Source organism: Halichoerus grypus, chromosome 1 (genome assembly GCF_964656455.1).
Source record: "Halichoerus grypus chromosome 1, mHalGry1.hap1.1, whole genome shotgun sequence".
NCBI classification, from domain to species: domain Eukaryota; kingdom Metazoa; phylum Chordata; class Mammalia; order Carnivora; family Phocidae; genus Halichoerus; species Halichoerus grypus.
The window spans coordinates 57,998,479-58,070,567 of record NC_135712.1 but is presented as its reverse complement, the minus strand read 5'-3'; the positions used below and the strand labels follow the sequence as shown (position 1 = coordinate 58,070,567).

The window sequence follows — 72,089 nt, the reverse complement described above, 5'->3', positions numbered from 1 at the left end:
AGAGTCCATAGTCTCTCATGGTTTGTCTCTCCCTCCAATTTCCCCTCCTTCATTTTTCCCTTCCTTCTCCTGTCTTCCATGCTATTCCTTATGTTCCACAAATAAGGAAACCATATGATAATTGACTTTCTCTGCTTGATTTATTTCACTTAGCATAATCTCCTCCAGTCCCATCCATGTTGATGTAAAAGTTGGGTATTCATCCTTTCTGAAAGCTAAGTAATATTCGATTGTATGTATGGACCACATCTTCTTTATCCATTCATCTGTTGAAGGGCATCTCAGCTCTTTCCACAGTTTGGTTATTGCAGACATTGCTGCTATGAACATAGGGGTGCATATGGCCCTTCTTTTCACTACATCTGTGTCTTTGGGGTAAATACCCAGGAGTGCAATTGCTGGGTCATAGGGTAGCTCTATTTTTAATTTTTTGAGGAATCTCCACACTGTTTTCCAAAGTGGCTATACCAACTAGCATTCCCACCAACAGTGTAAGAGGGTCCCCTTTCTCCACAACCTCTCCAACATTTGTTGTTTCTTGCCTTGTCAATTTTTGCCATTCTAACTGGTGTAAGGTGATATCTCAATGTGGTTTTGATTTGAATTTCCCTGATGGCTAATGATGATGAACATTTTTTCATGTGTCTGTTAGCCATTGTATGTCTTCTTCAGAGAAGTGTCTTTTCATATCTTCTGCCCATTTTTTGACTTGATTATTTGTTTTTTGGATGTTGAGTTTGAGAAGTTCTTTATAGATCTTGGATACCAGCCCTTTATCTGTAGTGTCATTTGCAAATATCTTCTCCCATTCTGTGGGTTGCCTCTTTGTTTTGTTGACTGTTTCCTTTGCTGTGCAGAAGATTTTTATCTTGATGAAGTCCCAAAAGTTCATTTTTGCTTTTGTTTCACTAGCCTTTGGAGATGTATCTTGAAAGACGTTGCTGTTGTGGGCATTGCTGCTATAAACATTTCGGTGCATGTGCCCCTTTGAATTGCTATGTTTGTATCCTTTAGATAAATACCTAGTCGTGCAATTGCAGGATCATAAGGTAGCTCTATTTTTAACTTTTTGAGGAACCTCCATACTGTTTTCCAGAGTGGCTGTAGCAGTTTTCATTCCCACCAACAGTGTAAGAGGGTTGCCCTTTTTCTGCATCCTCATCAACACCTGTTGTTTCCTGTGTTGTTAATTTTAGCCATTCTGACTGGTATAAGGTGGTATCTCATTATGGTTTTGATTTGTATTTCCCTGATGTGGAATGATGTTGAGCACTTTTTCATGTGTTGGCCATTTTTATGTCTTTTTTGGAGAAATGTCTGTACATGTCTTCTGCCCATTTCTTGACTGGATTTTTTGGTTTTTTGGGTGTTGAGTTTCATAAGCTCTTTATAGATTTTTATACTAGTCCTTTATCTGATAAATCATTTGCAAATATCACCTCCCCTTCTGGCATTTGTCTTTTAGTTTTGTTGACTGTTTCCTTTGCTGTGCAAAAACATTTTATCCTGATTAAGTCCCAGTAGTTCATTTTTGCTTTTGTTTCCCTTGCCTTGGAGATGTGTCCAGGAAGAAGTTGCTGTGGCCAAGGTCAAAGAGGTTGCTCTCTGTGTTCTCCTCTAGGATTTTGATGGATTCCTGTCTCACATTTAGGTCTTTCATCCATTTTAAGAGGCAGTGGTTCTAAGACCTTGCTCCTGCTGTACCCTGAATGGGGCTGAGGGCAGTAGAGTGAGGTAAGTGGAGGCTAAGTAGGCTGGCATCCTGTCCCTCCACATTCCTTCAACAGTTTGTTTTTTAAACATTGTGTTTCTCTGTCTTTTATTTGAAAAAAAATTTTTACACTTAAAGCCAATAATATTGTTTTGAAACCCTTTCTTGCAAATTAATGCACTCTCTTTCATTGGAAGTATAGCCATAGAGGCTGAGGATCTGCCCTGCAAGGAAGAGAGGGAGGTGACCCCAGCACTGGCTGAGAGTGAATGAGACAGTCCCTTCAAGTCTGAGCATCCATAAACATGACATCTTATTGTAATACTGGGTAGTCGGATTGCATACATAAGTAAGGCACAGTTACTCTCCTCAGTAAATAATGCTAAAATCTTTTTTAAAAATCACTTTAATAATGGATATTGGAAAATGGTGGTTTAAAGAAATGGGTTTTTCTCTTCTCCCTTCTTAAAGTTTACTAAATTATCAGTAGGAAAATTTTTTCCATATAGACTTGCAAAGACAAAGAACATGGATGAGATGAGCAGATAAAAATTTTCAACTTGTTTTTAAATGAAAAATGAACAGAAGGCAGCAAATAATTTAAGGTAGAAGTAAGTAAGAATCTTGGTGCCCATAGAACACCAAGAAGACTTTAGAATAGGAAAGGCTAAATATATATAAAAAAAAAAGGAGGCAAGTGGGGTGGGGTGAAGTGTGAGCTAAAAGTTGGAAGCTTCTTTGAAGGTCTGTATTAAGAAGAGGTAGGCTGCCAAGTCCACTCCCACCCTGTGCAGCCAGGTCACTTCACCTTCCTCAAACATCAGGAAACAGGAAGTTTGACCAGAAAAGGTAAACTGCAGAGATTCCAGTCAAGGATCCAGACATAATAGAGTGTGGAGAAGAAGTACCAGACTGAAGAGAGGTATTAAAGAAAAGTCTGAGTTCTGAACAGTCTCTCTCTCTCTCTCTCTCTCTCTCTCTCACACACACACACACGCACACACACACACACACACGCACACACTCTTCTTCCCTGCTCCCATAACACTAATAGTCAGGGTTATCCCTCTAAGACAATAGACTGGAGAGTTATTTTCTGCAGAACCTAAGAAGTCTCAGAGAAAAGTCCTTTAAATAACTAAAGAATCCATATTTAATTTTTTTCATTTACCTCCTTGAAGCTAACTAGATAACAAGATCACCCACAGATAACATAGCATCCAATCAGTTCATTTTGAATGCTCAGTGCTTGAAATGAATGGTTAGCCAAGGATACCAATGAGTTAAGGAAAGCCTCATACATAAAGAGATTAAAACTAGCAAATGTCTGGAAGGTAGAAGGAACTCAGATTAAACAGACATGGAATCAAGCAGAGCACTGTGAGAAAGAGAGTGCTCAGGACAATAGCTGTGCAGCAGGTCTAGTGACTACCCAGGCCAGATTAGAACAAGAGTATGTAAAACTCAAGGATTTCTTCAAGAAAAAAAAAATAGAACCAATGGATTACCCAATAAATTTGACCATGTGGAAAGTAGGATTAAGAGGGGTTTTTCTACCATAAGAACTCTTAATCACAGGAAACAAACTGAGAGCTGCTAGAGGAGAGGAGGGTGGGGGGGATGGGGTAACTGGGTGATGGGTATTAAGGAGGGCACATATATAATGAGCACTGTGTGTTATATAAGATTGATGAATCACTGAACTCTACCTCTGAAACTAATAATACACTATATGTTAATAAATTGGATTTAGGGAGGGGGGAAAGATGGCGGGGGAGTAGGGGACCCTATTTCAACTGGTCCCCGGAATTGAGATGGATATCTACCAGACCACTCTGAACACCCACGAAACCAGCCTGAGATGTAAGAAGATCTGGATCTCTACAAACAGAATATCGCAGGCGGTTGGTTTCGAGGTACGAAGTGGGGAGCCGTGATTCCGCGGGCAGATATTGGAGGATAAACGGCAGCGGGAGGGAGCCTGGCCATGGGGATTCTACACCGCTGGTGAGTGACAGCCTCACTCGCTGGGGACGGGGCACAGACTTGCAGACCGGTAGCGGCGGGGAAAGGACTTTAGGGCAGCCCCTGGGGCGGAAACCTGGAGTGGCGGGGTCGCGCGTGCCATCTGGGGCGGCTGGCGGTTTTAGAAGCACAAAGGGCAGAGACGTGCCCTGACCTGGAGGCAGGACTGGGAGCGCTGCGGAGGGGCGCACAACCCAGGACGCTGCAGTTTATGGCAGCACGGACAGAAATGGAGACAGTGTGGCCTGGAGGGCTCACTGAAGAACAGACTGCAGTCTCTCTGCTCTGAGGCAGAGGGTTGGAAACAGTCTCTTCTGCTCTGACTCGCAGAAGAGACACGGAAAGCCGCCAGGGAAAGCCGCCAGAGAACAAAAGCCCCAAAACTCATTCCCACTGAGCCCATCCCCCACCACAGGGGGGCAGGGCAACTCCGCCCAAACAGGGTTGCCTGAGTAACAACGCGGCAGGCCCCTCCCCCAGAAGGCAGGCTGGGAAAACAAGAGGCCAGCAACCCTAAGGTCCCAAGAAAACAGGTTCATCTTGCTTGGGTTCTGGTCAATAATTTGGACTCTATACATTCCCTCAAACACCCATCAACAGAATGACTAGGAGGAGGAGCCCCTAAAATAGAAAAGACTCAGAGATTATGACTTATGCTGCAGATTTACAAATGGATGCAGATATAACCAAGATGTCGGAGATGGAATTCAGGCTAGCAATTGTGAAGACAATGGCTAGAATGGAGAAATCAATTAATGGCAACATAGAGTCTCTAAGGACAGAAATAAAAGGTGAATTGGCAGAACTTAAAAATGCTATCAATGAGATCCAATCCAATCTAGATAATCTAAAAGCTAGGGTAACTGAGGCAGAAGAGCGAATAAGCGACCTGGAAGACAATATAATAGATAAAAAGGGAAAAGAGGAGGCCAGGGAAAAACAACTCAGAATCCATGAAAATAGAATCACAGAAATAAGTGACACCATGAAGCGTTCCAATGTCAGAATAATTGGAATCCCGGAGGGAGTGGAGAGAGAGAGAGGACTAGAAGATGTATTTGAGCAAATCGTAGCTGAGAACTTCCCTAATCTGGGGAATGAAACAAACGTTCGAGTCCTAGAGGCAGAGAGGACCCCTCCTAAGATCAAGGAAAACAGGCCAACACCCCGGCATGTAATAGTAAAACTTGCAAATCTTAGAACCAAGGAAACCATCTTAAGGGCAGTTAGGGGGAAGAGAGTCCTTACGTACAGAAGGAGGAACATCAGAATAACGTCAGACCTATCCACAGAGACCTGGCAAGCCAGAAAGGCCTGGCAAGACATATTCAGGGTACTAAATGAGAAGAACATGCAGCCAAGAATACTTTATCTGGCAAGGCTTTCATTTAGAATGGATGGAGAGATGCAGAGCTTTCACGTCCGGCAGAAACTGAAAGAATATGTGACTAAGCCGGCCCTGCAAGAAATATTAAGGGGGGTTCTATAAAAGGAGAAAGACCCCAAGAGTGATCTACAACAGAAATTTACAGGCACAATCTATAAAAACAACATCTTCACAGGCAACATGATGACAATGAATTCATATCTTTCAATAATCACTCTCAACGTGAATGGCCTAAATGCTCCCATAAAACAGCACAGGGTTGCAGATTGGATAAAAACACAGGACCCATCCATATGCTGTCTACAAGAGACTCATTTTGAACCTAAAGATACATCCAGACTGAAAGTGAAGGGATGGAGATCCATCTTCCATGACAGTGGACCTCAAAAGAAAGCTGGGGTAGCAATTCTTATATCAGACAAATTAGATTTTAAACTAAAGTCTGTAATAAGAGACACAAAAGGACACTATATCATTCTTAAAGGGTCTATCCAACAAGAAGATCTAACAATTGTAAATATCTATGCCCCCAACATGGGAGCAGCCATCTACATAAGCCAATTGTTAACCAAAAAAAAGAGTCATATTGATAACAATACGTTAATTGTAGGAGACCTCAGTACTCCACTCTCAGCAATGGACAGATCATCTAAGCAGAAAATCAACAAGGAAACAAGAGCTTTGAAAGATACATTGGACCAAATGGACCTCATAGATATTTACAGAACATTCCACCCTAAAACAACAGAATACTCATTCTTCTCGAGCACACATGGAACTTTCTCCAGAATAGACCATATACTGGATCACAAATCAGGTCTCAACCGATACCAAAAGATTGAGATTATTCCATGCATATTCTCAGACCACAATGCTCTAAAACTGGAACTCAATCACAAGAAAAAATTTGGCAGAAATTCAAACACTTGGAAGCTAAAGACCACTCTGCTCAAGAATGTTTGGTCAACCAGGAAATCAAAGAAGAACTTAAACAATTCATGGAAATCAATGAGAACGAAAACACATCGGTCCAAAACCTATGGGATACTGCAAAGGCAGTCCTAAGGGGGAAATACATAGCCATCCAAGCCTCACTCAAAAAAATAGAAAAATCCTGAATTAACCAACTAACTCTACACCTTAAAGAACTAGAGAAAAAACAACAGACGATGCCTAAGCCATGCATTAGAAGAGAAATAATTAAAATTAGAGCAGAAATCAATGAATTAGAAATCAGAAACACAATAGATCAGATCAACGAAACTAGAAGTTGGTTCTTTGAAAGAATTAATAGATTAATAAAGCACTGGCCAGACTTATCCAAAAGAAAAGAGAAAAGACCCAAATTATTAAATTATGAATGAAAGGGGAGAGATCATGACTAACATCAAGGAAATAGAAACAATTATTAGAAATTATTATCAACAACTATATGCCAATAAACTGAGCAATCTGGATGAAATGGAGGCCTTCCTGGAAACCTATAGGCTGCCAAGACTGAAACAGGAAGAAATTGACAACCTGAATAGGCCAATAACCAGTAACGAGATTGAAGCAGTGATCAAAAACCTCCCAAAAAACAAGAGTCTAGGGCCTGATGGATTCCCTAGGGAATAATACCAAACATTCAAAGAAGAAATAATACCTATTCTACTGAAGCTGTTTCAAAAAATAGAAACAGAAGGAAAACTTCCAAACTCATTCTATGAGGCCACCATTACCTTAATCCCCAAACCAGGCAAAGACCCCATCAAAAAGGAGAATTTCAGACCAATATCCCTGATGAATATGGATTCCAAAATCCTCAAAAAAATCCTAGCTAATAGGATCCAACAATACATTAAAAGGATCATCCACCACGACCAAGTGGGATTTATCCCCGGGATGCAAGGGTGGTTCAACATTCGCAGATCAATCAATGTGATAGAACACATTAATAAGAGGAGAGAGAAGAACCATATGGTCCTCTCAGTTGATGCAGAAAAAGCATTTGACAAAATACAATATCCTTTCCTGATTAAAACTCTTCAGAGTATAGGGATAGAGGGAACATTCCTCAAGTTCATAAAATCCAACTATGAAAAACCCACAGCGAATATCATCCTCAATGGGGAAAAGCTGAAAGCCTTTCCCTTAAGATCAGGAACACGTCAAGGATGCCCACTCTCGCCACTATTGTTCAACATAGTACTAGAAGTCCTAGCAACAGCAATCAGACAACAAAAAGAAATAAAAGGTATTCATATTGTCAAAGAAGAAGTCAAACTCTCTCTTTTCACAGACAACATGATACTTTATGTGGAAAATCCAAAAGACTCTACCCCCAAATTACTAGACCTCATACAGCAATTCAGTAATGCACAGAAATCAGTTGCTTTCTTATACACTAACAACGCAACTGTAGAAAGAGAAATTAGAGAAACAATTCCATTTACAATAGCACCAAAAACCATAAGATACCTCAGAATAAACCTAACCAAAGAGGCAAAGGATCTATACTCTACGAACTACAAAACACTCATGAAAGAAATTGAAGAAGACACAAAAAGTTGGAAAAATATTCCATGCTCATGGATCGGAAGAATAAACATTGTTAAAATGTCTATGCTACCCAGAGCAATCTATACCTTCAATGCTATCCCGATCAAAATTCCAATGACATTTTTCAAAGTGCTGGAACAAACAATCCTAAAATTTGTATGGAATCAGAAAAGACCCTGAATCGCCAAGGAAATGTTGAAAAAGAAAAACAAAGCTGGGGGCATCACATTGCCCAATTTCAAGCGATATTACAAAGCTGTGATCACCAAGACAGCATGGTACTGGCACAAAAACAGACATATAGACCAATGGAACAGAATAGAGAACCCAGATATGGACCCTCAACTCTATGGTCAAATAATCTTTGACAAAGCAGGAAAAAACAAGCTAAGGTCAGTCTCCTGTATGTAGCATATTGTTGAATCTTATTGTTACATCTGTTCAGACACTATGCACCTTTTGATTGGAGAATTTAGTCCATTTATATTAAGATAATTGGTAGATATGTAGTTACTATTGCCATTTTGTTCATTGTTTTCTGATTGCTATGAAGTCCCTTTATTCTTTTCCTCCTCTCTGTTCCTTTGTGATTTGCTGATTTTTTGTAGTGTATGCTTTGATTTCTTTTTCTTTCTTTTTTTTTTTTAAATTTTTTTTATTTGCTTTGATTTCTTTTTCTTTCTTTTTTTTTTTTAAATTTTTTTTATTTGAGAGAGTGAAAGCATGAGCAGAGGGGAGGGGCAGAGGCAGAGGGAGAAGCAGACTCCCTGCTGAACAGGGAGCCCGATGTAGGACTCAGTCCCAGGACCCTGAGATCAACCTGAGCTGAAGGCAGATGCTCAACTGATGGAGCCACCCAGGCATCCCATAACTGGAAGTTTGTACTTTTGACCATTATCTCCCTCTTTTCCCACTCCCCAGCCCCTAGGAACTCCCATTTTACTGTTTCTATTAATTTAGTTTTTTAAAATTCCACATATAAGTGAGACCATACAGTATTTGTCTTTCTCTATCTGACTTATTTCACTTAGCATAATCCCTTCAAGTTCCGTCCATCTTGTTGCAAATGGCAGGGTGTCCTTTCTCATGGCTGGATAATATTCCGTTGTATATAAATACTGTATTTTCTTTATCCATTCATCCACTGATGGATATTCAGGTTCTTTCCATTTCTTGGCTACAAAACGTGAATGCAGATATCTCTTCGAGATCCTGTTTCCATTTTCTTTGGATATATACTCAGAAGCGGGGTTGCTGAATCATATGGTAGCTATTTTTGGGATTTTGAGGAAACTCCGTACTGTTTTCCTTAATGGCTGCACCAATATGCATTCTTACCAATAATTCATGAGGGTTGACTTTTCTGAACATCCTTGTTAAGATTTGTTATTTCTTGTCCTTTTGATGATAGCCATTCTAACAGGCATGAGGTGACATCTCATTGTAGTTTTGATTTTCATTTCCATGATGATTAGTGATGTTGAGTGCCTTTTCATGTACCTGTTGGCTCTTTGTATGTCTTTGGAAAGATGTTTATTCAACTTCTTTGCACATTTTTCTTTATTATTATGTTATGTTAATCACCAAACATTACATCATTAGTTTTTGATGTAGTGTTCCATGATTCATTGTTTGTGTATAACACCCAGTGCTCCGTGCAGAATGTGCCCTCTTTAATACCCATCACCAGGCTAACCCATCCCCCCACCCCCCTCCCCTCTAGAACCCTCAGTTTGTTTTTCAGAGTCCATCGTCTCTCATGGTTCTTCTCCCCCTCCGATTTCCCCCCCTTCATTCTTCCCCTACTGCTATCTTCTTCTTTTTTTTTTTTTTTAACATATAATGTATTATTTGCTTCAGAGGTACAGATCTGTGATTCAACAGTCTTGCACACTTCACAGCGCTCAGCATAGCACATACCCTCCCCTATGTCTATCACCCAGCTACCCCATCCCTCTCATCCCCCACCACTCCAGCAACCCTCACTTTGTTTCCTGAGATTAAGAATTCCTCATATCAGTGAGGTCATATGATACATGTCTTTCTCTGACTGACTTATTTCGCTCAGCATAATACCCTCTAGTTCCATCCATGTCGTTGCATATAGCAAGATTTCATTCTTTTTGATGGCTGCATAATATTCCATTGTATATATATACCACATCTTCTTTATCCATTCATCTGTTGATGGACATCTTGGCTCTTTCCATAGTTTGGTTATTGTGGACATTGCCACTATAAACATCAGGGTGCACGTAGCCCTTCGGATCCCTACATTTGTGTCTTTGGGGTAAATACCCAGTAGTGCAATTGCTCGATCGTATGGTAGCTCTATTTTCAACTTTTTGAAGAACCTCCATACTGTTTTCCAGAGTGGCTGCACCAGCTTGCATTCCCACCAACAGCGGAGGAGGGTTCCCCTTTCTCCTCATCCCTGCCAACATCTGTCATTTCCTGACTTGTTAATTTTAGCCATTCTGACTAGTGTGAGGTGGTATCTCATTGAGGTTTTGATTTGGATTTCCCTGATCCCGAGCAATGTTGAGTACTTTTTCATGTGTCTGTTGGCCATTTGGATGTCTTCTTTGGAAAAATGTCTGTTCATGTCTTCTGCCCATTTCTTTTTTTTTTTTTGTTTTTTTTTTTTAAATTTTTTTATTGTTATGTTAATCCCCATACATTACATCATTAGTTTTAGATATAGTGTTCCATGATTCATTGTTTGTGCATAACACCCAGTGCTCCATGCAGAACGTGCCCTCCTCAATACCCATCACCAGGCTAACCCATCCTCCCAACCCCCTCCCCTCTAGAACCCTCAGTTTGTTTTTCAGAGTCCATTGTCTCTCATGGTTCTTCTCCCCCTCCGATTTCCCCCCCTTCATTCTTCCCCTCCTGCTACATTCTTCTTCTTCTTTTTTTCTTTCTTAACATATATTGCATTATTTGTTTCAGAGGTACAGATCTGAGATTCAACAGTCTTGCACAATTCACAGCGCTTACCAGAACACATACCCTCCCCAGTGTCCATCACCCAGTCACCCCATCCCTCCCACCCCACCCCCCACTCCAGCAACCCTCAGTTTATTTCCTGAGATTAAGAATTCCTCATATCAGTGAGGTCATATGATACATGTCTTTCTCTGTTTGACTTATTTCGCTCAGCATAATACCCTCCAGTTCCATCCACGTCATTGCAAATGGCAAGATCTTATTCCTTTTGATGGCTGCATAATATTCCATTGTATATATATACCACATCTTCTTTATCCATTCATCTGTTGATGGACATCTTGGCTCTTTCCACAGTTTGGCTATTGTGGACATTGCTGCTATAAACATCGGGGTGCACGTAGCCTTTCGGGTCCCTACTTTTGTATCTTTGGGGTAAATACCCAGTAGTGCAATTGCTGGATCATATGGTAGCTCTATTTTCAACTTTTTGAGGAACCTCCATACTGTTTTCCAGAGTGGCTGCACCAGCTTGCATTCCCACCAACAGTGTAGGAGGGTTCCCCTTTCTCCGCATCCTCGCCAACATCTGTCATTTCCTGACTTGTTAATTTTAGCCATTCTGACTGGTGTGAGGTGGTATCTCATTGAGGTTTTGATTTGGATTTCCCTGATACCGAGCGATATTGAACACTTTTTCATGTGTCTGTTGGCCATTTGGATGTCTTCTTTGGAAAAATGTCTGTTCATGTCTTCTGCCCATTTCTTGATTGGATTCTTTGTTCTTTTGGTGTTGAGTTTGATGAGTTCTTTATAGATTTTGGATACTAGCCCTTTATCTGATATGTCATTTGCAAATATCTTCTCCCATTCTGTCAGTTGTCTTTTGGTTTTGTTGACTGTTTCCTTTGCTTTGCAAAAGCTTTTTATCTTGATGAAGTCCCAATAGTTCATTTTTGCCCTTGCTTCCCTTGCCTTTGGCGATGTTTCTAGGAAGAAGTTGCTGTGGCTGAGGTCGAAGAGGTTGCTGCCTGTGTTCTCCTTTAGGATGTTGATGGACTCCTGTCTCACATTGAGGTCTTTCAACCATTTGGAGTCTATTTTTGTGTGTGGTGTAAGGAAATGGTCCAGTTTCATTCTTCTGCATGTGGCTGTCCAATTTTCCCAACACCATTTGTTGAAGAGACTGTCTTGTTTCCATTGGACATTCTTTCCTGCTTTGTCAAAGATTAGTTGACCATAGAGTTGAGGGTCCATTTCTGGGCTCTCTATTCTGTTCCATTGATCTATGTGTCTGTTTTTGTGCCAGTACCATACTGTCTTGATGATGACAGCTTTGTAGTAGAGCTGGAAGTCCGGAATTGTGATGCCGCCAGCTTTGCTTTTCTTTTTCAACATTCCTCTGGCTATGCGGGGTCTTTTCTGGTTCCATACAAATTTTAGGATTATTTGTTCCATTTCTTTGAAGAAAGTGGATGGTATTTTGATGGGGATTGCATTGAATGTGTAGATTGCTCTAGGTAGGATTGACATCTTCACAATATTTGTTCTTCCAATCCATGAGCATGGAACGTTTTTCCATTTCTTTGTGTCTTTCTCAATTTCTTTCATGAGTATTTTATAGTTTTCTGAGTACAGATCCTTTGCCTCTTTGGTTAGATTTATTCCTAGGTATCTTATGGTTTTGGGTGCAATTGTAAATGGGATCGACTCCTTAATTTCTCTTTCTTCTGACTTGTTGTTGGTGTATAGGAATGCCACTGACTTCTGTGCATTGATTTTATATCCTGCCACTTTACTGAATTCCTGTATGAGTTCTAGCAATTTTGGGGTGGAGTCTTTGGGATTTTCCACATAAAGTATCATATCATCTGCAAAGAGTGAGAGTTTGACTTCTTCCTTGCCGATTTGGATGCCTTTGATTTCTTTTTGTTGTCTGATTGCTGTGGCTAGGACTTCCAATACTATGTTGAATAGCAGTGGTGATAGTGGACATCCCTGCCGCGTTCCTGACCTTAGGGGGAAAGCTCTCAGTTTTTCCCCATTGAGAATGATATTCGCTGTAGGTTTTTCATAGATGGCTTTTATGATATTGAGGTATGTACCCTCTATCCCTATACTCTGAAGAGTTTTGATCAAGAAAGGATGCTGTACTTTGTCAAATGCTTTTTCTGCATCTATTGAGAGGATCATATGATTCTTGTTCTTTCTTTTGTTAATGTATTGTATCACGTTGATTGATTTGCGGATGTTGAACCAACCTTGCAGCCCAGGGATAAATCCCACTTGGTCGTGGTGAATAATCCTTTTAATGTACTGTTGGATCCTATTGGCTAGTATTTTGGTGAGAATTTTTGCATCCATGTTCATCAGGGATATTGGTCTGTAATTCTCCTTTTTGATGGGGTCTTTGTCTGGTTTTGGGATCAAGGTAATGCTGGCCTCATAAAATGAGTTTGGAAGTTTTCCTTCCATTTCTATTTTTTGGAACAGTTTCAGAAGGATAGGTATTAATTCTTCTTGAAATGTTTGGTAGAATTCCCCTGGGAAGCCATCTGGCCCTGGGCTTTTGTGTTTTGGGAGATTTTTGATGACTGCTTCTATTTCCTTAGTGGTTATAGGTCTGTTCAGGTGTTCTATTTCTTCCTGGTTCAGTTTTGGTAGTTGATACATCTCTAGGAATGCATCCATTACTTCCAGGTTATCTAATTTGCTGGCATAGAGTTGCTCATAATATGTTCTTATAATTGTTTGTATTTCTTTGGTGTTGGTTGTGATTTCTCCTCTTTCATTCATGATTTTGTTGATTTGGGTCATTTCTCTTTTCTTTTTGATAAGTCTGGCCAGGGGCTTATCAATCTTGTTAATTCTTTCAAAGAACCAGCTCCTAGTTTTGTTGATCTGTTCTACTGTTCTTTTGGTTTCTATTTCATTGATTTCTGCTCTGATCTTTATTATTTCTCTTCTCCTGCTGGGTTTAGGCTTTATTTGCTGTTCTTTCTCCAGCTCCTTTAGGTGTAGGGTTAGGTTGTGTACTTGAGACCTTTCTTGTTTCTTGAGAAAGGCTTGTATTGCTATATACTTTCCTCTTAGGACTGCCTTTGCTGTATCCCAAAGATTTTGAATAGTTGTGTTTTCATTTTCATTGGTTTCCATGAATTTTTTAAATTCTTCTTTAATTTCCTGGTTGACCCATTCATTCTTCAGTAGGATGCTCTTTAGCCTCCATGTATTTGAGTTCTTTCCAACTTTCCTCTTGTGATTGAGTTCTAGTTTCAAAGCATTGTGGTCTGAAAATAGGCAGGGAATGATCCCAATCTTCTGGTACCGGTTGAGACCTGATTTATGACCTAGGATGTGATCTATTCTGGAGAATGTTCCATGGGCACTAGAGAAGAATGTGTATTCCGTTGCTTTGGGATGGAATGTTCTGAATATGTCTGTGAAGTCCATTTGGTCCAGTGTGTCATTTAAAGTCTTTATTTCCTTGTTGATCTTTTGCTTAGACGATCTGTCCATTTCAGTGAGGGGGGTGTTAAAGTCCCCCACTATTATTGTATTGTTGTCGATGTGTTTCTTTGCTTTTGTTATTAATTGCCTTATATAATTGGCTGCTCCCATGTTAGGGGCATAGATATTTACAATTGTTAGATCTTCTTGTTGGATAGACCCTTTAAGTATGATATAGTGTCCTTCCTCATCTCTTATTACAGTCTTTGGTTTAAAATCTAATTTGTCTGATATAAGGATTGCCACCCCAGCTTTCTTTTGGTGTCCATTAGCATGGTAAATGGTTTTCCACCCCCTCACTTTCAATCTGGGGGTGTCTTTGGGTCTAAAATGAGTCTCTTGCAGACAGCATATCGATGGGTTTTGTTTTTTAATCCAATCTGATAGCCTGTGTCTTTTGATTGGGGCATTTAGCCCATTTACATTCAGGGTAACTATTGAAAGATAGGAATTCAGTGCCATTGTATTGCCTGTAAAGTGACTGTTACTGTATATTGTTTGTGTTCCTTTCTGGTCTATGTTGCTTTTAGGCTCTCTCTTTGCTTAGAGGACCCCTTTCAATATTTGTTGTAGGGCTGGTTTCGTGTTTGCAAATTCCTTTAGTTTTTGTTTGTCCTGGAAGCTTTTTATCTCTCCTTCAATTTTCAATGACAGCCTAGCTGGATATAGTATTCTTGGCTGCATATTTTTCTCATTTAGTGCTCTGAATATGTCCTGCCAGTCCTTTCTGGCCTGCCAGGTCTCTGTGGATAAGTCTGTTGCCAATCTAATGTTTCTACCATTGTAGGTTACATATCTCTTCTCCCGAGCTGCTTTCAGGATTTTCTCTTTGTCTCTGAGACTCGTAAGTTTTACTATTAGATGTCGGGGTGTTGACCTATTTTTATTGATTTTGAGAGGGGTTCTCTGTGCTTCCTGGATTTTGATGCCTGTTTCCTTCCCCAAATTAGGGAAGTTCTCTGCTATAATTTGCTCCATTATACCTTCTGCCCCTCTCTCTCTTTCTTCTTCTTCTGGGATCCCAATTATTCTAATGTTGTTTCGTCTTATGGTATCGTTTATCTCTCGAATTCTGCCCTCGTGATCCAGTAGTTGTTTATCTCTCTTTTTCTCAGCTTCTTTATTTTCCATCATTTGGTCTTCTATCTCACTGATTCTTTCTTCTGCCTCATTTATCCTAGCAGTTAGCGCCCCCATATTTGATTGCACCTCATTGATAGCCTTTTTGATTTCTACTTGGTTCGATTTTAGTTCTTTTACTTCTCCAGAAAGGGTTTCTCTAATAACTTCCATGTTTTTTTCAAGCCCAGCTAGTATCTTTAAAGTGATGATTCTGAACTCTAGATCTGACATCGTACTAATGTCCGTATTGAGTAGGTCCCTGGCAGTCGGTACTACCTCTTGTTCTTTTTGTTGAGGTGATTTTTTCCGTCTTGTCATTTTGTGCAGAGGAGAATAGATTAATGAGAGAACAAAATGCTAGCAGGGTAACAGCGTCCCCAGAAAATATACTCTAAACAAATCAGAAAAGACCTGAAGCAGTGGGAAAAGAAAGGAAAAGAGAGAAAAAAGAAAAGGAAAGAAAAAAAGAAAAAAGAAAAAGATAAAGATAAAAACAAACAAAAGCAGAACAAAACAAAACAAAACAAAAACAGAATGTGATCAAATATGATCAGGCTGGATTATAGATCAGTGCCACACACTAGATTTTGGGTGTATTTTGGTTTGTTAAAAGAAAGTCCCTCCCAAAATTTTAAAGAAAGAAAAACTTGTATATGTACAAAAATAAGGGTTGATATGATGAAGGGATGGAATATGACTGTAAAGATGAAAATTATAAAAAATTTTTTAAAAAAGGATTTGATAAGTTGTTTGAAAAAAGAAAGAAGAGGATTAAAAAAAAAAAAAAAGAAAAAAGGGAGAGAATGTGATCAGGCAGGGGAGTAGAAAAAAACCATACACTAGAGATTTAGATTATATTTTGATCTGTTAGAAGAAACTATCTCAAGATTTTAAAGAGAGAACAACTTATATATATATGCCAAAAATACGGGTAACTACTATGAAGGGATAGAATATGACTTTAAAAATGAAAAATAAAAATGTTTTTTTTTTTTTAAAAAAGGGATTGATAAGATGTTGGTTGAAAAAGGGAAAAAGAAAAATTCAAAAAAAAAGAAAAAAGGAAAAAAGAAAAAAAGTTAAAAAAAATAATAATAATTAACTTTGAAAGACTAAAGAATCATGGTAAAAAAGCCATGAATTCTATGTGCAGTATTCCCCTAGCGCTGGAGTTCTGCCATTCTCATTGATCGGTAAACTTGGTCTTGGCTGGCTGTTCTCGCTGATCTTCTGGGGGAGGGGCCTGTTGCCGTGGTTCCCAAATGTCTTTGCCGGAGGCAAAATTGCCCCGCCCTTGCCGGTCCGGGCTAAGTAATCTGCTCGGGTTTGCTCTCCGGAGCTTTTGTTCCCTGCAAGCTTTCCGTACAGCTTTGGAGGCGGAGAGTGAAAATGGCGGCCTCCCAGTCTCCGCCCCGGCGGAGCCGAGAACTCGGGGTCCCGCTCCTCAGCGAGCCCCCAGAGAAAAGCGGTCAGTCACTCCCGTCTCCCCGGTCTCCGGCCACACTCCGCGCTCACTCGGCCTGTGACCGCGCCTTTCTATCTGGCACCCGACCCCGGGTGGAGTCTCCAAACCCAGCAGATCCCTGCGGTGCGCTCCCGCACCTCTCCTCCCGGGGGAAGAAGGTGAGTCTCCCCGGATCTGCCGCTTGTTGGGTCCCTGCTGGAGGAGCAGTGGCCCGACTGTGCTGCGGATCACAGTTTATGGCAACCCCAAGCTGAGAGCCCGCGCTTGGGCTCCGTCTCTGCAGCCGGCTTCCCTGCTCCGATACCTGGGAGCTCTGCCGCACTCAGGCACCCCCGGTCTTTCTGTGACCCCGAGGGTCCTGAGACCACACTGACCCGCGAGGGTTCCACCCCCCACTTCGCCACCAGAGTGACGTCCCTCAGCGGAGCTGACTTCTAAAAGTTCCGATTTTGTGCTCTGCTGCTCTATCACTTGCCAGAAGCGGCCGACGGAGGCCCCTCCCCCGCCTTCTATCCTCCCGAATATCGCCTCGGATTCACTTCTCCGCACGTCCTACCTTCCAGAAAGTGGTCGCTTTTCTGTTCAGAGAGTTGTTGCTATTCTTTTCTTCGATCTCCTGTTGAGTTTGTAGGTGTTCAGAATGGTTTGATCGCTATCCAGCTGAATTCCTGAGAGGAGAGGAAATCCAGGTCTCCTACTCCTCCGCCATCTTGCTCCGCCCCCTTCTGCCCATTTCTTGATTGGATCATTTGTTCTTTGGGTGTTGAGTTTAAGAAGTTCTTTATAGATTTTGGATACTAGCCCTTTATCTGATATGTCATTTGCAAATATCTTCTCCCATTCTGTCGGTTGTCTTTTGGTTTTGTTGACTGTTTCTTTTGCTGTGCAAAAGCTTTTTATCTTGATGAAGTCCCAATAGTTCATTTTTGCCCTTGCTTTGTGTGCCTTTGGCGATGTTTCTAGGGAGAAGTTGCTGCGGTTGAGGTTGAAGAGGTTGCTGCCTGTGTTCTTTAGGATGTTGATGGACTCCTGTCTCACATTTAGGTTTTTCAACCATTTTGAGTCTATTTTTGTGTGTGATGTAAGGAAATGGTCCAGTTTCATTCTTCTGCATGTGGCTGTCCAATTTTCCCAACACCATTTGTTGAAGAGAGTGTCTTTTTTCCATTGGATATTCTTTCCTGCTTTGTCAAAGATTAGTTGACCATAGAGTTGAGGGTCCATTTCTGGGCTCTCTATTCTGTTCCTTTGATCTATGTGTCTGTTTTTGTGCCGGTACCATACTGTCTTGATGATGACAGCTTTGTAATAGAGCTGGATGTCCAGAATTGTGATGCCGCCAGCTTTGCTTTTCTTTTTCAACATTGCTCTGGCTATTCGGGGTCTTTTCTGGTTCCATACAAATTTTAGGATTATTTGTTCCATTTCTTTGAAAAAGTGGATGGTATTTTGATGGGGATTGCATTGAATGTGTAGATTGCTCTAGGTAGCATTGACATTTTCACAATATTTGTTCTTCCAATCCATGAGCATGGAACGTTTTTCCATTTCTTTGTGTCTTCCTCAATTTCTTTCATGAGTATTTTACAGTTTTCTGAGTCAAGATGCTTTGCCTCTTTGGTTAGATTTATTCCTAGGCATCTTATGGTTTTGGGTGCAATTGTAAATGGGATCGACTCCTTAATTTCTCTTTCTTCTGTCTTGTTGGTGTATAGGAATGCCACTAATTTCTATGCATTGATTTCATATCCTGCCACTTTACTGAATTCCTGTATGAGTTCTAGCAGTCTTGGGGTGGAGTCCTTTGGGTTTTCCACCTAAAGTATCATATCATCTGCAAAGAGTGAGAGTTTGGCTTCTTCTTTGCGGATTCAGATGCCTTTTGTTTCTTTTTGTTGTCTGATTGCTGTGGCTAGGACTTCTAATACTATGTTGAATAGCAGTGGTAATAGTGGACATCCCTGTCGCATTCCTGACCTTAGGGGGAAAGCTCTGTTTTTCCCCATTGAGAATGATATTCGCTGTGGGTTTTTAATAGATGGCTTTTATGATATTGAGGTATGTACCCTCTATGCCTATACTCTGAAGAGTTTTGATCAAAAAAGGATGCTGTACTTTGTCAAATGCTTTCTCTGCATCTATTGAGAGGATCATATTGTTCTTGTTCTTTCTTTTATTAATGTATTGTATCACATTGATTGATTTGTGGATGTTGAGCCAACCTTGCAGCCCAGGAATAAATCCCACTTGGTCGTGGTGAATAATCCTTTTAATGTACTGTTGGATCCTATTGGCTAGTATTTTGGTGAGAATTTTTGCATCCGTGTTCATCAAGGATATTGGTCTGTAATTCTCCTTTTTGATGGGTTCTTTGTCTGGTTTTGGGATCAAGGTAATGGTGGCCCCATAAAATGAGTTTGAAAGTTTTCCTCCCATTTCTATTTTTTTGGGACAGTTTCAGAAGAATAGGTATTAATTCTTCTTTAAATGTTTGGTAGAATTCCCCTGGGAAGCCATCTGGCCCCGGGCTCTTGTTTGTTGGGAGATTTTTGATGACTGCTTCAATTTCCTTAGTGGTTATAGGTCTGTTCAGGTTTTCTATTTCTTCCTGGTTCAGTTTTGGTAGTTGATACATCTCTAGGAATGCGTCCATTTCTTCCAGATTATCTCATTTGCTGGCATAAATTTGCTCATAATATGTTCTTATAATTGTTTGTATTTCTTTGGTGTTGGTTGTGATCTCTCCTCTTTCATTATGATTTTATTTATTTGGGTCCTTTCTCTTTTCTTTTTGATAAGTCTGGCCAGGGGTCTATCAATCTTATTAATTCTTTCAAAGAACCAGCTTCTAGCTTTGTTGATCTGTTCTACTGTTCTTTTTGTTTCTATTTCATTGATTTCTGCTCTGATCTTTATTATTTCTCTTCTCCTGCTAGGCTTAGGCTTTATTTGCTGTTCTTTCTCCGGCTCCTTTAGGTGTACGGTTGGGTTGTGTATTTGAGACTTTTCTTGTTTCTTGAGAAAGGCTTGTATTGCTATGTACTTTCCTCTTAGGACTGCCTTTGCTGCATCCCAAAGATTTTGAACAGCTGTGTTTTCATTTTCATTTGTTTCCATGAATTTTCTAAATTCTTCTTTAATTTCCTGGTTGACCCATTCATTCTTTTTTTTTTTTTCAATGAGATACCACCCATTCATTCTTTAGTAGGATGCTCTTTAGCCTCCATGTATTTGAGTTCTTTCTGACTTTCCTCTTGTGACTGAGTTCTAGTTTCAAAGCATTGTGATCCAAAAATATGCAGGGAATAATCCTATCTTTTGGTACCAGTTGAGACCTGATTTGTGACCTAGGATGTGATCTATTCTGGAGAATGTTCCATGGGCACTAGAGAAGAATGTGTATTCTGTTGCCTTGGGATGGACTGTTCTGAATATATCTGTGAAGTCCATTTGGTCCAGTGTGTCATTTAAAGTCTTTATTTCCTTGTTGATCTTTTGCTTAGATGATCTGTCCGTTTCCATGCAGTGGGTGTTAAAGTCCCCTACTATTATTGTATTGTTGTCGATGTGTTTCTTTGATTTTGTTGTTAATTGGCTTATATAATTGGCTGCTCCCATGTTAGGGGCATAGCTATTTACAATTGTTAGATCTTCTTGTTGGATAGACCCTTTAAGTAGGATATAGTGTCCTTCCTCATCTCTTATTATAGTCTTTGGTTTAAAATCTGTCTGTATAAGTATTGCCACCCCAGCTTTCTTTTGATGTCCATTAGCATGGTAAATGGTTTTCCACCCCCTCACTTTTAATCTGGAGGTGTCTTTGCATCTAAAATGAGTCTCTTGCAGACAGCATATTGCTGGGTCTTGTTTTTTTATCCAATCTGATACCTTGTGTTTTTTGATTGGGGTATTTAGCCCATTTGCATTCAGGGTAACTATTGAAAGATAGGAATTTAGTACCATCGTATTGCCTGTAAGGTGACTGTTACTGTATATTGTCTGTGTTCCTTTCTGGTCTATGTTACTTTTAGGCTCTCTCTTTGCTTAGAGGACCCCTTTTAATATTTCTTGTAGGGCTAGTTTGGTGTTTGTAAATTCTTTTAGTTTTTGTTTGTCCTGGAAGATTTTTATCTCTCCTTCTATTTTCAGTGACAGCCTAGCTGGATATAGTATTCTACACACACACACACACACACACAATTGAATATTACTCAGCCATCAGAAAGAATGAAATCTTGCCATTTGGAAGATGGACCTAGAGGGTGTTATGCTAAGCGAAATAAGTCAGAGGAAGACAAATATCAGATGGTTTCACTCATATGTGGAATTTAAAAACAAAACAGATAAACATAAGGGAAGGGAAAGAAAAATAGGATGAAAACAAAGTGAGAGACAACCATAAGAGACTCTTAACTATAGGAAACAAACTGAGGGTTGCTGGAGGGGAGGTGGGTGGGGGATGGGGTAACTGAGCAATGGGCATTAAAGAGGCACTTGATGTAATGAGCACTGGGTGTTATATGCAACTGATGAATCACTAAATTCTACCTCTGAAGCTAATAATGCACTATATGTTAATTAAATTGAATTTAAATTAAAAAATAAATAAAATACATTTAAAATATTAAAATTAAATTAATAATTAAATAAATAAATATATTAGTTATGTCATAATTTAAATTTGACAAAATAGGACCCTGTGACTTTTAGTTAGAATAGTTAATATGGATCAATGTAAGTTAAAACAGGTCCCTGAACAACTGAAACACTCTATAAGACCTAATCAAGAAATAGGTGATTATTCCCACTTCTCCATTAGACAGCTCAATTTTACCTGTTCTTAAACCTGGAAAGATTGAATTGTGCCTCAGGGTAGATTATTGCAACCTTAATGTCATTGCTGCATCCATTAAAGCCCACATGCCCAATATCCAACATTATTAAAATTAGTAACATCATCTAATATGTTTCATGCAGTGCTTATTTCAACAGGCTCTCAGTTTGCCTTCTTCTCCAAAGGGACACAATACATCTTTACTGGACTACCCAATGGAGCACCTCAGTAGCCCTACCACCACACACAGGCTTTACAGGCAAGATTTTAAGTGCATCCACCCTTCTCCATAAACACAAGTAGGGCATTACAGTGATAACATTCTTATCCAAGAAATTTTGTTTAACATAAATATTAAGGACATTTAAGTCTAACATCTTCCAATCCTTTTTGGGTTCTAGAGGCAACATATTCTTCATTTCCTAATTTTACTTAATCTCCTGATGCTGCTATGTACAAATAAACTCATGTTGAATGACACCCATCCCCAACAAAAGGCTCTACAATCTATCCAGTTAAAATCAATAGGACTTTCCACTAGTACTAACAGAGACTCATTCACTGTACAGGCTTTAGAAACATCCTCTTATGCCTGGGATCTCTGGACTATCTATAATGGTCATAAATATTCCATGAGTTTCTGATACAAAAACCTGCCTTTCACTGTTTGCTTAGTCCATAATCTTAATATACTCTTTGTTCTCTGCCAAAACGTACATCCCTACACTCTCATATCTAAAGGGTGAAATCTGGTGGAGGTTACTACCATCTGTGCCATTCTAAAAAGTAATGGATATTGTTACTCTCTGCACGAGACAACTGCTTATATAGGTCCACACACAGCCCCCTGGGGAGAGGGCCTCCCAATCCCCCTAGCCATCTCCTTGCTTCACACCTCCAGTAGTCACCACAACCTCCCACCCTGCATCTCTAACCCCTTGGTTACAAATGTTACTAACCATTACATATTCCTTACTGAACTATAGTTTGTACCAATGTAACTGCTGGACTTGCCACCTTGAACCAAGGAACACACCAAGATATTATTGTCATAAAAAATATAACTCATACTTGTAACATGCTTTACAACTCAACCAGGGTATTGTTATAGATCCTGGAAATTCCAGACCTGTGATCTAGGCTAATACCATGTAATGGTGAACTTGGCTATGGACTGGCCTACAAGGATTCTACTTGTTTTCCTCTCATAATAAAATGATTTTTATGCTGTTTAGGGCAACATATGTACTCAAATACCCCAAATAAGGAAGTTCAAAGCTGATGAAATCAATGGGTCAATTTTAATATAGTTTTTAATTTTTACAAAATGCTATCTAGAGCCATTTTTGAGGCCCTGACTAGAGGATGGTCAGTTCCCCTTCTTGAGACCTAATTAAATCCACACCCCACCTATTTCCTTTATCTGGGCTTTCACACTCTAAGCCCCTGGGCCAAGTACCAGACAACCAGAATAAACCCATATGCAATTATGCATAGGAGCTTGGGGAATTATTCAAATTAGCCTGTGTGGGAGACCTTCAAACCTAAGCCCATTCCACATGCCATACATACCCGCATTCTACAGTTCCAGCTTGGTGTTACCCTGTCCATGAGGGCAAGCTCTGTGTGGCCCTATTTGACAGCCTTCTCTTTTTTGGAACTATAAGTAACGAAGTTCTGCTTCTCATCTATTCAAATGTCTTATGTTCTGTCCCACCATCAAAAGAATCTTGAAATCTCCTAGAGCAGGAAGGACGAATCTGTTCCTTGCTTCTCTCCTACCTTCTGGTGGTTTGCTGGAAATCTTTGGAGTTCACTGGGTTGCAGAGGGTCTGTCTTGATCTCTACCTTCATCTTTATATGGCATTCTCCCTGTGTGTGTATCTGTGTCCAATTTCCCTCTTTTTATAATGATACCAGTCATTGGATTAGGGCCCACCCTACTCTAGTGTGGTCTCACGGTAACTAATTACATCTGCAATGACCCTGTTCCAAATAAGGTCACGTTCTGGGGTACTGAGGGTTAGAAATTCAACATATGAATTTTGAAAGGACACAAGTCGACTTATAACAGGAAGTATTTATTAAAGCCACACATTATGCTTATCATGTGATCCACTGATTTTATTCCTTGGTATATATGCAAGAAAACAAATGTGTAAGTAGACCAAAAGATATGTACAAAACAAAAATGTTCACAGAAGATTTATTTGTGTTAGTCCTAAAATGGAAAATCCAAATACACAGCAAAATAGTTGATAAAATTATGGCATGGTCAGACTAGAAAACCACTACACAGTATTACAAAAGTGAACTATGTAAATAATTTCATTTATATGGGGTTAAAAAACTGGCAAAATGGTGATAGATGTCAGAGTAGTGTTTCTCTCTGGAGAAGGGCTACTGACAGAGAAGTAGCAGGAAGGAAACTTGAATAGTGGAAATGGTCCTACCTGGTTTTGGAGGTCATTATCTGAGTTCATATATATATAAAAATTCATAAATCTGTACACTAAAGATTTGTGCATTTTGCCATATGTAATTTATGTTTCCCAAAATGCTACTTCCTAAATAAATTGCTATGTAATTTATTGTGTCACTTCAGTACTGTGGGGGAACCAATGATCATAAGTATTGGCTTTTTTCGTTTATTGCTCAACAAAACTCAGTGACATTTCCTGTCCGTGGCTAGTCAGTGTCTAACCACTCCAAATGCATGCTCTGGGGAGGATTTCAGCTTTGAGGGTACTGATCTCCATCAATATCATGGTATCTGGTAAGTCTGATGCTGTGACATTTTTAGCAAAATGTAAAGCTATATTTCAATAGTGCCAAGGTGGCTCTTTAACCACTCATAAAATGTTTTAAAATTTGTTCTAGTAGCAGTGATACATTTGTATATTATCCAGCAAACCTTCATATTTACCTTATGTCAATGGTGCACTGACTAGTTGTCTAGCTGAGTCCAGGGTAATATTGGAGGCCCTGGAATGGAGTGAAACCAAACTTGTGTGAGTAGACAAAATGTAGTGTTTCCTCTGGTTTCTTGGTTTGTATTTTTATTGTCTCCTTGAATTCTTATTTTTTGGACCTTATATTTATTGATGTGTAATTATTTTTTCTTCTTTGATATTTCTAATATTTCTAGCACACAAACTAAGAAGGAAACCCTAAGTTTCTATTTGGGGTTGTTAAATTTTAAAATAGAGACAAAAAAATGAATGGGTAAAAGTTGTTTCAGAAAATGAGGATTGGAGAACATAAGACTATATAAATGACAAATAATTACTTGAAGTCAAGAATTTCATGTTCACACCAAAACACTTTATATAAAGGGAATCTTATCCCAAAGCATGAACAAGTAGAAGAAATGAGTGGAGTGACTAAAATTAGAGCAGTCTTAGGCAGGTGGAAACAAACTTGAATCCATTCTGTGTTTCCTTGCAATCATCCCAAAGAAGTTCCAAAACATTCTGAGAAACATTGGCTTCCACATTTTCGTAATATGTCTAGTTAAGGGAGAAGAGAACCAGTTCTTAGAAGAAAGAAAGGTGGGAATCTAGGGTGAGGAAACTGGAGTAAGACTATCAACACCATTTTTTCCAATAGCATTTGCACACTCTGCCTCTCTCTGTCTCATTTTGGTAATTCTTGCAATATTTGAAACTTTGTTATTACTTTATATTTGTTTGGTGATCTGTGGTCAATGATCTTTGATGTTACTATTTTAATTGTTTTGTGGTGTCACTAACCATGCCCATAGAAGATGGTGAACTCAAGTGACACCTATGTGTGTGTGTTCTAGCTCTGGTCGTCCCCCCATGTCTCTCTCCTTCTCCTCAAGCCTGTTTCTTCCCTGAGACACAACAATATTGAAATTAGGCCAATTAATAATCTCATGATGACGTCTAAATATTCATGTAGAAGGAAGAGTAACATATTTCTCACTTTAAATTAGAAGTTAGAAAAGATTAAGCTTAGTGAGGAAAGCACGTTGAAAGCTGACATAGATCAAAAGCTACTCCTCTTGTGCCGAGCAGTAGCCAAGCTGTGAATGTGAAGGAAAAATTCTTGAAGAAAATTAGAAGTGCTACTCTAATGAACACACTAATGATAAGAAAGTGAAACAGCTTTATTGCTAATATGGAGAAAGCTTGAGTGATCTGATAGAATATCAAACCAGCCACAACATTCTCTTAAACCAAAGCCTAATCCAGAGCAAGGCCTTACTCTCTTCAATTCAGTGGAGGTTAAGAGAGATGAGGAAGTTGCAAAAGAAAAGTGGAAGCTAGAAGAGGTTGGTTCATGAGGTTTAAGGCAAGAAGCCATCTCAAAAACATAGACATGCCAGATGAAGGAGCAGGTGCTGATGTAGAAGGTGCAGCAAGTTATCCAGAAGATCTAGCTCAGATAATTCATGAAGGTGGCTACAACAAACAATAGATTTTTTTTAAAAGATTTTATTTATTTATTTGACAGAGAGACTGAAAGAGAGACAGCGAGAGAAGGAACACAGCAGGGGGAGTGGGAGAGGGAGGAGCAGGCCCCCCACCGAGCAGGGAGCCCGATGCGGGGCTCGATCCCAGGACCCTGGGATCATGACCTGAGCTGAAGGCAGACACTTAATGACTGAACCACCCAGGCGCCCCTAATAAGAGATTTTTAATGGAGATGAAACCATCTTATATTGGAAGAAGATGTCATAAAGTACTTTCTGAAATTCTATTGCCTTTCTCCTTTCATGTACATTTGTGTTGTTCTCTATCATTTTCTGGGTTGGGTAAGTAGAGAATCAATGAGTAAATTGAACTCTGTTGTGTTCTCCTAATCTGCATAGTTTTTTTGAGCCAGGGCAGGTGGGCATAGCGTGTATTTCTTCTTTTTAAAAAAAATTCTGCTTTATTTTTTTAAACATTCTCAATACATTTATTTCATACCCTACATTCAATAATTCCAAATTCTGAATTCTGAATCTTATTCTTCTGTTAAGGAATAAAGGAGAGCAGCCAATAAAAAGTGTATTATCTCATTTTGTGATTGCATTTTTTCCCCTGTGTTTTGTAATTTTGGAATATGAACTCATAATTATGTGGTTTTGAGTCTGAGAACGGGTTTGAGTATAGTAACCTGGTGAAGGATCATCATTTTCCATTATGGCAACTAACCTGAGTCTTTACTCACTGCTATGGACTGAATGTGTCCTCCAAAATTCATATGTTGGAGCCTAATCTCCAAGGTGTTGGTATTTGGAGATGGAGATGAGGCTTTGGGAGGAATTTTGTCATGAGGGTGGAGCTCTTGGATTAGTACCCTTATAAGAGGACACCCAAGAGAGCTTGCTTTCTCTTTCTCTCTCTCTCTCTGGCTCTCGCATGTGAGAATACAGTGAAAAGGCAGCTGTCTACAAGCCAGGAAGTGGGCTTTCACTGGACACCATATCTGCTGGTGCTTTGATATTAGACTTCTCGGCCACTAGAACTGTAAGAAAAAAAATGTTTGTTATCTAAGCCACTCTACGGCATTTTTGTTGCAGCTCACAAAACTGACTAAGATACTCATTTATCCTTGATTTAGTTATATATAACCACACCCTCTTTGGCTGCTCTTTTATCTTACCCCTAAGAACACTAAGGCTTACTTAGCTTTTGCCAAAATCCATCAGATCAGAGTCTCTTGTTTGCCATTCTGGCCTTGTTAATGTTTATGATTATCTACTTTGCCTGTGACTGTTAAGTGCTTTCACTTTGTCTTGGTACTACAGAATTGTATCATCCTCTCTGTGACCAGCACCACTATACCACAGATGATGTGGACCTCCTTAGATAGATTGCATGGGTAACAGCAGTAACTTTATTCTGCTGAATTGGGAGATGGCACACAGCCCTGAAAACTTCAGGGCACTTCCCTAGTGTAAATAAATGACAGACTTTCAGAATTCTGTCTGGTTTGTAGGTTTGAGAGAAGACACACAATCTTAAGACTTCCACCCCAAGAAGGAGCCAGGAGTATGGAGAAGGAATGCATCTTTAGGAAAGGTCTGAAACACCTCCCAGAATCTCTAACTGGGCTGCCAGGTAAAGATCTTTTTCTGAAGCCAGTCAGTAAAGACTGGGGAAAGTGGCAGCTTCTACAAATGTGAAGGCAATAGCAATGCAAAATTTCAAAAAAAATCAAGGAAACATGACACCACCAAAGGAACAAAATAAAGCTCCCGTGGCTGATCTCAAAGAAATGGAGATCTGCATGCCTGACAAAGAAATAAAAAATAGTCTATGTAAGGAAATTCAGTGAGCTACAAAAAAGATAGATAATTAAATAAAATCTGGAAAACAATACGTAAACAAAAGGAAGTTTCAAGAAAAGATAGAAGTCATGAAAAGAAACAAACACAAATTCTGGGGCTGAATAATGTAATGACTGCACTGAAAAATTCAACAGAGAGCTTCAAGTGGAAGAAAGAATTAGTGAACACATAGACATAATTTGAAATCATCTAGTCAGGGATAAAAAGCAAGAACAAAAAAATGAGTGAGTGATGAACGTCTATGGGTCTTATGATACACCAACAAACAAAATAATATAGGCATTATGGGAGCCCCAGATGGACATAAAAGAGAAAGAAGCAGAAAGCTAATTTAAAGTAATTGTGAGAGACAACTTCCTAAAACTTTGGGGGCAGTGGGTGTGGGGAATGAACGTCAAAATCCAGAAGCCCAAATAACTCGACTGACTATAAAGAAATCGTCACTGAGACACATTATAACCAAATGGAAAAGAGAGACTTTTGAAAGCAGCAGGGGAAAGGTGACTCATCACATATAAGGGAGCCCCATAAAACTAGCAGATTTCTCAGCAGAGACCTTGCAGACCAGAAGAGGGGGATGATATATTCAAAGTGCTGAAAGAAAAAGCCTGCCATGGAAGAATACTCTACTTGACAACCCAGAAATAAAGGTGAGATAATCACTTTCCTTAAAAAAAAAAACAGAAGCTGATAAAATCTGTCAGTACTAGACCTGCTTACAAGAAATTCTAAAGGGAGCTCTTCAAATTTAATGACAGAATGCTAATCATCGACATGAAGACATATGAAAAATAAAACATACTGGTAAAGGCAAATATATAATTAAATACACAGAACAGCCTAATACTGTAATGGTGTTGTGTAAATCACTTTTAACTCTAGAACAAATGCTAAAAAGAAAAATATGAAAAATAAGTATAGCTATAATAATCTGTTAGTGAATAAACAAACCAAAATGTGTAAATTGTGACATCAATAACGTAAAATGGGGGGAGGAGATGTAAAAGTATGAGTATTGAGTATTGTATGTAATGCACTAAGTTGTAATCAGCTTAAAATAACTATAAAGTGTTTTATGTAAGCTTCCTAGTAACCACAAAGAAAAACATCTGATAAATACACAAAAAATATAGAAAAAGGAATCAAAGCATATCACTACAAAAAATGACCAAATCACAAAGGAACAGCAAGACAGGAAGAAAGGAACTTCAAAATAGTCAGAACACAATGAACAAAATGACAACAAAATGGCAATAGTAAGTACATCCTTATTAGTTATCCTAATATAAATGAACTAAACTCTCCAATCAAAAGGTACATAGTGTCTGAATGGATGAAGTGATAAGATTCAACAATATGTTACCTACTGGAGACTGACTTAACCTTTAAGGATACATGTAGGTTGAAAGTTAAGGGATGGAAAAAGGTGTTCTATGTCAATGAAAACCAAAAAAAGTAGGGATAGCTATACTTAGAGAAAATAAACTTTAAGTAAAACTCTTTAACTAAAGACAAAGAATGTCACTATCTAATGGTAAAGGAGTCAATTCATCAAGAGGATATAACACTTGCAAATATTTATGCATCCAACATCAGAGCACCTAAATATGTAGAGCAGATATTAACAGAACTGAAGGAGAAATAGAAAAAATTACAGCAGTTGTAGGGAACTTAATACCCCACATTGAAAAATGGATAGAGTATTCTGACATAAAATCAATAAGGAAACAGTGCACTTGAACAAACTGTAGACCAAATGGCCAAATAGACATGTACAGAACATTCCTTCCAACAACAGCAGAATACATTCTTCTCAAGCACACAGAGAATATTCCACAGAATAAATCGTAATTTAAAAAGAATGTCATTTTTACAAGAATTACTTGAATACAGAATTTTTTTCAGAACCCATATTTGAAGTAAATTAGGATTACTTTGTCAGAAACTCTGTAGAACCCAAGGGAAGAAATGCATGTGTGTCTCAGGAACTATGGTGTTAGAAACTTGAACTAGGTGAGGAGTATCATTCTATCTCTCTTTGCTCTGCTTCATTCTTTCCAAGATGGCTGCATTAGTCAGCGTTCCTCAGAGTAACAGAATCACAGAGAGATAGTAGGGTGGAGGAAGGGAGTGGGGGAGAGAGAGAGAGAGAGATTTAAAGAATTGGCTCACATGATTGCAGAGGCTTGGCAAGTCCAGAATCTGCAGGGTGGGCCAGCCCTAGAGACCCAAGGAAGAGTAGCAGTTTGAGTCTGAAGGCAGTCTGCTATAGAACTCACTTTCCCAGCAGGTCACTCTTTTTCAATCAAGGACTTCAACTGATTTGAAAAGGCCCATCCACATATGGAGGGTAATTTACTTTACTGAAAGTCTACTCATTTAAATGTTAATCTTTTCTAAAAAATATCAGAATGTCAGAAACATCTACAATAATATTTAACTGAATACCTGGGAATGATGTCCAAGCCAAGTTGACATATAAAATTAGCAGTCACAGTAGGAAAAATGGGGGAAAAGTGGGATGAAATATACTTCTCAATTTGGTTCCAAATTCTCCTGAAAGTAAATCATTTGTGCAGCTGGGTGAGGCCACCACTGGATTAAACAACTTTAATCCTGAGGGTAGCATCTGGAGAAAGCACTACTCAGCTCAGTTCATGTGAGGTACCCATGATGGACCAATCCACTGTGGCTAGGAAAGAGGTGGAAGCAGGGTTACCTTGGACAAAATTGTTGTCAATTACAGCAAGGTGTTTCATAAATGGGAAATCTTGATTAAGAAATTATAATGTAACCTTCAAGTGTTAACATGTTTTTTTCATTTAATGATGGAAAAACTTCTAATTTCTGCTTTGCAAAGCTTTTAATGGAATTTAGTTACAGTTAACTGATTTTCTATCATGGTGTCTGTAAGATTTGTGAATACACAGTGGCTTGCACTCCTTTTAGGCACCTAAAATTGATTTCTTTTACTTTTGTCTGAATATTTTCTAGCTTCACCATATAGTTCATCTGTGGAAGGAAAGCAGAGCAGGCTCACACCTCCTTTGGAAGGTAATATGGTTTTTAATTTTTTTCTAGAGGCCAGAACTAAAGGGAGGAAGTGTGGAACTTCCTTAGAAACATAGTTGATGGTCTGGTCAGGGGGCCAGCCTTGAGCCCAGTTGAAGAGTATGGTGATCTGAATGCTGCGGTGTGGGGGACCCTGAATGACCCCAGTCCTCCTCCCCCAAAGCAGTTCAATTCCATGGGAAGATTATGGAGCTCTCTCTATCAGGCACTGTGCCAGGCTTTGTGGGGAGCACAGAGATGAGCAAGGTGAGCTAGACTGCCAAAGCGCCCTAAGGGGGTTCAGTTTTGTGGGGGAGCCCAGAAATAAGCACAGATACCCTATAAAAGAGAGGAGATAAGCCCTCACAGCAAGTGTGCTGGGAATGTAGAGGAGGGAGAGAGAGCACCAAGGCTCTGGGAAGGCTTCAGGAGGATGCAGCATGGGAATTGGCTCTTGAAGGAAGAAGAGCGTTTTCATAGACAGAGGGTGCTGTGTAGGCATCCCAGACTCCAAGAGCCATTGAGGGAAGACCTAGATAGGCACTTGTGCTTGCTGTTTCCTTTTTGAAGTGTGGGGGCGACACAGGGATGATAAGGTTGCCAAGGTGAGTCAATGTGAAAAAGAGGGCTTTCAAAGCCAGTACAAAGACATGTAAGTGTTGTCTTCAGGCAGTGAGAGATCTCTGAGGGGTGTCAGAGTGGAGAGGGTCACCCCTGGGTTACAGAATCATGTACCTGGCTGCAAGGTAAGGTATGGACTGAGGAGAGGAGAGTTTTGACACAGAGACAGATGGTAGGAGGCTTCTGTAGTAACCCAGGTGTGTGGTGATGGGGTCTTAAACTAGGGTATGGCACTAAGAACAGAAAGGAAAAGGGATTTGTCTATGTGCAGAAGGCTGCAGGAGGCTGGGGGGGAGTCATAGACACAGGATGCAGCAATGCTGGGACATCAGTGCTGGTTCTGGAGCAAATATGAGAAACTACCCGCTGTCTCTCTGTGTGAAGCAGGAGGTGAAATCACCATAGCTGATCAGAGGGTGTGTAGAGATTTTATTTGTTGGACAGGTACCAACCCAGTGAGTGTGGGGGAGGGATATGAAAAGAGAAAGAAGAGGATTAGGAAAGGGTGAATAACTGCCTTCACATAAGAAGTCTCATCCCAGGTGAAGGGGGATTGCTGGAGGGTCATAGAGCAGAGCAAGGTGAAAGAGCAGTCTATCCATGGTGTTTGGGATCCTAATCTTTGGAGTTACTTCTCTGGGGTCTGTGTCCTTGTTAAAATGCATATGTTTAATTGATCAGCTCGTAGGTTCCTTTATTTTTTATTTTTTAAATTTAATTTTATGTTATGTTAGTCATCATATAGTACATCATTAGTTTTTGATGTAATGTTCCATGATTCATTATTTTCGTATAACACCCAGTGCTCCATGCAATAGGTGCCCTCCTTAATACCCACCACCGGGCTAACCCATCCCCCCACCCCCTCCCCTCTAAAACCCTCAGTTAAATGATCATCCCCCCCCTCCCCGAACAAGTGGGATTTATCCCCGGCATGCCAGAGTGGTTCAACATTCACAAATCAATCAATGTGATAGAACACATTAACAAGAGGAGAGAGAACCATATGGTCCTCTCAACTGATGCAGAAAAAGCATTTGACAAAATACAACATCCTTTCCTGATTAAAACTCTTCAGAGTATAGGGATAGAGGGAACATTCCTCAAGTTCATAAAATCCAACTATGAAAAACCCACAGCGAATATCATCCTCAATGGGGAAAAGCTGAGAGCCTTTCCCTTAAGATCAGGAACACGTCAAGGATGCCCACTCTCGCCACTATTGTTCAACATAGTACTAGAAGTCCTAGCAACAGCAATCAGACAACAGAAAGAAATAAAAGGTATTCAAATTGTCAAAGAAGAAGTCAAACTCTCTCTTTTCGCAGACAATATGATACTTTATGTGGAAAACTCAAAAGACTCCACCCCCAAATTACTAGACCTCATACAGCAATTCAGTAATGTGGCAGGATACAAAATCAATGCACAGAAATCAGTTGCTTTCTTATACACTAACAACGCAACTGTAGAAAGAGAAATTAGAGAAACAATTCTATTTACAATACCACCAAACCCATAAGATACCTCGGAATAAACCTAACCAAAGAGGCAAAGGATCTACACTCCAGGAACTATAAAACACTCATGAAAGAAATTGAAGAAGACACAAAAAGATGGAAAAACATTCCATGCTCATGGATCAGAAGACTAAACACTGTTAAAATGTCTATGCTGCCCAGAGCAATCTATACCTTCAACACCATCCAGATCAAAATTCCAATGACATTTTCAAAGTGTTGTAACAATCCTAAAATTTGTATGGAATCAGAAAAGACCCCAAATTGCCAAGGAAATGTTGAAAAAGAAAAACAAAGCTGGGGGCATCATGTTGCCTGATTTCAAGCTATATTCAAGCTGTCCACCAAGACAGCATGGTACTGGCACAAAAACAGACATAGATCAGTGGAACAGAATAGAGAGCCCAGATATGGACCCTCAACTCTATGGTCAAATAATCTTCGACAAAGCAGGGAAAAATATGCAATGGAAAAAAGACAGTCTCTTCAATAAATGGTGCTGGGAAAATTGGACAGCCATGTGCAGAAGAATGAAACTCGACAATTCTCTAACACCATACACAAAGATAAACTCAAAGTGGATGAAAGACCTCAACGTGAGACAGGAAACCATCAAAATCCTAGAGGAGAACATAGGCAGTAACCTCTTCGACATCGTAGTTTCCTTTAAAAGAAGAGTCAGATCTTGAGAATAAGTATCAAGCAAAATATTAAAGCCTTAGACTGTTCGCAAGCTGAAGTGCAAACAGAGAGCACTCATAGACATGGTCCTCACCAGCCTCTTCTCTTTCTGCGTTCATCTTCAGCATCCTGCCCTTGGGCACATGTGTGCTCACCCACACCCAGCCCTAGCTGTTCTCCAAGCAGCTATGTTGCTGCTGGCCTCTGAGCCTTGGCCAGGTTGCCTAGGGTGGGGAGCCACCTGCAGTGGTGGAAGGAGCATGGATTTAACTGCCTCTCAGATCTGCTCTAAAATCCACCCCCACTTGCTTCCTGCAGTTGTGGGATCTTGATTTGGCTGTGAAATGCAACAACTTAGCCCCCCACAGCTTGTTCTGCTCATGTTAAAGTGATGAGCTCCCTGCCGCTCACCTGGGTTACAGTATGTGGTACCTGATGCCCCTAATCCTTTCTCAGCAAAGCCCTCCCAGTCATGGATGCATTATGTGTGTTTATGGGAGAGCTGAGGCTTCTATATTGGAGAAAAATCATAGGCTGCAGGGCTTAATTTTTACACTAATGATGGGCAAAAGCAGTGAACTTCTTCATTTAATCCTCATAATTAGGTAGGAAGTACAGAAATAAAATCTGTGAGCAAAGTTCATAGTGGGACTGTTTGGCAGTATATGTGTGACTCAGTAGGAAGGAAGGAAGATCTGTTGGTTTTACTGACTTTGTGATTCTCCAAATAAAAAGTAGCTTTAAAAAGTCCAGTTTGTTCAACCTGAATGCCATCTTATGCTTTTTATTTATGTTTGTCCAAAGTGGCACCCTTCAGGATAGACATTTCATTCTGATATTACTGATTTAGTCTCTCTGATCAAAACTTAGGAGGAGAAAACCACATCATCAATTTTTCCACTTTCTGTCCTGAGGAGCATCAGTTATAAGATAAATCTAATAGTTACTATGACAAAAGGATTAGATTTAGATGACTTTGTCCTTTAATTTATATTGTGTTTTCTTGTTTGTTTTTTTACAAAACTTCTGCAGCAATTTTAGACCCTTAAAATATTTCTCATACATATAATAAATATAGTTTATCTAATAACACAGAATATAAGAGACAAATGGTTTCATCTTTGGATTAGGTTTAATGTGTTATATACATTTGGTTCATGTTTAATTTTTTATGTAAGCCTAATATTTTGGGATAGGATCACCAGCAAAGTCGTGTTCTAGTACTACTTTATGTAATATGTTGTGGAAAATTTAACACCTGAAGTTTTTTATCAAGCTTTTCTTTTCTTTCTCCTTGTGTGTGTGTCCAGCTAACACTTCTCTGTCTGTACCTGTGGCTACAAAGGCTGTGCTCACTTGCCCTCCTGTCGGCTTAACCAATGTGCTGATAATAAGGTGGCAAATAAACCTCAGAGACAAGCCTTCCTGCAGTAGAGCCTACAGGAGAGATAACAATGAGACCAGTGAAAGAAACTGTACCGACGAGAGAATATCCTGGGAGTCCAGACCCGATCAGAATCCTGCCCTTCAGATTGATCCCGTGGCCACCACTCATGATGGATATTACAGGTGTGAAGTGGCCGCACCTGATGGGAATTTCGGTCATGGATATCACCTCCAAGTGTTAGGTAAGGAGCATGACATACTGTGGTACGTCAGAGAAGCAGATCTGGGACTGAACCAAATCTCTCTCTATCCCATCCCCATGTGTTAAGCCTGAAGCCTTTCCCCTGCATCTCTGCAGTGCCCCCCGAGGTGACCCTGTTTCGAGGCAGCAATGGAACCCTGGTGTGCAGGGCTGCAGGGAAGCCAGCTGCACAGATCTCCTGGACCCCAGGGGGAGACTGTCACACTGCGGAACAACAGTTGGGCAATGGCACAGTGACCGTCCTGAGTACATGCCACTGGGAGGACCGCCAGGTGTCTAACGTGTCCTGCTCTGTCTCCCACGTGACCGGCAACAAGACTCTGTCCTTAGAGCTGAATCAAGGTAATCACCTGTTTTTGTTTTTTGAGTAATGAATTTGATGCTTAGCATTTTCTTCCATAGATTATGAGTAACCAAGAACAAAGTCAGGAAGTTTATGCTACTCATTTGAAGATATTCTCTAAAACTTAACTGGGTAATGCCTTAGTATGCTAGGGAAATAATTCCTATTCCTTTATCAAATAGAAGGAATAAATTTAGTAACTTCTTACCAGTACATTCTCTAAATATCTTGTATTTTGGGAGACACAAAAATTTTGTTAACTTAGTATCTATTGACTTTTACTTTGAGATTAATAGTCATATAAAATAGCAATACTTTTACATAATATAAGAATACTGATTCAGTAGACAAGAATAATAATTATTCCGTTCTTGAATTTTATAGTTCTTGTAGTAGTCACCTCTTTTTGTTCAAGTTTTCCTTCCTCCACTCCCTTGTCATCTGAAACCTATACATCAATTCATTTGCCAAATATTTATTGAATGTTTTTATGTGCTTGTTGCTATCATGTAAAGATGAAAAAAGAAAAGGTTCATGTCTTTATATCATTCCAGGCAGTATAACCTGGTGGTTAGGAGCAAAGTCTTTAGAATAAAATGGCTTCTCCTTTACCAGCTATGTGACTTGGAACAATATTTAATTTCTCTGTCTCATGGCTTTTTAAAAAATTGAAATGTAATTGACATATAATAGTAAATTAGTTTTAGGTATATAACATAATGATTTGATATTGGTATATATTACAAAATGATCACTAAAATTTGTTTCGTTAATGTCTCATGGTTTCTTCATTTGTTAAGGGGATGATAGAACCCACCTCACAGAGTTATCATGATAATTAAAAGAATAATATATTTACTTAACATGGTGGTTATCACATAGTTGGTACTCAATAAATTTTAGCTATTATATTTACTATACTAACAAATGTTAGCTTTCATATTAATAAGTATTAGTTATGTTGATTATATTATTACATATTAACTATTACATTCATTATATTATTAAAAATCATATCCTATTAATTATTCTTCATAACATCTCTCATATTAACCTTTTTTGCAACAGCTTTATTGATACCTAATTTAAATACCATACAATTCGCCCATTTAAAGTGTACCACTTAGTGGCCTTTGGCACATTCAGAGTTGTGCAGCCATCACCACAACCAATTTTAGAATATATTCATCACTCCAGAAAGAAACTTCTACCCTTTAGGTATCCTACTATCAGAAATCCTCCAGCTTTAGACAACCACTAATCTACTTTCTGTGTATAGATTTTTCTATTTTGGACATCTCACATAAGTGGAACCATATATTATGTGCCTTTTGTTACTCGCTTCTTTCACTTGGGGTAATGTTTTCAAGCATCATCCGTGCTGTAGTAGGTACTAATCCGTTCACTTCTAGTCGTTATTTTCCATTATCAATCTCCCACCAACTCTAGGTTCTTATTTTATAGTTCTTGTCTCTAGACATATGCATTTATCTGCAGTCCCACCTGACTTTCCTTTCCATAGACCAAACATTCAGCCTATACCCTATACTCGTTTTTCCCCATGTCCCAAGAGGCTTTGCTTCTGTAATTACCCTTGCTCTCCTTTCTTCAGTCTTTTTTATTCCACCAATCCTTTCCCGAAGGCTGATTATATGAACATGCCTCTTTTACTTCTGAATTTAAAAGTAGATGCTATGACTTCTTTAAACTCTTAGCTCTTGCCTTTCACTCATCCAAGATTTTTTAAAAAGAGGGGTCTATACACATCGTCTCTTTTATGTCACCTCACATCTACTCCTTAACTCTCTTGCATCTCTCTGCACAGGAAATGTTCTAATGAAAAGTTAAAGATCTCTCAAATGCCAAACAAAATATAAAACTTTAATTCATAGTTACTAAGTAGCTTCTTTGTGATATTTGATATGGTCTTTCCTCTCCTCACCTATTTTCCCCCCATAATCACTTGGTTCTCTTCTTAACCTTCAGTAAACTTCTTAGTTCTTCTTCAATAGTTTTCCATCTATTCATTCCATGAAGGAAGGCATTTCTCTGAGTTCCATCATTGACTCTATTTTCTTTTCACCTTTACCCCTATTCCTTGAAGGATCTCATCCATACCTATGGCTCCAACTGCTGCCTAATTCTTGATCCTCAAATCTGTATTTTTAGCCCAGATTTCTCTCCTTGGCTATGCCATGGTTAGAACCAATTTCTAAATGAATGGCTTCACATGCACTTGAATGAATCAAAGGCACCTCAACTTGCATATTCCTAAAAAGGAATTCCTCTTCTCTACCCCTTCATAAGCTCCATACTTATATTTTGTCTTGATAAATGACTCAAGCCAGAAAATTGAAGATATCCTACAATATCACTCTTTCCTATTTCCCATATTCAAAATCAGTCACTATGTTCTGTTGATTTTATCTTAAATTTTTTCTTAAATCTAGACCTTTTTCTTTCCTTCGCGTTAGTTGAACACGTGGTCCTCTCTCACTGGAATTATTACAATATTCTTGTAACAGGTCTTCTGGCTCCTAACTTAACTCCTTCCAATTTATCACCTACACTGTTACCAGAGTGACTTTTCTAAAATGAAAAACATGCCCCTCCCTACTTAAATACCCCCAGTGGCTTCTCTTTGTCTCTTGGAAAGCTAAACCCGTTTAATCTGCCACTCTCCTTAGCCTCATGTTTTGCTAATCTTCAGCCTGTACCCCATGCATGTGGCCCTTTTTGGGCTCCTCAAAAGTGTTATCCTTTCTTATTCTTCTGTACATGCAATTTCTACCTCTCTACAATGTACTTATTTCCTCATACTCTCTTCTTCTGTTTGCTCAATTCCTATTGAAGTTTTTTTTTTTTTTTTAAAGATTTATTTATTTATTTGAGAGAGAGAGCTAGAAGGAGTAAGGTTGGGGGGAAGGCAGAGGGAGGGAGAGAATCCCTGTTGAGCACAGAGCCTGTCGCAGGGCTTGATCTCATGACCCTGAGATCAGAACCTGAGCTGAAATTAAGAGTTGGATACTTAACTAAGAGCCACCCAGGCACCCCTTCTATTGAAGTTTTAAGGCTTAGAAACTGGGATAATTTTCTGAGTGAAATAAGTCAATCAGAGAAAGACATGTATGATCTCACTGATATGATGAATTCTTAATCTCAGGAAACAAACTTAGGGTTGCTGGAGTGATGGGGGGTAGGGATGGGGTGGCTGGGTGATAGACACTGGGGAGGGTATGTGCTATGGTGAGCGCTGTGAATTGTGTAAGGTTGTTGAATCACAGACCTGTACCTCTGAAACAAATAATACATTATATGTTAAAAAAAAAAAGAAGAAGAAGAAGAAGAAGATAGCAGGAAGGGAAAAATGAAGGGGGGGAAATCGGAGGGGGAGATGAACCATGAGAGATTATGGACTCTGAGAAATAAACTGAGGGTTCTAGAGGGGAAGGGGGTGGGGGGATGGGTTAGCCTGGTGATGGGTATTAAAGAGGGCACGTACTGAATGGAGCACTGGGTGTTATATGCAAACAATGAATCATGGAACACTACATCAAAAAAACTAATGATGTAATGTATGGTGATTAACATAACATAATAAAATAAAATAAAAAAACTGGGATAATTTTCTTTCACCCTGCAGTTTGGCTTAGCTGTTCCTACTCTGTGCTCATGTAACGCCTCATGCATGCCTCTGAGTACTTCATAGTCCTGTAACTGACTCTAACTTCTCTGACTCCCAGTGTGAGGTAAACTCCTTGAGAGTAAGAACCATATTCTTCATTTCTATATCCAGAGTCTGACACAGTGCCTGACATACACAAATAGCTACAGAATTAGGTTCAGATCATCACAGACTTCATCTCTATGTACCCGACTCTATGCTCTACCACATTTGATTTAAGTTAATTTTTGTTCACATTGTTTCTTTCCCTTGGGAAGTTCTTCCTTCTTTTCTTAACCTATTTAATCCTGTTATTGGCAAGGCTCAGTTCAAGTCCCACTTCACCCTAACCTCCCAGTTGGAGTTGATTCAGTTTTCTTATTCCTGAGATGATTTACAATCTGTAATGCTCACTTAGTTAGCAATGTTCACTCTCTCATAAGTGATCTTTTCATTTGTATGGATCTGATGTCTCCAATTGGATTGTGAGTCTTTTGAGCTCAGGCTGAGACCATGTCTTCTTCTTCCTTGACAGTGCATAGGAAGGAGATTGTCTGACATTCTTCTAGTTTAGTATTTGAGCAGTTTATTTAACAGGATGACATGACTTTTGGAGCCAAGAGTCAGAATAGTACTTAAGGTTTACTTTTGGTTACCATTTTCATAGCAGAAATAAACTTCAGAATGATAGTCCTACTTAGTCTCATTTTATCTTTTTAACAATTCTTGAGGCCATTTTACAGATGAATAAATGAAAGTAAGAAGACATAAAATACCCTATTAAAGGGGTGACAGCAACTCAGTGACAAAATTACTTCACTGTGTGGAAAATAGCAGATAGTGCTCAAAATATTAATAACAATACCCTAAAAGACTAACATTTACACAAGAAGTTAGAAAGCATATTTCCTTTTTTCTTATAAAATTGGGAAGTATTAACAACATTTACTATGCATTTATTCATTTAGAAAATATCGAAAATCTGCCATTTTATAAAACACAGACACAGTTCCCAAACTCTGTCATGAAAGGATATCTTAACAGCATTTGAATTGTAGTCTAGACGGTGTATTGATTATGATAGTCTGTGAACTTTTAAGAATACTTTAAAGGTCTCTTTTAAACAATTGACCCTACTTTGTTCATTAGAAGAATCCTTGAAATGGCTCTTTATCTCTGCTGTGTTGCCTGTATTTTAAGGTGTCATAACTCTGGAATTTCCAGCATCAGCCTTACTGATCATTCTCTATGTGAAATTCTCTCTATTCTTGGCTATCCTGGTCATCGTGGGATTCATCTACTTCCAGAGAATAAATGATTGCAGGTAGGCAAGGAAGTCTTAAAAAATATAGACTCATTAGAAAGAAAACATCATTAGAAGGCTTTAAGTTTACAATGTCCTGGGAATAGCTTGTTGCATTTTTTGGCACATTGTTTGTTCCCCTAGCCCTTTCCTTGATGTATAAGCTTTGTTAACACCGGGGAGCCCAGGCAGAGATGCCTGCAGCACTGGGGCAAAAGCTTCTGTTTCATTACAGTGCTTTCCTGAGAGATAATCTGTCCTGGGCCACCCTTCAAGAATTCTGTGGGGGAAATGAAGTTCAACTGGTGCTTCTTAAGTGTTTACTCCCTAGTTTCTATGCCTCTGAAGGCTTGTATTCATTGCACTAATTATATATTTTATGTTTTTTTCATAGAACATGAAAATTGAAAAATCTGGAAGTGAATTTAGATTTGATGAGACATCATGAAGATCAGCCTTTGGGTTCAGCATCTAACTCAACTGCTCCTATTACTAATTGATGCCTTTGGGTTTATGTGAATCACTGTGATAGTTGGCAAATCCTGTTTCAAAGTCTTAGCAAATGTGTATTTATACACACGCCAAAGCTTGCTGCCTGCCATTATAAATGCCTGGGATGAGTCATCTACTTTCTCCTTTGCCTTACTGAGTTCTTATTTGCAAACAAGAAATAGCCCTGCTTCTTAGCCTAAAGAGGAAGATGACTCAGCAGATGGCAAATTACAAGGCTTTGCAGTTTTTCTACACCCCTTTGGGTTCTTTGGATAGTGCTTCTTGTTTCCTCTGCCCTTTTAAGATGATAAATAATGTTGCAATGTCAGAAGCTACTACAAACACTGCCTTCCAGTTGATCTGTAGCCAACCTCCTGTCCCTTTCTTGCTTGCTAGCAATTAGTGCATGTTTGGCCTGGTCATTGAATAAATGGCAAGGAGTCATTTTTAGCAGTACCTTTATTTTCAAAGAAATTATAATGTGATCCCAAATGAGGAGCTCTTAGAGTCATTGGTGCTGAATGTCCCCTCAACTTTTAGAGCTCCCCTGTCTCAATTCTCTCTCATCTGTACTCCAGGTTGGAATGGATTAATGGTGGTAAGAGTAAGAGTTCTTGGTGAAACCCCAACATCTTCTAGGGACACTGTAAACTGGAACCCTATCGTCATTGGTACATATGGTAATCCTATAGTAAAAAGTATCCTTTTATTTAAAGGAAAAATTTCTTGTGTAAGGTGGCAGGTGATTCAAGCTATTACTTTTCTTTTTATTATTCATTCGAGACACAGAGATACAGAGAGAGAGAGAGAGAACATGAGCAGGGGGAGAAGCAGAGGGAGGGGGAGAAGCAGGCTCCCCGCTGAGCAGGGAGCCCGATGTGGGGCTCGATCCCAGGACCCTGGGATCATGACCTGAGCCAAACGCAGACGCTTAACCTTCTGAGCCACCCAGGCGCCCCTCAAGCTATTACTTTTATTTTTAGCAAAGCTCAAAGGGAGAAAATGAATGCAGACTACTATCTGGAAGATAATATATAGGTAGGTTAGTCTAATTGTTGAAACAAACAACCTCCCAATCTCAGTGCATTCATACAACAAAAGTTTAATTCTTGCTCACATCATATCCCAGGGCAGGTTGGTGGATCTAGGTCAGGGAACAGGAGTGGTTCTGCTCTAAGGTAGCGTTTTATCCTCTAGCTCTGCCCTTCTCAGAGTATTCTCCATTCAGCTGGTGAATGGGAAAGAGACAGAGAGAATGAGGGATTTTATGTAGGAGGTTTTTATGAACCAGGTCTGGAGAAGTAATGACATCTGTTCATGTTCTATTGGCTAGTATTTGTCACATGGCCACACCTTTATGGAAGTTGGAGAATGTAGCGTAGCTGCCTCAGCAAAATAGAGGCAGGGTTTGGGTACAGATAGCTAGTTTCTGCCTACAGTAAAGAATAGGACAAGTGCTAAGATTAATACCTATTTCATTAGTAACTGAACATGAGCCAAGAAATCAACTAGTAAATAATTTCATATATAACTTATATTAGCTCTTTTCTCTCTCTCTCTTTTTTAAAATTATAACTCCCTCATGTTTAAAACAGGGCATAGAATGGAAAAAAGTCTAGTACCATAGTTCAATCACAGACTCAAAAACAATGAGGCACTGATTGCTAGTTGCCTGAGCCAATGCTCATCTTCCCCTTTCTCTGTGTGGTAGATTGTATTCATGACTCCAGATCTTTCTCCCTCCCTCAATCCGTGTAATTTGTTAGTGATTTTTGAGTTGGAAACATAAAGCAAGTGCATGTTTCTCGAACTCATGTAATTTGCTTTAGCCAATCAAATGAGGCAGAAATGGCAGTGTACCAGTTCTGAGCTTACATCTCAAGAAGTCCTGTGTGTTTCTGTTGCTAGTCCATGAGAACATGCCTGGGCTAGTCTGCTGGAGGTTGAGAAACATGTAAAGCAGAGCTGGGTCATCCTAGTTCCATTCGCCACCTCACTGTTGAGGCCAGCCTAGATAATGCAACAGTTAGTCATCTCTTAGACAAGGGAGAAGCTCAATCAAGGTCAGAAGAGCTGCCTAGCTGACCCTCGGATGATCCTAGTCATTTAAGCAATTGTTGCTACAGAGGTTTTGTGATTGTTACACAGCATTATTGTGGTATTAGATCTCTGATACAGTGCTTAAAGACATGATTCCAATTTTATTTTGTATGGAGACACATTTAACTAAAAGACATTTCTCAGTTTCCCTTGCAACTGAATATGACTAACCATTAAAATTTTCGCAAATAAGGTGTAAGCATATATCTTGTGTGATATTTTTAGGATATCTCTTTAAAGAGAAAGAAGAGATCCTCTTTTGCTTTTCCTCCTTATCTCCTGGACTACAACACTGGTATAATGACTAGAGGTCCAGCAGTCAACTTGGGCCATGGATAGCATTGAGGATGGAAGCCACACACTAATATGATGGAAAAGAAAGACAGAAGGATCCCGGGTCCTAATGACCATGGAGTTGTCATACTAACCCTAGAATACCTACCATAAGATTCTTTTATGTGAGAGAAAATACACTATTGTGTTCATGCCACTGTTATTTTGAGTTTCACTCCATACACAGTTGAACTTAACCCTGGTTAACACAAGTACCTACTTTGCCAAATTCAAGGTTTACTGTTAATCTTGCAACACAGGTTATACTCTATTCATGAGCATTTTTCATGTTCTATTTTCATTCTTCCCATAGAGATTAGGAAACAGACATAACTTCAGAAGATAGCAATCATAGGTATAAGAGCATCTCCATGATAGTTCCAGAAGAATTGCTGGTTATGTAAAGCTGAAGGATACTGTGGGCTTGTGGTAGGAAAGGGCTTGGGAATCTGGAGGTGTGCAAAATCATCTAATAGCCAATCCCTACACATGTGAGGACATGTCTGCATTACAGGATTGGGAAGATAAAGACACTGTTGTGGGCTCTTAAGAGAGGATCTGATCAGGAGAAATAGAGGAACTGAAATCTATGGGGCTTTATTGTGTTAATCTTTTTTCTGCCATCATTGAAATGAAAGGACTCCATTATTCATGGAAGAGATTTATCTGAATTCACGCTTCTTCACTGCCATGATTTTCTATGTGATGTCAGATTGGAAGAGTAAAAAGCTATAGCTACTCTCTCTCAACCTCTTAGCCCTGCATAAAGATAAAAAACATTTTTTCTTTCTTAAGCACATATATGCATACATATATACATGCACAACAAATTAATTGTGGCCCTAAATTGAGGAAAATTGGGAGCAACCTTTAGCAAAACATAATTGAGAGCCACTAGATGGTGCTTCAACTTAATTCTTTTAACATTTTGAAGAAAGCTAAAATCTAGCCTCAGATAGTAATCCTGTATTTTTTTCTTTAATTTTTCCACTCAACTGTCTCTACATTCATTAATTCTTTAGGTTTTCTGGGGTAATTTTAGGACAATTACAGAAGGAAGAAAACAATTGTTAAAATTAAAGAGAAAAAAATGTTTGGTTCCCAAACTTGAATTGTACTACTCCTGCCACTTAGTTTTGGTAGAAACATTTTGTTTATCAAACGAGATAAGGGTGGATATTAATAGTCTAGTTTCAGGGAAAGAGGAAATGTGAGAATCTCTTGGTGGTTAAACCAAGATCAGTATTCACTTATTTCTTAAATGGAGTGTTGAGATCTTCGATCACTAAAGAACCAAATAGCTGCTTGTTAGTGTTAACAGCAGCAGATGGTTCGAACTACAAATAAAATTAGCCGGCCTTCTCTACTTCTTGGGTCCAACCCCATTTCTCATGGCCCATGACTTTGAGGCCTATGTGGTAAGAAGGAAGCTGCAGATAGGTAGACCAACTTCCTCATTTTACAAAAAAGGAAACTAAGATACTCAGAGTTAAGTGACTGTAGGGTGTTACTAAGAAGCCAGCTGGAGTGTGGACCTGCCTTGCTTGCTGATGAGAGCACTTGCAAAGTGGACCTTATAGTTTGTTTTGTTTGGAGTGAGAATTGGGGTTCAAGAGGGAATTTATGGGAGTCTTCAAAAAAAGGACAAAATAAAAAAGTGAAATAACACAGGAAATATTCATGAAATTAATTGCTATCTTCAAGGAAGGATTGGATACTATTAAAAATTGAGTGTCACCACATGTCAAGGATATCACATTTAAGCTTTTTTTTTAAAAAAAAAAGATTTATTTTTTTGAGGAGGGGAGGAGCAGAGAGAGAGGAAGAGAATCTCCAGCAGACTCCTGGCTGACCACGGAGCCCAATGCAGGGCTCGATTTCATGACCCTGAGTCATGACCTGAGCCGAAATCAAGAGTTAGACACAACCAACTGAGGCACCCAGGTGCCCCCACATTTAAGCTTTGAGAATACAAGTGCAACGGAGAGATTTTAAAAATCGCTTGTTTAAATCTTACTTCAGTCCTTTCTACAATTTGGAAGCAGGAAGACACAGAAGGGGAAATTTTTTCTGTTTAGGGAAATAAACCAACAGTTTAGAGAGTAAAGGTAAAGCTCAGGTCATAAAATGCATTGGGAATACCAAAATAAAGGGAACTAAAATGGTCAGCATAATTTTTTTTAAAAAGTTCTGTTTCTGGGCTCCAATGACGGGAATTTGGGGACCCTTGAGGAACCAGGTAAAAGAAGTAGACTAGGCCTTAGCTACAAAAAGAAAGTTGGGTGGTTATAAAGTCTCCATGATGGGGTAGCTAAAAAATTCTCGAATTAAGGATGCCTCTCTGTTAGCATTTAGTTAAAGTCTGTTATATACAACAGGCTTCATGTGATTAATAGTGATCTAAAAATGAAGGAGGAAGGAACCCTACCCACATCACGGGGAAAACAGTACACAGAAGGCAGCAGTTGCCACCTGGGTGATGAGAAACCAAGGGTGACCAAGAAACTGGTCTGGGATTTAAAGTTTATAGTAAGAGATAATAAGAAACCAGCAAGGAAAGGCAGATCATGAAAACCCAGTACTGATGCTGTAATGGAGGTAGGTACACAGTGCCAGAGCAATCAAAGGAAGGAATACTCAATTCTGGCTGAACTTGTGGGTTGAAGGTCAGGAAAAGCATTGGATGAATTACAAAGCTTTCAGCTGCAATAAACAGAAAGTAGGGTTCTGACTTAATCAATAAAAACATTTATTATCTTACATAAGAAGGCAATCAGAAGGGGCTCCTGGAAGGCTCAGTGGGTTAAGCATCTGCCTTTGGCTCAGGTCCTAATCTCAGGGTCCTGGGATCTAGCCCCACGTCGGGCTCCCTGTTCAGCGGGGAGTTGGCTTCTCCCTCTCCCTCTGCCCCCTGCCCTTACTCATGCTCTCTCTCTCTCACTCTTTCTTTCTCAAATAAATAAAATCTTTTAAAAAAAAAAAAAAGAAGAAGAAGAAGGCATCCAGAAGTAGAACCAACTTCAATCTGGTTGTTTCAATGGCTCTATGAAATCTTAAAGGGCCTGGATTTTATCCTCATCTGTGTTCTGCCATTTTCAGTGCTTGCTTCATCCTCAGGCTGGAAGTGAGAAGGCGGCGGCCCCCCTAAGGCCATATGTCATGTTCAGAGGAAGAGGGTTGACCATCTCTTCCTCAAATCCCATCTTACTCATGAGGACCAACAGCCCCACATTCGTTTCTTCTCCTAATTGGCCAAAGCCACAGGACAATTCTTTATCTAATCTCTGGCAGAGCCCGAGATTTTCTTTGTGTTGATCAGGACTTCTGCGGAGCTGGGCTAAAGTCAGCACCTTTCACCAGGCACATATCCTAGTGGGAGAGGAATGAATAGAGACCTGAACAAAAACTGGAGCTTCGGTGAGGAGAATGCCTGAGAAGCCTTAGTGAAGAAGATGGTAACAGTCAAGTTGAGTTCTAAAAGATGCACAGGAACGTTGCAGGTGGACAAGAGCAGGGAAGAAAGGGGAGAGACAGCATGGGTAAAGGCAGGGGGCTGTGACAGAGCATGTCTCTTTCCAGGTCATGGGGAAACTATATCATCCCACACAAGTCCTGTGTTTCAGGAAGTCATCTGGGGACACAAGACTGCTATTCTATTGAGAATGCCAGAAGAGTTTTGCAGATCGAGCAAATCTTGACGAATTTATAACATTTTCTGAACAGAATGTCCAAATCTTCTGACTGATTCACCCAACACTGATTTTAAGATCAAATGAGGAGCCAAGAACATTGGCTTATACACAGTGGACAACCAAAGAAAGGCAGGGTAGCTCGGCCTAGAGAGGCAGTGGGTTAGCAGGATGATGTCACTCATCTCCAAAGGGCAGGGTTCCGTTTCTGAGCAGGGTAAAGCTGACAAGAGTTGAGACGCTTCTCTTTATCCTGGTTTCCTCTAATGAAATACGGAAAATAATTCTTGCTCTTAACCCAGCTGAAGAGAAGGTTTTTGAGGATAATCTTTATAAACTTATAAATGTCCTTGGGGAAAATGCTATAGAAATACAAAGTCTTATTCATCCCAGCTTTCAAATGTCTTTTATGCACACATAGGAAAGTAAAAAAAAAAAAAAAAAAAATGGCAGTGTGTTCTGCCCTAAAACATCTCTCCTACCTAAAACACAGAGACCCCACACAGACAACCACAGACATAGATTTCCATTTCCAGCTGTGTTGTCTACCTTGAGGAGACTGAGGAGAGAGCTCTGTCGAGGTATGACAATCACTAGGGAGGGAAGAAGGGATCATCTCTGTGCAGGTAGGAGGAGGCCATGTGGCTAATCAAGGCAATTTGAAAATTTAACAAAAGAGAGAGAGAAAAAACTTACACAGGCTCAAAATCAGAAAAAACAAATTTAAACAAGATGCACTAAAACAAAAAGATGTGTGAAGTCCCATCAAATGTTAAGACTTTTAGGAGAAATGAATCACTTTCCAAATTGCTGTCATGATTTGCCTGTTAATAAGTATGTGCTCCTCCTGGGAAAGTGAGGTTGTTTATGAGATTAATTATTTACTCTTGTGCCTTAACATGATGAAAATGCTTGAGTACATCATATCCTGTTAGTTTCTCTTTTATCTCATTACCTTTATGAAACTCATTGTCTTTACGAAAAGAGAGAGGAGCAGAGAGCAGGGTGGTTGGTGCTAACATATGAGTTTTACTATGTTTCTGAAGGGCGTTTCTGTCTACTGTGCAGCTTTCTGGGGTTCCATGGGGACCAAAAAACCCGGAGAGAAAGCAGTTCTCTTTTGTGGGTACTGTGAAAATAGTTCATGCTAGTGGAAAGATGATTCTGGATATTCCTAGCGACCCTTGAAATGGACATAAGCATCTTTGTACACCTAGCTGATGTTCTGTAGGAGATGAGGCCAGACCAGGTTATGTATTTTGTGTCTGACTAAAACAGCTTACAGTTTATTTACAATTTATACACACCCAATTTAAGGCTTTTGGCCTGAGGACACCACCTACTACATAACACCTTTAAAAAAAAATCTCTCTTACAGATTTTTCTATATTCCATATAATGGAAAATCACAACACAATACCATTTATAAGATATTGAAAACCAAGGAGTGGCCCAAGATGTCTGCTCCAAGAAACTACAGTAACTGTCTTGGGACTAGAAAGAAAGATTAAACAACTCCCATTCCAGCAAGAAGCATCTGTCTTTTGTCATTCTCCCCAAAGCAACATAAAATGTGTGGAGAATGGCAGCCATTTCAGTGAGGGCAAAGGAGGTCGGCTGTTTGTAACATTTTCCACCATTCCCTTGCAACTAAAACCCAAATCCCATTACTTTCCAACTGCCTATCAAAGGAGGGTGTTTGCTGATCCAGCCCAAGGAGGCCTAATCACTATCCATGGCAGCCCCTGTGTCCTGGAGGATGATTAAATGGCAGAGCCTAGGGAGGAGCTGGATGTGAAACCTTATCCCTATGCCAAACTCCTCTCGGGTATTTCAAATTTTTATTTTTTTTCTTTTTACTTTTTTTCAGATTCCTATCCAAAACATGCTTTTTTTGGCAGCCTCCCCAGAGGACTGTGAAGTCATAGTGCATAAGCTATCCAACTCCTACCTCTGCAGGATGGTAAAACAGACCCAAGACTTGCCAACTGCAGCTGTTCTCAGGCGAGGGTTCTCTCCAGGCATCAGCAGACACACGGGCAGTGTGCACGCACACGCTGGGGGACTGCAGAGCACCCATCTTCAGGCTGTTGTCAAGCTTGCGGACAAGGCCATCCATGTTCTCCTAGTCACTCCAAATCTTTACTTAACGTCTCACAGTCAACAATGTTCTTCTTTTCGTTAATGACTACCTTTCAGGGAGACTATAAATTGTAGAAGTTATCACTTATTTCTTATTTATGGATAGAAGATTAAGATAGTTCCACCCAACCTTTTCAATCTGGTCTTCCATTGACTTGACTCCTCTTATTCCTACCTAGACAGCCACTACCCAGCTTTCCCAGAAATTTCTCCCCAACCCTTCCTGGCTGCATTTTCTGCTGGGCTTGTGCTGTTCCTCCTGTGATGAAGACTTTTACCTATCCCTGCCTTTCAAAAGGCTGCTGTCTCTTCAATGCTACTGCATCTGTGAAACTTTTCCACGTGCCTTGTTCTGAGCTAGATATTGCCTCACCATAGTATTTCTTTTTACAGTACTTTGAAGATTATTAAGACCCTTGGCATTATAGATATTTGTGTACATGTGTCCCCAACACTGAATTGTGAGATCCATGAGGGCAGATGTCAGGTCTCAACTATTTTTATACTTTCCAAAGGGCCTAGCACAGTGTCTTATATGCAGTGAGTACTCAATAAGTGTGTGCTGAATTTGAATTTAAAAATTCAAAATAATAAAGACTGATGAAGGTATGAGTATTAAAAGGATGAATAAAATGAGAGAAAATATTTACAACATATGTAAGACAATCTTTATTAGCTTGAGTACATTAGCTCCAACAAATCAAAAGAGAAAGACAAAAAAATCCCATAGAAATATGGGCAAAGGATATGTATAGCTATTTTTACAAGATTGGAAATATAAATGTCTAATAAACATAGGAAACCATAGTCAACCTCAGTAGTAAGGGGAAGTGCCAATTACAAAAAAAAAAAAAAAAAATCCAAGATGCCATTTTTTGGATACATCAGACTGGTAAAATCAATAATTTTGATAGTATTAACTAAGAGGGTTATGGGGAACAAACAGTTTCTGATGGGAGTAAAAATTAGTATAGCCATTTCAGATAACAGTTTGCAAGGATGGTTCAATATTTTTGTTTTTCAGCATCTACTCGAAGTACTATTGTTTATGTGCACAAGGAGGTAATACTACAGCATGGTTTGTAATGGGAAACAAATCTTGCTATCCTTCTGCAGGGCTATGTCATGCTAGCTATAAAGAATGAGGTTGAGGTTGTCCCTGCAGAGGGGTCCTCTCTGACTGTCTGAAACACCACCTTTGTTTCTGCCCCTTTATCACACCTTCTTTCTCCTTTTATCCATCACTTCATATTATATTACTCATGCATATTCGTATTTGACTATTATCTTTCTTCTTCTCTAACATGTAGGCTGACAAGAATAGAGATTTAGTCTATTTTTCCAGTGCTATATATGCAGCCTCTGGTACATAATAGGGACTCAATAAGTGGTTATTGAATGACTTTTGTGGAACTATATGTAGCATCATGGAAATATCTTCAAGGCATACTGAACAAGAAGAAAAAGCAAGTTAAAGAATAATACATCTAGGATGATATAATTTATGTACAGTAAGTATAAAAACCAACTTTTTTTCGTGTCTTTTTAATAATCCATTCTCTCTGTATCCCCTTTCATTTCAAGCTTGGCCATCTTAGGCTCATCACCTTAGCAGAGACATATTTGGGCAGAAGGTAAGAATGTTGCATCTATGCTCCTTCTTAACTCTGGTTTTCAATAGTGTAAATTCTTTTAGGGAAACAGAAAGAATTCTGAATCTTTTCCCTCCACCCTCCCCAGAACCTAAACAACAGCAACAACCAACCTTGAGCTGAGCAGAGAAGGGAAAATGGGGTAAGTGATGAGAACACAGATTACTCTGGGGGGCTCTCCCACCCAGGCAGAGCTTAAGGGGTGAAAGGCAGAGGGAATTTTGGCGGAGGAGAACCTGGATGACTTTGCAGGGATTCTCTTGTTATAACAGGCAGTAGCAGTAGACTGATTCCTACTCTTCCGATCTTGACGTAGCAAAGGCAGGCTCCAGTTCTGAGGAGCCAGGCAGAGGGAAACAAGGGTTTTCTCCACAAATGCCTGTGAGACAGATGACTTAGAGGACCAGATGCTTCCCTAATTGCCACCAAATGTACCTTATTTTTATCCTATTTTATTTTAATTAACCTTTTTATTTGAGTATAGTTGACACACGATGTTATATTAGTTTCAGGTGCACAACATAGTGATTCCACAAGTGTAAACATTATGCTGCGCTCCCCACAAAGGTAGATACCATCTGTCACCATACAGCACTATTACAATGTCATTGACTATATTCCTTATGCTGTGCCTTTTATTCCTGTGACTTATTCATTCCATGACTGGGAGCCTGTACCTCCCACTCCCCTTTACCCGTTTTGCCCATCCCCGCCACACCTCTCCTCTCTGGCAACCCTCAGTTTGTTCTCTGTGTTTACAGGTCCGATTCTGCTTATTGTTTGTTTCTTCTTCTTTTTTTTTTTTTTTTAGATTCTGCATAAGAGTGAAATCGTGGTATTTTTCTTTCTCAGTCTGACTCATTTCACTTAGCATAATACCCTCTAGGTCCACCCATGTTGTCACAAATGGAATACTTGTGTACTGTGGGTGGGAATGTAAATTGGTAAGTCAACTGCAGAAAACAGTATGGTGGTTTCTCAAAAAATTAAAGATAGGATTACCATATGATGTAATAATTCCACTACTGGGTATTTACCCAAAGAAAACAAAAACATGAATTCAAAAAGATATGTGCACCCCTATGTTTATATGTTTATTGCATTATTTACAAGAGCCAAGATAGGGAGGCAATCTAAGAGTCCATTGATAGATGAATGGATAAGGAAGATGTGTTATATATATACATATATATATATATATGGAATATATGTGGAATATTATGGAATATTATAATAATATGACATATAATGGAATATTATAATATTATGTTATAATTATAATGGAATATAATATAAGATGGAATATTATAATATATATACTTATATATTATATATATAAGTATATATAAATAGAATATTATGCAGCCACAGCAGAAGAGAGGAGGGAAGGGGCCAATGAACTAGGAACAATGTTTTTTATGCTACCAGAATAAGTACTCTAAATATTTTTTTTAAAAGATTTTATTTATTTATTTGACAGAGAGAGACACAGCAAGAGAGGGAACACAAGCAGGGGGAGTGGGAGAGGGAGAAGCAGGCTTCCTGCGGAGGAGGGAGCCTGATGCGGGGCTCGATCCCAGGACCCTAAGGTCATGACCTGAGCAGAAGGCAGACGCTTAACCGACTGAGCCACCCAGGTGCCCCAAGTACTCTAAATATTAATGATTTACCTTGCAACTCAGAGTGGAGGCTGAGCTTTACACCTGTATCTATATAATCCAGTAGGTACATAGAAAAACATCTGGAAGTTTGCAAGCATGTACAGGGGACTTGAACTGTGGTTAGTAGTGAAGAGAGGCTTTGGCTTGATCTGTAATGTTTGGATTTTGTACCAAGAATGTGTTCATGTAGTCAGTGTAATTAAAAATAAAAATTTCCAAAAGATAAAAGATACAAAGACAACCCAATGTACCTGCTTGCCAAAAGGTGGGGTAAGAGTTATCAGATTTGCTAAGGCCATGTAGAGGGATTGAGTTTAGAGTTGACAGGCTTCTAAGAGGAAACCCAATAAGGCTGGGGCAGAGTTGTCTAAATTGAACCTATAGAAAGATATGATTCTGCATTTTTACTTATTCTTCATGTAGGTAATTCCTCTGGCCCCTCTATAGACTTGTCTACCATCCTAAAAATGCCAGAGTTTATGAGAATTTGTAACTCAAGAATTAATCAAAGGCTTATGAGGAAAAAGATGAAACATTAAATCTAAGTTCTGTCATGGATATGGCTTTTTAATTACTTGGGAAAACAATTTAACAGTCTGATATTTATGACTGTCTCATACTTTTATAGCTGGTTTCAATTATGTTAAGTTGTGTGTAACTTAAATTTCATTGTTTACGTGTCCTTGCTTTAGCTAGTATGGCTTTAAAATTAATTTTGTTTTTCATTTCTTGATGCCTCTGTTTCTTGAAGTTAATGAACAGTTTGAAGTAATTTTAGTAAGTTAATAAGCATGTGATTATAAAACTACTGAAGTAGAAAAACTTGGACTTTGAGAAGCATTTCATTCATAAATCATCAGTGTTTGAGGGTCCCAAACTCTGGGTGCACTGATGCTTACCTATAATTATTTATCTTAAAGATACTCTGTCCCCTTAACACTTTTCTTTCCGTATCGTGATTCAGCCTTCTGCCAGTTAAGTTGTGCCTTTGAAGACTGATTCAAGAGGCCAGAATGAAGTAATCCTCTCTCTCAGGCAGTTCCAATTGACCTTTGGATGTATCTGATGCCCTTGTGATTTCCATTGGATATGCATACTGCATCATGATGATTTACGCACAAAAAATGATTTATGCACAAAAGAAAATTAGTAATACTGGGTAGCTCAAGGAATCTCTGTAGCTGGAAAACCAGCACTGGGAGATGGGCAGGAACAAACTGGTCTAATGAGGAGTAGCACTGCTGTCATAACTGCTGGACCACAATGGATGCCATAGCTTACAATACCACCATTACGGTGAACAAGTGTGCCTGACAAATCATGCCTGGGCACTTGTCCAACAACTTCTAGACAGACTGGCAAAGTAAGTATTCTGCATTTTCTGGGTCTAGAGTGGAAGGAAATGCTCTACATCTCACCAAGACTCAGAAGGTGGAAAATTTACAAACACAAGAGGGGAGTTCAAAGGCCAAGGAATTGCAAAAACTCATAAATATTTATCACAGGAATTAAAGTGGAGCCTTTTGTTCATTTCCTGAACCTGAAAGATTTATAAACACTGGATCTCTAAATATTAGGTATTAAATGCCTAACTGAGTATATTAGTTTTCTATTGCTACATAACAAATTACACCAAAACTTAGCAGTTTAAAACCAAAAGAAGCATTTATTCTTTCACACAGTTTCTGTGGGCCAGGAATTCAGAGGCAACTTAGCTGGGCAGTTCCAGCTTGGGATCTCTCATGAGGTTGTAGTCAAGGTATCAGCTGGGACTGTAGTCTTCTGAAGGCTTGACTGGGGCTGGAGGATCTACTTCCAAGGGGTTATTTACAGGCTGACAAGTTAATACCAACAGTTGGCAGGAGGCCTCTCTTTCTCCCCCTGTAAACCTCTCTACAGGGTTTGAGTGCTTTCATGACACAGAAGCTGTTAGTAAGCCAAGAAAGAGCAGAGCAGAAGTTGCACTGTTTTCCATGATACTTCTGCATAGTATTCTACTGCTAATACAGGTTAGTCCCATTCAATATAGGAAAAAACTTCCTGGGGGCATGAACACCAGGAGGAGAGGATCACTGGAGGCTGGACATCACACTAAACAAAATAGAAATTTGGGAACTATCTGGTTAATTTCATAATCAAAGTGGAAAATCAAATAGATTCACTATCCATTTGACTCTGAGATATGTAGACACAAACTTGGAATGAGGTTATCATAATTATTTGACTTGAAGGCCAAAAACTTTCCTGAATCTATTAAATTATGATGATTAAACAAAAGCCAGAAATTAAGTGTCTCACAAAATAGATTCAAGAATTTTTTTCAATTGAAGCCAGTTTGGAATTTCTTCATCAAAAGATACTTCCTGTTACTCTTCCAAAACTGTCAGAATCAAATAAGAAATTAGAAAATTAAGGAGATTTGTTCTTCTTGGTGCATTGTTTGGCTGGAGTGTTACCTTATTGGAAAGTTCTTAAATTGTTTAAAATATTAGATTCTCTTTACCTAGAATTATGAGCAGTCATGCAATGTTGGACATGAATGGTAAAAGATAAAGACCATTATTTTCCATGCTAGGACATGTCTAAACCTTTTTCTTGTTTAACTCTCCCAAGCTTGACTTACTCTTTTCTTATTCCACTGCTCCCACAAATCAGTTAAGAAATGGAGAAAATGGAGAAAATTTAACAAGTTTTTCCTTCTTTGGCCCTAAGTGAAATTATCTGTATATATGTCCTTTTGGGTTTAAATAAATATCACTGCACTTCAGATGGAAAGAAATAAAGAAAGAAAAAAAAGAAAGACGAGAGAGAGACAAAGAAAGAAAAAAGAAAGAAAGAAAGAAAGAAAGAAAGAAAGAAAGAAAGAAAGAAAGAAAGAAAGAAAGAAAGAAAGAAAGGGGCGCCTGGGTGGCTCAGTTGGTTAAGCGACTGCCTTCGGCTCAGGTCATGATCCTGGAGTCCCGGGATCGAGTCCCGCATGGGGGGGGTCCCTGGGGGGGGGGGTCCCTGCTCAGCGGGGGGTCTGCTTCTCCCTCTGACCCTCTTCCCTCTCGTTCTCTCTCTCAAATAAATAAAATCTTTAAAAAGAAAGAAAGGAGGGAGGGAGGGGGAGGGAGGGAGGAAGGAAGGAACGAAGGGAGGAAGGAAAGAAGGGAGAGAGGGAGGGAGGAAGGAAGGAAAACTTCCTGATCACCAGCTTCTCAAGGGTAGAGAGAATGGGTTACCATCCTCAGGAGGTGAGTGAATTTATAATCTAATCCTAGAAGGGCTGGGGAATTGATTGAGCTCAAGGGAATGTCAATCACTTTAGCACTGCAAATGGGCTAAAAATTGGAAGCGTCCCTCAGCTGGAAGAAAGATGTAGTAGAAGGTCCTATGAAGTTTGATGAGGTGTACAGAATACAGGAAGACCCCCCCCATCCCAATAAAAGAAGGAACATTTGGCTGGAATCTGTACAAGCCATGTGTTGGATCCAGCTTTTACTAGCTTGTGAGATTGAATACCAAATGTTCAGGAAATTTGGAAACTGGTTGCTCAACTATTGGTAGCTTGAAGTAGGCCACAGTGGGAATACTTATACCATGCTGCAACTCAGGGCGCCCTCCTCACTCCCCTGCACCTTGTGAAAGAACTAGTTGTTATGGGCTGAATTATCTCTCCCCAAAATTCATATCTTGACACCTTAACCCCTACTACCTCAGAACATGTTTGTATTGGGGATAGGGCCTTTAAAGAGGCAGTTAAGTTAAAAGGAGGCCATTATGGTGGGCTCTAATCCAATTTGAATGGTGTCTTTATAAGAAGAGGGAATAGGACACACAAGGAGACACCAGGGATGATGTATGCATAGAGGAAAGACCATGTGAGGACACAGTGAGAAAGTGGACATTTGCAAGATAGGGAGAGAGGTCTCAGAAATAGTCAAACCTATTGATCTTGATCTTGGACCTCCAGCCTCCAGAACTGGGAGCAAATATATTTCTGTTGTTTAAACCACCCAGTCTGTAGTATTTTTGCTATGGCAGCCCTAGCAAACTAATTCACCAGTTTCCTGGGACCTGTAGGATGTTTACAATGGTGACCCCCTGAAAAGGTGGTACCATGATTTAGTTTACAACAGTAGGTGGTAGTGGTGGTGATAGTGATTAAAAAAAAAAAAAAAAAAAAAAAGCTGAGCTTCATCTGGAGATAAAGCTGGTTGGTCCAAGTGAGGGCAATGCTCACAGGACAGAGAACTGGTTCAGGGATGTATTTAGGATCTAGAACCACAAAGGCTTTTTAAAAAAGTAAAGGTGATTGTGGATCAGCGTGGGATGGTCTACAGCCTAGAGGAAGAATTTAAGGTTTCATTAGGAAAAGGAGACAGAAGCCAATACTTATAAAGGCACCAGCTTTATATGCTGTAATCATTTCATCAATCTGCCCAGGAAGGCAGTTATTAATGGTTTTATCTATTTTACAATCAAGAACATTGGGGCTCCAATTAGTAAGTAGTGGGGAGCCGAAGTTCTAACTCAGGGTTGTCCCACAATACTGTCACCTCCCAGACCTTCCTCAAGCAAATTGTGAACAGGAAAAGAAGTATAATGGTTTAAGGATCAGAAATTTCCAGAAAGAGCAGAAAGGTGTCTCCAAGTTACTGGAGAAAGACATGAAGTTTAAGGGAGGAATATCTGAGCAGACAAAACCTTCTTCACCAAAAGGAGATAAGCTGACCTATGAAATGGGTTTTGTATCTAAGTTTCTGCTGGAGAGCCAGGAAACTATGTGCATTAATAGGAGAACTGCATTCTTGTAGGGGCCAAAGGAACATTTTTATAAATTAGACCTGAGCCATCATACTCAGTTGACAGATCTATAGCCCTTACTGAAGGGCTCAAAGATAATAGGTAAAGATTCCTCCTAGGCTTGGAACTGACCTAAAGGGGGAGAGTGCAACCTCTTCAACTTAACTTTACTCTGATTACCTTTTTTGAATGTCTAGTTCCTTAAACTGGTATTCACTGTGCATGAAGAAGGGCACTGAAGAATGAGACTATTTGCTCTCCAAAAAGATTATATGCTCCTGGAGGACCGGAATTTGGTCTTCTTCTTTGGTATGTTTCTTGACAGCATGGCATATTGGATGAACAAAAATTACTTTTCAATAATTGTGTTGAACAGACATCTAAAGTCTCTGCTAAAAACAAAATTGGCTTCAGGTTCTGTCGTTCTACCTCTGTGGTCTCACTGCACAAACATATGTTTTAGATTTAAGCTATTCAAGACATGTGTTCTGACTTATTATTTATAACAAAATGAAATGGAAAATGCAACCAAAAGGCTTCAAGAATTTGCCTGAGGACTGCAAATGGAGCACATGCAGGCTGTAAGATGGAAATGTGGCGACCCAGGAATAAGCAGGAATTATTCATTCAAGCTATGTGGCTCATGACCCTGTAGTGGACTTTTCCCTTCCTGCTGTGTAACTTACCCTGCAGAGGATCTAAGACCTTCGGTGCAAACTTGGTTAAAACTTCAAGCATTGTACTTTTGTTTTGTTTTGTTTTGTTTTGTTTTCATTCTGGCTCAAAATCCAGAAGATATTGAGACAAGGGCAGCCTTCTTTGTCACTCCTCTCTGCTCAGCACTACTGAGGTAAAATTGACCAATAAAACTGTAACATACTTAAAGTGTACAATGTGATAATTTGGTATACATATGAAAGGATCCCCCCAAGTTAATTTACATATATACCACCTCACATATTAAGTTTGTATGTGTGCAATGTGAGAACATTTAAGTTCTACTCTCTTAGCAAATTTCAATTATGTGATACAGTGTTATCAACTATAGTTACCATGTTATACATTAGATCCTCAGACCTTATAATTGAAATTTATATCCACTTACCTACTTCTCTATATTTCCTCCACCACCCAGCCTCTGGCAACCACTTTTTTACTATTTCTATGAGTTCAGCTTTTCTCCCCTTCTCTTCTCTTTTCTTATCTATCCTTTCCTTCCTCCCTCCCCCCATCCTCCCTCCCTCTCTCCTTCCCTCCCTCCCTCTCTCCTTTCTTTCTCTCTTTCTTTCTCTTTCTTTCTTTCTTTCTCTCTCTCTTCCTTCCTTTCCTTTCTTTTCTTTTCCTTTCCTTTCCTTTCCTTTCCTTTCCTTTCCTTTCCTTTCCTTTCCTTTCCTTTCCTTTCCTTTCCTTTCCTTTCCTTTCCTTTCCTTTCCTTTCCTTTCCTTTCCTTTCTTTCCCTTTCTTTTTTCTTTCTTTTCTTAGATCCACATTATCTTCCTTTCCTTCCTTCCTTCCTTCCTGACTTTTTGCCTTCCTCCCTCCCTCCCTCTCCCCCTCTCTTTTTCTTTCTAGATTCCACATATAAGTGATGGCTCATTTCATTTAGCAGAATGACCTCCAGTTTCATCCATGTTGTCACAAATGATAAGAATTCTTCTTTTTTTAAGATTTATTTATTTATTTTAGAGAGAAAGAGAGAGAGAGAGCATGAGTGGAGGGAGGGGCAAAGGGAGAGGGAGGGAATCTCAAGCAGACTCCCTGCTGAATTCAGAGCCTGACACAGGGTTCAATCTCATGACCCTAAGATCATGACCTAAGCTGAAATCAAGAGTCAGCAGCTTAGCTAGCTGGGCCACCCAGGTGTCCCAAGAATTCTTTTTAAAGGCTGAATCATACTCCATTGCATGTATATACCATATTTTCTTGATCCAATCACCCTGATGGGACACTTAGGTTATTTCCATACTTTGAATAATGAATAATGGTTGTGTCCATACTTTGAATTGTGAATAAGGCTGCAATGAACATGGGAATACATCATGTCTTAGATAATGATTTTGTTTCCTTTTTGTATATCCAGAAGTAGAATTGCTGAGTCATACAGTAGTTCTATTTTTAATTTCTTGAGGAATCTCCATACTGTTTTCCAAAGTGACTACCAGTTTATATTCCCAAACACAGTGTACAAGGTTTCTCTTTTCCCTTGCCAGCATTGTTATCTATCTCTTGTTTTTTTTTTTTTTATAATAACCATACTAATAGGTGAAAGGTGATATCTCATTGTTGTTTTGATTTGCATTCCCTGATGATTTGTGATGTTGAGCAACTTTTCATGTATCTGTTGGCTGTTTGTATGTCTTCTTTGGAAAAAGGTCTATTCAGATCCTTTGCCCATTTTTAATTGGGTTATGTTTTTGCTTTTGAGTGGTATGACTTCCTTGTAAATTTTGGCTATTAATCCCTTATTGGATATGTGGTTTGTAATATTTTCTTTCATCTCAAAAGTTGTTTTTTTAATTTTGTTTATGGTTTCTTTTGTTAAGCAGAAGCTTTTTAGTTTGATGTATTCCTACTTGTTTATTTTTACTTTTTGTTACTTTCACTTTTGGTATCAAATCCAAAAAATCATTGCCAAGATCAATGCCAAGGAGCTTACCCTCTATGTTTTCTTCTAGGAGTTTCAGAGTTTCAGGTTTTATATTCAAGTCTTTAATCCATTTTGAGTAGATTTTTCTGTACAGTGTAAAATTGGGGTCCATTTTCATTCTTTTGCATGTGGCCATCCAGTTTTCCCAATACCATTTACTGAAAAGACTATCCTTTCCCCTAAGTATATTCTTGGCTCCTTTGTCATAAATTAATTGGCCCTGGGTTTATTTCTGAGTTCTCTATTCTGTTTCATTGATCGACGTGTCTGTTTTTATGCAAATACCATACTGTTTCAATTGTTATAGCCTTGTAATGTAGTTTGAAATCAAGAATTCTGATGTATCCAGCTTTGTTTGTCTTTCTCAAGATTGCTCTAGCTATTCAGAGTATTTTGTGGCTCCATATGAGTTTTAGGATTTTTTTTCTATTTTTGTGAAAAATAGCATTGGAATTTTGATAGGGATTGCATTGGATCTGTAGATTGCTTTGGGTGGCATGGACATTTTAACAATATTAACTCCATGAGTATGGAATATTTTTCCATTTATTTGTGTCTTTCTTGGTTTCTTTCATCAACGTCACCATTTTCAATGTATAAATCTTTCACCTCCTTGACATTATTTCTAAGTATTTTATTCTTTTGTATGCTACTGTAAATGGGATTGTTTTCTTAATTTCTCTTTCTGATAATTCATTGTTAGTATATAGAAATGTAACTGATTTTTGTATATTGATTTTATATACTGCAACTTTACTGAATTCATTTATTCTAACAGTTTTTAGGTGGACTCTTTTTAATATCTTTTAATATCATGAAATCTTTTAATATCATGTCATCTGAAAACAGAGACAATTTTACTTCTTCCTTTCTAATTTGGATGCCTTTTATTTTTATTTCTTGCACAGTTGCTCTGGCTAGAACTCCCAGTACTATGTTGAATAAAAATGGCAAGAATAAGCATCTCTTCTTGTTCTTGATCTTAGAGAAAAAGCATTCAGCTTTTCACCATTAAGTATGATGGCTGTGGGCTTGTCATATATGGCCTTTATTATGTTATGTTCCCTCTATATCTATTTCTTTGAGAGTTTTTATTATGAAAGGGTATCAAATTTTGTCAAATGCTTTTTCTGTACCAAATGAGATGATCATATAATTTTTATTTGTTAACATGGTGTATCACATTGATTGATTTGCAGATATTGAACCATCCTGGCATCCCTGGAATCAACTTAGTTGGTCATGATGTATGATTTTTTTTTTTTTGATATACTGTTGAATTCTTGCTAATACTTTTTAAATTTTTTTAAAAGATTTTATTTATTTATTTGACAGAGAGATAGAGATATCATGGAATGCTTTCCACATGTTAAGTAGGCAGAGCAGCAGGCAGAGGGGGGAGAAGCTGGCTTCCCACTGAGCAGGAGTCCGATGCAGAATTCAATCCCAGGACCCTGGGAACATGACCTGAGCTGAAGGCAGACACTTAACTGACTGAGCCACCCAGGCACCCCAAATTCTTGCTAATATTTTGTTGGGAATTTTCAGATCTATGTTTATGAGGGTTAGTGGCTGTAATTTTCTTTTCGTGTAGTGTCTTTGTCTGGCTTTGGTATCAGAGTAATGCTGACCTCATAAAATAAGTTTGAAAGTATTTTCTCCTCTCTAATAATTTGGAAAATTTTGAGAATAATAATAATAATTAATACCAATTATTCTTTAAATGGTTAGTAGAATTCACCAGTGAAGCCATCTGGTCCTGGGCTTTATTGTGAGGTTTTTGGTTACTGATTCAATCTCCTTACTATTAATTGGTCTGTCCAGTTTATCTATTTGTTCATAATTCAGTCTTGGTAGGTTGCGTGTGTCTAGGAATTTATCCTATTGTAGATTGTCCAATATGTTGGCATAAATTGTTCATTATATTCTCTTGTGATCCTTTGTATTTCAGTGGTATCAGTTGCAATGTCACCTCTTTCACTTATAATTTCATTTACTCAAGGCTTCTCTCTTTTTTTCTAGGTAAGTCTAACTAAAGGTTTATCTATCTTGATTATCTTAAAAAAAAAAAAACAGCTCTTAGTTTCATTGTTCCTTTCTATTGTCTTGTTGGTCTCTATTTCATTAATTTATGCTCTGACCTTTGTAGTTTTTCATCCTTCTACCAACATTGGACTTCATTTGTTCTTCTTTTTCTAGTTCTTTGATGTGTAAAGTTAAGCTGTTTAAGATCTTTTTTCTTAATAGAGGCATTTATCACTATAAACTTCCCTCTTACAACCACTTTTGCTGAATCTCATGTTTTGGTATGCTGTGTTTCAGTTTTCATTTTTCTCAAGATTTTTTTGATTTTGATTTTGATTTTGATTTTATCTTTGACCCATTGGTTATTCAGGAGCATGTTGTTTAATTTCCATATACTTGTGAATTTCCTATTCTTTTTTCTTTTAATTGATTTCCAGTTTCATACCACCATCAGAAAAGATACTTGATATGATTTCAATGCTCTTAAATTTACTAAGACTTGGTTTGTAACTTAACATGTGGAAAGCATTCCATGTGGGCTTGAGAAGAATGTGTATTCTGCTGCTATTGGATGGAATGTTCTATAAATGCCTGTTAGGTCCACCTGGTCTAATGTGTAGTTTAGATCCAACTTTTCCTTGTTGATTTTCTGTCTGGATAATCTAGCCAGATTGAGAGTGGGTTATTGAAATCCCTAATATTATTGTATTGCTCTCTATTTAAGGGCAGTCTTAAATATCTGTTTTTCCAAGAGTAGTTACAAAAATTTTGAAGTTTGTGACACAGGTCAATCTATTCTTGTCCTTTGTCTAGGCAAACAAAAGTGCTATCAGGTAAAAACCAGAGAGCTGTTGAAATCTAGTGTTCCTGTGTTTCCCAGCTGAGGATACTGAAAACCAGGGTGTGAAAGATCCTGATCAAGGGAAGAGTTTGAATCACCTTTTGTTCCGGGGAAGTCCTCATGAAACTTAAGACTGCTCATTCCAAACATGTTTGCCCATCTTTGCTTATAGATGCAACACTATTCATGAAATACTTGAGACACTCAGTAGGTGGACAGTAGATAAACAGAATATATTGTTGTAACTGAGGATGTTCCTATTCTATTTGTCTTTTTCACAGAGCCAGTGTGAACATATATGACTGTTGAGCTTTAACTTTCATGTGTTCAGTTTCAACTTTAACAATTTTATTTCCCTTTATTTTGTGAGTTAAGAGAATGGAAACAAAATTAAAAGTCTGGCAATGAGTTCTCAATTCTTTTACCCTTCCAGGTGACTGGTAGGGCTAAAACACTAGAGTTTGCTTGTGAAATGCTGCCATTATGTAAATCTACATGGTTTAGTGAACAGAATCCCAACTGAGAGCCTGTAGACCTGTGTTCTAGTATCAGGTCATAGGTATTTAGCTTTCCCATACCTTAGTTTGCTCATCTGTAAAATGAGGAGCTTAAATAGATGATTCTACTTCCCCTGTAATAGCCTAGGTTTCTCTGGCACCTGGACATAATTGCAGAACTTTAGAAGGAAAGACACCAGACCCAAAAATCTGGGGTTTAGATCTGACTTTGTACATTTTGTGGTTTTATTTCCTCATCTCTAAGAAATAGAGTAATAGCTATCAGTTGGTCACAGGTGCAATGCATGATTAGCTATTACCTTGCGTAAGAAGTTTGCAAATAAAGATGTCTATGGAAAAGAAGCCCCTCCCCTGAAGGTTTAAAACATATTAAAAAGCTAGATTAAACACATGTGCCATCTCTGTAGGAAAATGAAAATAGATTAAAAGAATAAAGTACAGAAAGAGCTTATGCATGCATTAGAAGTAGTGTATTTAAGAGAAAGTACAAACAACCTATACATTCATTAAAATTGCTCAATATTACTAGTAACCAAAGAATTACAAATAAAGACAATGATGAGATTCCATTTTCCTGCCGTTAAGCAAGACACTGAAATATTTTTATCAAATGTTGGTGAAAGAATAGGGAAGTGGTTACCATGAAACACTGCTGGTCAGAATATAAACTGGCATAAACATCTTGAAAGATAAGTTGACAGTGTTATAATTTTAAATGTATATATCCTATGATCAGAAATTACTTTTTTATATTTACTTGTATGTCTAAGAATTGATCAAATATATTTATTGCAGTTATATCTATAAGAGCAAAACATTTGAAATGACTCCCTTGTAAGTCAATAGCTAAATGGTTAAACAAATGATAACACATTCATGCTGCAGAGTACTATATAACAGTTAAAAAGAATGAGGTGGATATCTGCCTACTGATATGGGACTATCTCTAATACACATGGTAGAGTAAAAAGCTAGTTACAGGACAGTCTGTATTCTATGTACAAATACACACTAATAAAACTATGTGTTTCTATAAATATATTACATATTAAAGAAAAGGCAGATAAAAGACTTTAAAGGGATACACAGGGGCACCTAGGTGGCTCAGTCAGTTAAGTGTCCGACTCTTGATCTCAGCTCAGATCTTGATCTCAGGGTCACGAGTTCAAGCCCTGTGTTGGGCTCCACAGAAGATATATAATGAGGGGCCCCTGGGTGGCTCAGTCAGTTAAGGATCCAACTCTTGATTTCAGCTCAGGTCCTGATCCCAGGGTTGTGAGATCAAGCCCTGTGTCAGGCTCCATGCTGAATGTGGAGCCTGCTTAAGATTCTCTCTCTCTCTCTTTCTTTCTGCCTCTCCAACCCCCCTCATGATCTTTCTCTAAAATAAAGAAATGAATAAAAAATAAAGGATACACAATGAACTGATAACAGTAGTTACATTTGAGAAAGGAAGTGGTGATGAAAGAGACTTAAACTTTAAAGGATTTACATTTTTTTCATTTATTACATTTATTGTATAATATATTCTTTTTTCCCCTGTTACAATGTTTTTTATTTCTAGCATTTCTTTTTTTAAATTTTATTATGTTATGTTAATCACTATACATTACATCATTAGATTTGATGTAGTGTTCCATGATTCATTGTTTGCATGTAACACCCAGTGCTCCATTCAATACATGCCCTCTTTAACACCCATCACCAGGCTAACCCATCCCCCCACCCCCTCCCCTCTAGAACCTTCAGTTTGTTTCTCAGAGTTCATAGTCTCTCATGGTTCATCTCCCCCTCCGATTTCCCCCCCTTCATTTTTCCCTTCCTACTATCTTCTTTTTTTTTAACGTATAATGTATTATTTGTTTCAGAGATATATAGCTCTGTGATTCAACAGTCTTACACAATTCACAGCGCTCACCATAGCACATACCATCCCCAATGTCTATCACCCAGCCACCCCATCCCTCCCACCCCCACCACTCCAGCAACCCTCAGTTTGTTTCCTGAGATTAAGAATTCCTCATATCAGTGAGGTCATATGATACATGTCTTTCTCTGATTGACTTATTTCACTCAGCATAATACCCTCCAGTTCCATCCACATCATTGCAAATGGCAAGATTTCATTCTTTTTGATGGCTGCATAATATTCCATTGTATATATATACCACATCTTCTTTATCCATTCATCTGTCAATGGACATCTTGGCTCTTTCCATAGTTTGGCTATTGTGGACATTGTTGCTATAAACATCGGGGTGCATGTACCCCTTCGGATCCCTACATTTGCATCGTTGGGGTAAATACCCAGGAATGCAATTGCTGGGTCATACAGTACCTCTATTTTCAACTTTTTGAGAAACCTCCATTCTGTTTTCCAGAGTGGCTGCACCAGCTTGCATTCCCACCAACAGTGTAGAACGGTTCCTCTTTCTCCGCATCCTCGCCAACATCTGTCATTTCCTGACTTGTTAATTTTAGCCATTCTGACTGGTGTGAGGTGGTACCTCATTGAGGTTTTGATTTGGATTTCTCTGATGCCAAGGGATGTTGAGCACTTTTTCATATGTCTGTTGGCCATTTGGATGTCTTCTTTGGAAAAATGTCTGTTCATGTCTTCTGCCATTTCTTGATTGGATTAGTTGCTCTTTGGGTGTTGGGTCTGATAAGTTCTTTATAGATTTTGGATACTAGCCCTTTATCTGATATGTCATTTGTAAATATCTTCTCCCATTCTGTCAGTTGTCTTTTGGTTTTGTTGACTGTTTCTTTTGCTGTGCAAAAGCTTTTTATCTTGATGAAGTCCCAATAGTTCATTTTTGCCCTTGCTTCCCTTGCCTTTGGCGATGTTTCTAGGAAGAAGTTGCTGTGGCTGAGGTCGAAGAGGTTGCTACCTGTGTTCTCCTTTAGGATTTTGATGGATTCCTGTCTCACATTTAGGTCTTTCACCCATTTTGAGTCTATTTTTGTGTGTGGTGTAAGGAAACAGTCCAGAGTCATTCTTCTGCATGTGGCTGTCCAATCTTCCCCACACCACTTGTTGAAGAGACTGTCTTTTTTCCATTGGATATTCTTTCCTGCTCTGTCAAAGATTAGTTGACCATAAAGTTGAGGGTCCATTTCTGGGCTCTCTAATCTGTTCCTTTGATCTATGTGTCTGTTTTTGTGCCAGTACCATACTGTCTTGATGATGACAGATTTGTAATAGAGCTTGAAGTCCGGAACTGTGATCCCACCAGCTTTGATTTTCTTTTTCAACATTCCTCTGGTTATTTGGGGTCTTTTCTGGTTCCATACAAATTTTAGGATTATTTGTTCCATTTCTTTGAAAAAAGTTGATGGTATTTTGATAGGGATTGCATCAGATTGCTCTAGGTAGCATTGACATTTTCACAATATTTGTTCTTCCAATCCATGAGCATAGAACATTTTTCCATTTCTTTGTGTCTTCCTCAATTTTTTTTCATGAGTATTCTATAGTTTTCTGAGTACAGATTCTTTGCCTTTTTGGTTAGATTTATTCCTAGGGATCTTATGGTTTGGGGTGCAATTGTAAATGGGATTGACTCCTTAATTTCTCTTTCTTCTGTCTTGTTGTTGGTGTATAAGAATGCCACTGATTTCTGTGCATTGATTTTATATCCTGCCACTTTACTGAATTCCTGTATGAGTTCTAGCAGTCTTGGGGTGGAGTCTTTTGGGTTTTCAACATAAAGTATCATATCATCTGCAAAGAGTGAGAGTTTGACTTCTTCTTTGCCAATTCAGATACCTTTTATTTCTTTTTGTTGTCTGATTGCTGTGGCTAGGACTTCTAGTACTATGCTGAATAGCAGTGGTGATAGTGGACATCCCTGCTGTGTTCCTGACCTTAGGGGGAAACTCTCAGTTTTTCCCCATTGAGAATGATATTCGCTGTGGGTTTTTCATAAATGGCTTTTATGATATTGAGGTATGTACCCTCTATCCCTATATTCTGAAGAGTTTTGATCAAGAAAGGGTGCTATACTTTGTCAAATGCTTTTTCTGCATCTATTGAGAGGACCATATGGTTCTTGTTCTTTCTTTTATTAATGTATTGTATCACATTGATTGATTTGCGGATGTTGAACCAACCTTGCAGCCCAAGGATAAATCCCACTTGGTCGTGGTGTATAATCCTTTTAATGTACAGTTGGATCCTACTGGCTAGTATTTGGTGAGAATATTTGCATCCATGTTCATCAGGGATATTGGTCTGTAATTCTCCTTGATGGGGTCTTTGTCTGGTTTTGGGATCAAGATAATGGTGGCTCATAAAATGAGTTTGAAAGTTTTCCTTCCATTTCTATTTTTTTGGAACAGTTTCAGAAGAATAGGTATTAATTCTTCTTGAAATGTTTGGTAGAATTCCCCTGGGAAGCCATCTGGCCCTGGGCTCTTGTTCGTTGGGAGATTTTTGATTACTGTTTCAATTTCCTTAGTGGTTATGGGTCTGTTCAGGTTTTCTATTTTTTCCTGGTTCAGTTTTAGTAGTTGATACATCTCTAGGAATGCATCCGTTTCTTCCAGATTATCTAATTCGCTGGCATATAGTTGCTCATAAAATGTTCTTATAATTGTCTGTATTTCTTTGGTGTTGGTTGTGATCACTCCTCTTTCATTCATGATTTTATTTATTTGGATCCTTTCTCTTTTCTTTTTGATAAGTCTGACCAGGGGTCTATCAATCTTATTAATTCTTTCAAAGAACCAGCTCCTAGTTTCATTGATCTGTTCTACTGTTCTTTTGGTTTCTATTTCATTGATTTCTGCTCTGATCTTTATTATTTCTCTTCTCCTGCTGGGTTTAGGCTTTATTTGCTGTTCTTTCTCCAGCTCCGTTAGGTGTAGGGTTGGGTTCTGTATTTGAGACCTTTCTTGTTTCTTGAGAAAGGCTTGTATTGCTATGTACTTTCCTCTTAGGACCGCCTTTGCTGCATCCCAAAGATTTTGAACAGTTGTGTTTTCATTTCATTTGTTTCCATGAATTTTTTAAATTCTTCTTTAATTTCCTGATTGACCCATTCATTCTTTAGTAGGATGCTCTTTAGCCTCCATGTATTTGAGTTCTTTCTGACTTTTCTCTGGTGATTGAGTTCTAGTTTCAAAGCACTGTGGTCCAAAAATATGCAGGGAATGATCCCAATCTTTTGGTACCAGTTGAGACCTGATTTGTGACCTAGGATGTGATCTATTCTGGAGAATGTTCCATGGGCACTAGAGAAGAATGTGTATTCTGTTGCTTTGGGATGGAATGTTCTGAATATATCTGTGAAGTCCATTTGGTCCAGTATGTCATTTAAAGTCTTTATTCCTTGTTGATCTTTTGCTTAGATGACCTGTCCATTTCCGTACTGGGAGTGTTAAAGTCTCCTACTGTTATTGTATTGTTGTCGATGTGTTTCTTTGATTTTGTTATTAATTGGCTTATATAATTGGCTGCTCTCATGTTAGGGGCATAGATATTTACAATTGTTAGATCTTCTTGTTGGATAAACCGTTTAAGTAGGATATAGTGTCCTTCCTCATCTCTTATTATAGTCTGGTTTAAAATCTAATTTGTCTGATATAAGGATTGCCACCCCAGCTTTCTTTTGATGTCCATTAGCATGGTAATGGTTTTCCACCCCTTCACTTTCAATCTGGTGGTGTCTTCTGGTCTAAAATGAGTTTCTTGCAGACAGTATATCGATGGGTCTTGTTTTTTTATCCAATCTGATACCCTGTGTCTTTTGATTGAGGCATTTACATTCAGGGTAACTATTGAAAGATATGAATTTAATGCCATTGTATTGCCTGTAAGGTGACTGTTACTGTATATTGTCTGTGTTCCTTTCTGGTCTATGTTACTTTTAGGCTCTCTCTTTGCTTAGAGGACCCCTTTCAATATTTCTTGGAGGGCTGGTTTGTGTTTGCAAATTCTTTAAGCTTTTGTTTGTCCTGGAAGCTTTTTATCTCTCCTTCTATTTTCAGTGACAGCCTAGCTGGATATAGTATTCTTGGCTGCATATTTTTCTCGTTTAGTGCTCTGAATATATCCTTCTGGTCCTTTCTGGCCTGCCAGGTCTCTGTGGATAGGTCTGTTGTCAATCTAATGTTTCTGCCATTGTAGGTTACAGATCTCTTGTCCCGAGCTGCTTTCAGATTTTTCTCTTTGTCTCTGAGACTCGTAAGTTTTTACTATTAGATGTTGGGGTGTTAACCTATTTTTATTGATTTTGAAGGGGGTTCTCTGTGCCTCCTGGATTTTGATGCCTCTTTCCTTCCCCAAATTAGGGAAGTTCTCTACTATAATTTGCTCCAATATACCTTCTGCCCCTCTCTCTCTTTCTTCTTCTTCTGGGATCCCAATTATTCTAATATTGTTTCATCTTATGGTATCACTTATCTCTTGAATTCTGCCCTCGTGATCCAGTAGTTGTTTATCTCTCTTTTTCTCAGCTTCTTTATTTTCCATCATTTGGTCTTCTATATCATTAATTCTCTCTCTTGCCTCATTTATCCTAGCAGTTAGAGCCCCCATTTTTGATTGCACCTCATTAATAGCCTTTTTGATTTCGACTTGGTTAGATTTTAGTTCTTTTATTTCTCCAGAAAGGGTTTCTCTAGTATCTTCCATGCTTTTTTCAAGCCCAGCTAGTATCTTTATAATCATCATTCTGCACTCTAGTTCTGACATCTTACTAATATCCGTATTGATTAGGTCCCTGGCAGTCGGTACTGCCTCTTGTTCTTTTCTTTGAGGTGATTTTTTCCATCTTGTCATTTTGTCCAGAGGAGAAGAGATGAATGAGAGAACAAAATGCTAACAGGGTAACAACGACCCCAGAAAAACCTACACTAAACAAATCAGGAGAGACCCAAAACTGGGGGAAAAGAAAGGGAAAGAAAGAAAAAAAAAAGAATATGATCAAATATGATCAGGCTGGTGCATAGATCAGTGCCACACACTAGATTTTAGGTGTATTTTGGTCTGTTAGAAGAAAGAGCCTTCCAAAATTTTAAAGAAAGAAAAGCTTATATATGTACAAAAATAAGGGTAAATATGATGAAGGGATGGAATATGACTGTAAAGATGAAAATTATAAAAGATTTTATAAAAGGAATTGATAACAGTGTGGAGGTTCCTCAAAAAATTAAAAATAGAGCTACCCTATGACCCAGCAATTGCACTCCTGGGTATTTACCCCAAAGACACAGATGTAGTGAAAAGAAGGGCCATATGCACCCCAATGTTCATAGCAGCAATGTCTACAATAGCCAAACTGTGGAAAGCACTGAGATGCCCCTCAACAGATGAATGGATAAAGAAGATGTGGTCCATATATACAATGGAATATAATTCAGCCATCAGAAAGGATGAATACCAACTTTTACATCAACATGGATGGGACTGGAGGAGATTATGCTAAGTGAAATAAGTCAAGCAGAAAAAGTCAATTATCATATGGTTGCACTTATTTGTGGAACATAAGGAATAGCATGGAGGACATTAGGAGAAGGAAGGGAAAAATGAAGGGGGGAAATCGGAGGGAGAGATGAACCATGAGAGACTATGGACTCTGAGAAACAAACTGAGGGTTTTAGAGGGGAGAGGGGTGGGGGGATGGTTTAACCCAGTGGTGGGTATTAAGGAGGGCATGTACTGTATGGAGCACTGGGTGTTATATGAAAACAATGGATCATGGATCACCACATCAAAAACTAATGATGTATGGTGTAACATAACATAATAAAATAAAATTTAAAAAAAAGAATTGATAAGATAAGAAGTTCGTTGAAAAAAGAAAGAAGAGAAATTTTATTTTAAAAAAAGGGAGAAAATGTGATCAGGCAGGAGACTAGAACTAAGCCATACACTAGAGGTTTTGGGTATATTTTGGTCTGTTAGAAGAAACTGAAATCCCAAAATTTTAAAGAGAGAACTTATATATATATATGCCAAAAATAAGGGTAACTACTCTGAAGGGATAGAATATGACTCTAAAAATGGAAAAATAAAAAAGATTTTTTAAAAAAGGGATTGATAAGATATTGGTTGAAAAAGGGAAAAAGAAAAATTCAAAAAAAAAAAGAAAGAAAAAGAAAAAAGAAAATTAAAAAATTAACTTTGAAAGACTAAAGAATCATGGGGGGAAAGCCATGGATTCTATGTGCCGTATTCCCCTAGTGCTGGAGTTCTGCCATTCTCATTGATTGGTAAATTTGGTCTTGGCTGGCTGTTCTTGCTGATCTTCTGGGGGAGGGGCCTGTCGCAGTGGTTCTCAGATGTCTTTGCTGGAGGCAGAATTGCCCCGCCCTTGCCAGGGGCGGAGCTAAGTAATCTGCTCGGGTTTGCTCTCGGGAGCTTTTGTTCCCTGCAAGCTTTCGTACAGCTTTGGAGGACTAGAGTGAAAATGGCAGCCTCCCAATCTCTGCCCTGGAGGAGCCGAGAACTCGGGACCCCGCTCCTCAGTGCGCCCCCAGAGAAAAGCAGTCAATCACTCCCGTCTCCCCGG

At 38.9% G+C, this 72,089-nt stretch overlaps 1 protein-coding gene across 1 annotated transcript; it reads left to right on the top strand.

Moving 5' to 3' along the window:
* Positions 1-24,223: 24,223 nt before the first annotated feature.
* Positions 24,224-41,618, top strand: LOC118519243 (cell surface glycoprotein CD200 receptor 1-like). Its single transcript, XM_036066613.2, has 7 exons — positions 24,224-24,323; positions 27,500-27,621; positions 30,846-30,905; positions 35,035-35,352; positions 35,469-35,714; positions 40,580-40,703; positions 41,077-41,618. Exons 2-7 carry the CDS (start codon positions 27,555-27,557, stop codon positions 41,081-41,083), a joined length of 822 nt encoding a protein of 273 aa, XP_035922506.1. The 5' UTR covers positions 24,224-24,323; positions 27,500-27,554; the 3' UTR covers positions 41,084-41,618.
* The last annotated feature ends 30,471 nt before the right edge of the window (positions 41,619-72,089 follow it).

Bases quoted from the DNA above. Each gene is read 5' to 3' on its own strand.
- LOC118519243 (XM_036066613.2), top strand. From the start codon at position 27,555: ATGGAGAAGGAATGCATCTTTAGGAAAGGTCTGAAACACCTCCCAGAA. The intron at 35,353-35,468 runs GTAAGGAGCATG...GCATCTCTGCAG, and splicing joins ATATCACCTCCAAGTGTTAG to TGCCCCCCGAGGTGACCCTG. The intron at 35,715-40,579 runs GTAATCACCTGT...CTGTATTTTAAG, and splicing joins GTCCTTAGAGCTGAATCAAG to GTGTCATAACTCTGGAATTT.